Below are 72089 nucleotides of genomic sequence, written 5' to 3'. Positions count from 1 at the left end.
GAAGCCTGGGGAAACTGAGGAGCTGCCTCAGACCCCCGCAAAGGGCAGGTAGTCTCCATAGCTGTAGTCAGATCTGGGGTGAAACTTGGTCCTTCCCAGGGCTGCTCAATCCGCCCGCTTGAGGTAGGAGAGAGTCTAACTCGCAAAACCTTTTAGTGCGATCTCCGATTTTACTTTTCCTTGTCAATCACACCCCGGTCCTCAAGAAGCTTCATGGAGATGTGTGTGTGTTCATATCCTCACATCAGTTACAACCCATGATCCAGTGGCTCCCTGACGTTACCAAAACTTTCCTTCCACAACGATCACATAGATGACTATTTGCCACAGCCAGCATGTATGTAGCAGAATTAACATTTGCTTTATTATCTTTGTGTGGTCAGGTAAGTGATGGTATCTGAAACACAGCACTTATTATATAACACACAGCACAAAGGATTTTTAAAAATCTAATTCTTCATATTTATTTTTAAGTAATATTGTCTCTCTTATTCTTATGATAACTTTAAAAGGTAAGAATTCCATTCCCATGTTACAGATAGAGAAATTTAGTCACCATTTATAAGGCCATACAGGTAGTCAGTATGGTGGCCTCGATACTGACTCTTGGACTCTCGAACCTTAGCTCTCAACAATCCTGATTATATTTATGTTTCTGGACATAATTCAGACTCAAGCTATATACTCTGATGGGGAAAATGCTAGTGAAATTTGCAAACTCTTTTGGTACAAATGGCTCCTTCCTCTTTCTTCCCTTCCTCCTCCTCCTCGTTTTCTAATGCACCTGGTGGAAAACAAGGTGAGAGCTGAAAAGGGGGTTTCTACCGAAATAACTAAGACACAGAAAGAAGCTTCATGGAAATGGATCCTAGAGGCTGATTTCTCTCCTGACCCTGTCCTAGCTTGTCCATCAGGATGTAATGGGTCAAGTCCAGAAGAGAATGTTCTAGGAGGGTCTGTCACACTCTCAGAATGACTCTGACTAGCCACAGCATCCACTGGTGCTTGAACGTGGGCATAGTTTAAAATAATCACCCCCACTGGTCCAGCCCTAGGAAATAACAGTTGCCTCACTGCACATGAAGGACATAGATGCTTTGTGCCATTGTTTGGCAGGATTCAGCCCTAAATTGTGTTTCAGTTAGAGCTCACTCATATTTTTCTCTAGGTCACATCGGTCTTGTCATAAAGGCCAATAAGTTATTCTTCCTCGATTTGACACTAAAACATGGAAAACTCCATCTCCATCTAAATGCATATTTGTGCTCACAGAGGAAAGGGGAAACTATAATGTTTTACAAACTGACACCTTGATATTCCCTTGTTCCTTCTTGGCACAAGTCCCTCCAAATGGCTTCAAACACTACAAATGTAATCTAAGCGAAAAGTATCACTTTCCCTTCTCACAGAATTCAAGTGTCTCCATCTTAATAGATTAATTCTGCTACCCAAATGATATCGCATAAACATATGAACTAGTGCATTACTTTTTATTTTGGATGAGCTGCCTGCTTTTGCTTCTCTAGATGCTGGGCACAGTAATTACCCCTTGTATTCCTAGTGGAAGACAGGCTGTGTCCTCCAAGATCCTTCTGGAAGCTCAGTCCTCCACACTTGATGGAGAATCCATTCTCCTCTCATACGGTGCTTCTCCATTCCCTTGAACATTTTCTTTCCTTCATCTTCTTCTAGAATGTTCTCTCTCTCTCTCTCTCTCCCCCCCTATTTCCTTTCGATTACTTCATTTTAAGAAAACTATCGTTTTCTCATTGAATTGTCTTGGCATTTTTGGCAAACATCATTTGATAATATAGGTGTGGGTTTATTCCTGGGTTCCATTTTGGTTCATTGGTATATATTTATATACATGCTAATGCCAATAACAGACTGTTTTGCTTACTATAACATTACTGTTAATCTCAAAATTTGGCAGTGGAAGTTCTATAAATTTGTTTCTATCTTTTTAATTGTTTTGGCTACTCCAGACCAGTTACATTTCTCCACGAATTTTAGATTAACTTGTCAATTTCCTCAACAAAAGCCTGCTGGGATTTTGATAGGGATTGCATGGAATCTATAGATTAATTTGAGCAGAATTGTCATCTTAACCATATTTTGTCTTGTAATCCACATACACAGTAATCTCTTTAATTAATTTAGCAATGCTTTGTAGTAAGCTTTTCTCCTAAGTATTGTATTTTTGGATAATATCCTGAAGGTTTTTAAATTTTCATTTGGATTGCTTGTTAGTAACATATAGAACATAATTGATTTTTGTATGTCGATGTTTTGTTTTGCCACCTTGCAAAATTTACTTACTGGTTCTAATATCTACTTCTGTACATTTTGCAGGATTGATTTTTTTATGTGAATTATAATATTGTCTGAATATAATACAATTTTACTTCTTCTTTACTGATCTGTATTTCTAAATATATTTTCCTTGGCTCATTGCACTGGCTAGTACTTTTATTACTGTGTTGAGTAGAAGTTATTAAAGTGGTTATTTTTGCATTCCTAATATTCTTAGAAAATGTTCAGTCTATTACCATTTAGGATTATGGCATTTCAAGGTTTTTCAGAAAATGCCCTTTTTCAGAGAAATTTGCCTTTTGATACCATTCTGAGTTAGCATGTATATGTGTGGGATTTTGGCAAATACTTTTTCTTCACACGATTAAATGTATTATCTTTTACTTTGTTTACATAATAATTTATATTGATTTTCAGCTTTTAAATTATCTTTTCATTTCTGGTATAAATGATTTTTGGTTATGGTATAGTATTCATTTTATATATTGCTATTCTGTAACATATAAAATTGTTTTAAGTGATTTTTTGGATTTATATTACTGAATGATATTGTCTGTAGCTTTTACAATGAAACCTTGTTAATAAGTTGGGACATGTTCACTATTCCTTAGTCTACTGTATGAAATTGTTTATGCAGGATTGGTATTTATTCTTCCTTTCATGTTCGATATAATTCGATCAAACATTATATAATTCGATCAAACATGATATAATTCGACCAATCAAGCCTGGAATTTTCTCATTGGAAATATAGTTACTAAAATGACTAACTCATTTTCTTTATTTGATACACATCTATTCAGATTTTCTATTTTTTGAACACGTGTTATTTATTTGACAATATATTTAACCAATTCACCTCAGTTGTCTTCTTCCGCACACCACCTACATATTTTGCTTCCTGAGTCACCTTCTGTTTTCACATGTACTTTTTCTTTTGTTCTTCAGCAATGGATACACCTCTGCTGTATCCGAAGCACGGATCTCTAATTGCTTGCTAAATTTTGCCACCTTTATTTTTCACTGGCTTCTTCAAATCAAAATGTGCAAAACTCAACTCACCATTTTCCTTCCTTTTCCAAGTAGACTTGTCTCAATTAATGAAACCATCTTCCAGTCGCCTCCAAAGCCAGACATCAAACAGATAATTTAAACTTCTGTTCTTTCTCCTTAACCAGACAGACACCAAGTCTACTGAGTTCTCTCTTTTCAATATACCTGCAATCCCAACTTCCTCTCCATACTGATGACTAATTTCTCTCAGGTTCACCTTTCAGTTGTACTATCTGAAAAAAATTCTGATTGTTTTAACTTTATTTCTTTTCGGCATCAGGTTGCTTTCCACAGAGCTCTCAAGCACTTTCCTAAAAATGTATACTCTGAATGTCACTGCTTTGCTAAAAACCCGTCAGTGGTTTCCCACGGCCTGTACACAAACGTGTAATCTCATTCACACGTCGCGCAAGGAAGTGACATTTGGCTGGACCTATCTACTTAGTCATATCTCTCTTCACTTCCCGCCTGCTTTATACTTTTAACGACGGAAGTATATTTCCTCCCTGATGTTACATTTTCCAGGCCTCTTGGTTTTTGCTAAAACTCTTGCAGCTTTCTAGAACGCCCTCCCTCCTTCGTCTGCTTCATAAATTCTCATTCCTCAAATCTCACCTTAAATGTCTCAGCTACTGCAATATCTTTTGCTGCAACCCAAGGAAGATTATCACATCTTTTGTGCGCTGATAGCACTTTGCATAGGTACTTGCCGTACAGAGATTATTTATGTGACTTTCTTTCCCAGTACATCAAAAAGTCCTTGAGAACAGATTCTGTATCTTACTTTATCTGCTTCCTGAATATGGCATGTAGTTCTGACGCATAACTGATGTTCAGTATGTGTGTTCTAAATGCCTAAAACTCTAATAAAATCTGAAATCCCTTTTTTCCATGTTTATTTTAAGTTGTCTGTGTTGAGGAAAAGAAATGGGATGAGCTGTGATATTCCATCTTGCAGAACTTATAGTTTTGTTACAGAGACACATATAATTCACATTAGTTCTAAATATCTTAGAGAAAAGCATAAGTAGGTCTGGATAATATCTCACGCACCATATTTTAGCTGTGCCAACCAAGCTCTAGCTTGTTGAGGAAGAAAAATATTTTTTTTCTTTTTCTGGCACATAGAATCTATGTTAATTCCATTATTCAAGCTGTCTTCAGATATCTGGTCACCTGTTATGTGTAAGAGGGACTTGGGTTTGTTGTAAAAAATCAAGCAATGTCCAGGCTGGTGTTGTGAATTGGAAGAACACATACTTATCAAGAATCTTTTAATCTGCTCAGATGGACGCGTTTGGACTGGACTCCCTCAGAAAGCAGTGACGTATTCACCAGGGTGTAAGTGAGCAACCACTTGTCAGGAAGCATCAGATGGGTCACTGAACGAGACTGCCAATCATAGGACAATCGAAGATTAAAAGGCACCTTCAATCAGCAAATGAATTTTTCAAAGGAAAAATACCTCTTTACGATGGCTAAGTGACAAAGAAGTTGTGGATGTAACTACAGTTCATGATGGACCCCATCGAAGCGTGAAAGCATTTCTTTTTTCTTCAGGCACAGGTATTCAGGGCCACTCATAAACTTGAAAATCCGTTCAGGCCAGTGCTATTCAATCATCTTAAGTGACGCTCTATCTGGCATGAGATTTAATGTAATAGCCAAGTAGAATAGAATATAATTTTATTACAGAAAACATATATTTTATTGTTAGAAAAATACATCATTGGAATTCAATTACACACAATCACAGGTATGTTTATGCTAGATTAGCTCAATTTATTTTGGTCATTTTGGCACCTTGGATTTGCAACATTAACTATTGTCTTAAATATAAAAAATCTAGTGTCATGATGGCTAAGGATGAGCTGAGACATCCATTAGAAATTCTTATTTTCCATCGTTTATTATGTCTGTTCACCTATTTGATGATGCTTCATATAATGTTGAGTGTGAGAAAATTGATTGATGTTAGACTAGACTAGCTCAGGCCTTTTATACAACACGAGTGTACTAAGATCCAAGATTCAGGGTAGTATTTTTTCTTTCCTGGTGAAAGTCTAACTATTAGTCCAATTCAAGATTCACCTTTTTGGTGAAGGTTTCTTGGATTGTTCACCTACTTTGGGAAAGAATTGTTCCCTTTCTCTGAGACGCCCAATACACTACTACCTTATGTTAAAATTAATAAACTTGTTTTCTTAGAGAAGTCCCTCTAGGGTCAAGTCACAGCATCACCGAACCATGGAAGTACAAGTCTTCCAAGAGAAACAAGGGACTTCCTCTAGAAGGACTGCCCCTAGAAGACTAGCCAACGTGTAGTGACAAGAGCCAAGTGAATATGTATGCAACAGGACTGTGAGAGTGCTAAGTGAAGGAGACCAAAAAGTTGGATGAGGGAGACATTGTTAATACAGGGCCATTCTCCCCAGATTAAACATGTGGGAACACAGTATTTAGCCCCCTGGCTACAACACACTGCTCGGATGGCTCTTGGAAGCTTGGGGAAGTCATGGCCGAAACTAAGTGCTGTTTCTACTCATGGAGAATTGCCTGCCATGGAAATCGCCCTACCTGACAAAATCTACGATAGGACTGTTTACAGATGCTGATCCACAAGCAGCGAAATACTGTGCTCCTGGAGAGGAGAGGGGAAAATTAGGCAACCCTCTGATTGCATCAGCTTATTTCCTGGAGACAATTTCTGGGCTGCAATAGGAAAAACCCAAACAAATTCCAGGAGTCTGTCTGAGTTGAAGAGACTAAGGTCTGAAAGAAGAGACCTAGATTTGCAGGGCAGAATACTTATAAATAAGATTTATGTATAACAATCATATTCTGAATAACAAACTTTTATGTTTATGGTTTTAATATTAAAATTATTCTAAATCACTGTTCTAATAATATAAAATTGAAATGTTTCAAAATCATTTTTATATTTTTCTCCTATCACTAAAGTTAACACTCATGCATTATGGCCCAGGATTTGGGAGCTCAGATTTCCTTGTAAAAATCTTCACTCTACCACTTCCTCCTTTTTTCCTCAATAACTCTGTGCCTAATATTCCTTACAAAACAAACACATAAATAATAGTATCTCATTTGTAGAGTTGATTGAGAATTACATTGTGTAATACTTATAAAGGGCTTAGAATTTGCATGCATATTTTAAAACACTCGATAAATATTTTTTATTATTTTTATTCATGATTTAAAGCTCAGAAAATATAAATTAAAAATTGATCTATTCTAGCCAACTAGAGGTAACTGCTAATATTTTGTTCTTTCAAGTCATTTCTATGATGAAAACTCAAATCTTTTTTGTAATTCAAATATTTATAAATATTGGTATAAGTACTCTTCTAACTGAAAAGCATAGACATCCATTATTATTGCTCTAGAAATTAATAGAAATATAATTTATGAGCATGCCTATTTAAAGATTTTTGGACATGTTTCAAAATATTCACACTCAGTGTTATAACAATTCAAATTTTGGTTGTAGTATATTCACTTCTCTTAACACATTGCCGGCATTTTATTAATATTTAAAAGGGTTAAATTAAATATTTGTAGAAAACTAAAATTAAAAATAATCATTACAATTAGAATACAGATGGCAGATTTGATAACAGTATTGTTTAGATGCTAAATTTGCTGTTATTAAAATATACTGTTATATAACAGTATCCCAGTTCTTAGTTAATAAACACTGAAATATTTAGGGGCAAAAGGCTTTAATGTAAGTAACTTATTCTCAGATAATTCAGAAAAAAATTAAGTGATAAGTAAAAGCTGGAGGGGGCGTGGAGAGACAGGGAGAGGGAGATTCTGATAGCAAATGATAAAGCAAATAACAAAAAATGTTACTAATATGTGATTCTGGATACGAGGTGCACTATGGTCTTAATATTTGTGTTCTTCCAAAACTCATATGTTGATTTTGAATCCCCCAAAATGATCGTATTTGAAGGTGGGAACTTTGGGAGGTGCTTGGGTTATGAAGGTGGGGTCCTCAAAAAAGTGTTAGTGCCCTTATAAAGAAGACCCCACTGAGTTTCCTAGCCCCTCTCACCATGGAAGGACAAGACCAAGGCTCTGGATATGAACCAGAAGGAAAACCCTTAGCCCACCATGACTAAGCTGGGGCCTTGATCTTGGGCATCCCAGCTTCTAGAATGTGAGAAGTAAATTCCTGTTTTTTATAAGCCACCCAGTCTGTGGCATTCCATTAGAGCAGCCAAATGGACTAAGACAGGGTGTATGAATATTCTTTGTAATATTCTTATTCTTGCAAACTCAGTGAATTTCAAATTATTTCCAAATAACCACTAAAAAATAAACACATATACACTATAGGAAAACAATGATTAAAGTCAGTGAAAACTGAATTAGAAAATAATGGTACTGTACATAATTTTAAGGACAATGGAAGTGAAAAGAAAACTAAAAATAAACAACAAAGTAACATATTGTTGGAGAAATGTTTAAAATCAGCAATAACTATACATGGATGGAGATAAATTTATATTTTGGAGGTAACCAGTAGACATTTTTAAAAGGTTTCCCTATAAAGAGTGAAAAAAGTGATAAGGAGGATTTTGTTGGGGAGAATACTTCTGCTCTTCAAGAGCTCATCTGTGTTATTTTATTTCTAGCACACTGTATATGAATTTGAAAAGAAACAGCTCTAATTTTGGCATTTTATATGTGCCGATATGCCTTAGATTGGGTCTCCTTAAAACTGTTGTGCTTGTAGACGATGTATTTATTTTAAGGTACTTTAATGTTGATCAAAAAACAAAAGCATATCTGCTGTATTTCAGAAAACCTATGGAAAATAAATTTAATTAAAACTCAGTTTTGATTAAATTACAATATCAAGGGCTGATACTTCCCTCTCTCGGTCTCTGGGGCCTCCTCTTTTATGTAAAATTCTATTACATTTTCTCTTTCAATCTGGTCTGGCTTTCTTTTTTCAAACAAGTTTATAGTAACCTTGACTTTATATGGCCTCTAGTTTTAAACATTGAAAGGAACTGGTGTTTTAATGTGACTCATAGTTTTTCTTCCTTCAGAGAATTTTACTGTGATTTTTAATTTCTTTGTCAATGTGAATAATATCTTGATTTATTCGATAATTTTCTTGAAAACCAACTTGACATTAGTTTGTTGACTGCCGAAGTTAATCACTGAGGGACGGTTTTCAAAATAATAAGCTCTTTCAACTGTAAAATATTACCTTTATTGGATGGTAATTGTTAGAGCATCTAGGTTATCTTTCCCATGTATTGATTTATTCAGTGAGATCTATATGGTAATTACTCAAAAACCTGACCCCAAAAAGTATGCCCGGCATTCTCAACCTTTGCTAAATGCAGATTTAAACACATTGTGTGTCACACTTGCTTATGAATGATGCATCTTCACAGCGCTACCTTGCAAATGGCCTATGGAAATGTACATGCACTTAGATGCTCCAGCAATTACTACCATCTCAGCCACATCCTTGTGTTGTCATCTCCTGGAACAACATATTTCAAACTCTTCATACATCTCAAGTCTGTGAACTTCAGTATCTGCAGCCCACTTGTTCTAGTAGCAGTGATCTATCAAATTTCTGGCTTAATTGAGATATTATTTCTTTTACCTGCCGTGGGTTTTATTTTCTTTTTTAAATGTAGGCCTTCTTCCTCATATCATCGCGTGTCCCCTCTCCTGACCGGGAATCCACGGCCTTTCAGTGTCAACGTCCTTGCCTTTCTCACCTGCCAAAACCACAACTCGACTTAAGTCCAACTATCTCTCTCATCTATTTGCACCTCGCTTCATATTTATAACAAATTCAACAAAACCAGATAAACCTTCTATACCTCCGAGAACACTCTCTATTCCACTTTCCAAGGTAATCAGTTAATTCTAACTCTTCTTGCCTTAAAACTTCAGCAGGCCTCCCCCAACTCTTGGTGTCAGCTAATGACTTCACCTGATTGTAGACGAAATAGTCACGATCACATTAAAATGGCTTTGTCACTACCGGTCACTGGTCTCCCACATGTACATGTACCCGCCCTTTCTTCTCCCCAACGTCTGGTCTCCGTCTCCTTATTTTTGCAAGTCTTCTGGCCTTGTTGGAGATCCACTCCTTATTCAGCATCCTGAACAGTAATAAGCTGGGGAAATTGTGAGGTTCAGTTCCTTGGTTCCCTTTGCTTAGGAAGTATATTCTCACAATTAGATATGACCTGTTGTGCAATGACTGAACATGGTTGCTTTGCATATTTTACTCAGTTTTTTAGTTTCTACGGCGGGGTGGCAATTCCTATAATAGTCCTTCGTGGGCAGAAGTGGACATCCCCCTACCAGGTCTGTAGATGTTGAAATGCTCTAGCTTTGCACTTAGTGCTCCCTTTTTAATTTTCATTTTGCCATTTTTCTCCTAAATGATCTTATGCAGCCCACTCGCTTCAAGTATTATTTATAGACTAATGACTCCAGTGTATATTTCGAGAGCCCAGATTTTTCTCTTTGCTCCATTATATTCAACTACTTGACATTTCATTTATTAGTCCTTTCAGGATCTTTCTGACCAAAAACAGAACTATGGATTTTTTGGTTTGCAATAAATTGAACCACCATTCATACAGATGTTAAATGTAAGAGTCATCCTTGATTTCTCACTTTCTTTAATTCTCAAAACAATTCATCAATAAATTCTAAAGCCTCTGTCTCCTATATATATATATATATATATATATACATATATATATGTATATGTGTATATATATATATATATATATATAAAATCATTTCTCACTATTTTCACTGCTATGTACTTAGTTCAAGCCAACAAAATTAATCAGGTAATGTCATTCTTGTCTTTAAAACCTTCTTTTAAAATGAAATGAAATCACATCTTTTTAGCATGGTCTAGAAAGGCTTCTGTGATCACCTAACTCTGTTCCTTCATCTTCCCACTCACTGTGATCCAGCCGCACTTGTCAACTTCCTGTCCCTTGAACACATGAGCTTGCTCCCACCCCAGGGACTTCATGCATATCCCATATCTTCTTTAAATCCTCTTCTGGGTTTTGGCATAAAAACATTTAGGAAAAAAATATCTATCTATCTACCTTTTATAGAGGTCAAAAGAAACAATACCTGCCACTTTCTATAACAATACCACTTTTCTATATTTTTACTGCATCTATCAATTCTTCCTTTTATGTTCATTTGCATATTCATTTTCTTTTCCTTTCCAATCAGAAAAAAAAATATTCTCAAGTGTTCAGACTCTATTCGACAAATCAATAAATCAGTGCTTAGAAGAGTGGCTGATGCATAGTAGAAACTAAATTCATATGCATCGAATACATGAATACTTAAATAATATTTTATTATAAAATATAATATATGGATGCATAAAGCACTTCGATATAGAGAGAACTGCCTATGTAAGACTTGTGTTGGAAATTTTCTGTTGATATCAAACTAATTTTTTAAAAAGATGTTATTTTGACTTTTGATTAGAACCTAGCCTGGAAATGAAAAGGCCTTGTTCCAGTCAGACTTGTACAATAGATGGAATATTATTCATGGTATTATCATATTTAAAATGATAATATTTAAAACCTAGACTATTTATTTCTCCTATTATTTTCTGCTCTACAGCATAATGATAAAGACTAAAGAATAAAAACCTGTTGGGAGTGTTTGTAAAAGAATATTTTATTCACATCTGTTATACAGTAATCTCAAATTGTTAACAATTTGAGAAATGAGAGAATTGAGTATTTTTAAAACTTATTTGTATAACCCACATAACTTTTATTAACGTGTACTTTCTATTCCCACATCTTTAAGATTGAGTTTCTCGTTAGTTTTGTTTGTTTTGCACTGTTTCTTATTCTCACATTCACATGTTTCTTTAATCGACTGAGCTGTCCAGGGTTTGCTCAAATCATAGGGAACATGGAGAGGTCTTGAGTGAAATAGGAAGCTTCTATTATCGACTATTATGATTTTGATAAGTTTCTTGACATTTCTAATAGAAATGCTTATTAAATAGCTGCTTCAAACAAATGTGTAAGCACTATACAAGTTAACCAAGTCACACTGATTCTCAGCCTCTCAAATACAATTATTTGTCAGACAGCATGGAGAGATTATGATGTGTCCTCAGAAAGTTAGAGGAATACATTGTTTTCACAAATGTTACTATATATGTTAAAACATAAACTATTATAGTAGAAGAACCGAGACTTTGGAGTTAGGCGTTTGGAGTTGGGATTAAAAAATGGGAATTTTTCTATCTTCAGAATTTAATCAAGTTGTATAATTTCTTTGAGCTCCACTTTATGTATCTGTAAAGTGTGATACAGTATCTAGTTCACTGTGTGGCTATGAAATGAGTTAAGGGAAAGCAATTAGAAGAGCTCCTGACATATAGTTAAATAATCAATAAAGTTGTCTATATTTATTATTATATTATTATTATTCATCAAAAAGTTTTAAATGCCTACCTTGTAATCCTGTGTAATAAACAAGAGCAGAGTTTATTATTGAGTACATGGTAAAATAAATCAATTATTATGATACTAGTAAGGGTCAGAAGTATTACAGTAAAGAGCATCACAGTCTAGAAAATTCTATTTTTCTAGCTTAAATTTTTCCTTTTTTTACTTTGTTTCCTAATTATAAAGTTCCTTGCACTCCTGCTGCTAAAGGCAGTCATCTTGAGGCATTCTAGAAATATTCATTCAACTAACATTTATTGAATATTTATTATGCATACATATTTATTTATATATGTATTCATTTTATTCTTATTTGTTTATATAAACCTCCATCTTATTCATTCATTGATTTTTCAACATAGATTTACTGACTTAGTAACCTATGCTGAGAACTGGGAGGGGTTAGAAATAACAAGAGGCAAAAAGTAAGTGACCTGCCTGTGTGAATTTTATATTCATGATAAGATGGTATCTTAATTTATATTTGGTATTGAAAAGGGATAGGATGTCAAAGACTAGGCATGCTTCTTTGGATAAGATGATCAGGAAAGGCCTTTTGGGATAGTAATATATGAGCGATAACTTGAAGTGAAAAAGATGATGAGACACATCTCCAGCCTACAGTCTGGTGGAAAGGACCAGCATGAATAACGATGAATTATTCTCTCTGGGGTAATTAAGGTGATAGAATCTTAAATGTTAAGTTTTGACTGAAGTGCTGAGAGATGATAAATAACAGATATCAAATGAGTCAAACGATGAAGAAAAATGCAATTTTCAAGGGAAATATATATTAACAAGTTTAAAAACTCCTTAAATCTTTCACTCATTTCAAGGATGGGGAAATTCCCTAGAATATTACTGATAATCTAGCTAAGAACTCTGGGGAGACTATCACAACCTGGGCTTGGAAGGATGAGTAGTCTTTTTGTCTCGTTTTGATTGTTTTGTAGGAAAACAAGGGGCAAGGAGAGGAAGGGCATTTCAAGCAGATTTAACAATCTATGCAAAGCCAGTCATATATGTGAATTGATTATTTGGCAAAAAAGTAGTCAGGTGTGAGGTCCAGAGCATCAGAGACTGACTCCTGGATGGGAGATTGGGGTCAGATCCTAAAGAGAAAAAAAATAATGAAGAAATTCTACCTACAGTTTGTGGGAAGCCGTTGACAATTAGTCACGGGAAAAAGAGGAAATCTCGGGATATGTAGCACAGCCTTTGGGATTGGTGCCAGGAACTTAAGTACCTACGGAGCTTAAAAATTCTCTGTAAATGGAACATATGTAACCTTCTGACCTGATTTTTTGTTTGTTTGTTTCTGTCATGTTGAACTCAGGCTGGCTTTAGGGATTTGGAGCAGAAGCTGGAGGCTTTCTTATGGAATTTGTAGACTTCAATAAAGACACTAAAACAGGCTTCATGGTGGTCATTAATTCATTGCACCTTGCCTCTACTTAAGGCACAGGAATTTTCTTTACAGTTCTCACTTAAAATATAGTATTATCAAACGATCTAGGACCACGGAGGGTCAGTCCTGGACAGACTACCCTTGTATGTGAAGCTCCGTAGTTGTTCAAATACTGGAAGGAATTCTTAGCTAGAGTTTTGAAGCTTCTCAATTTCCTCTTCTGCTCAACTCTGCCCCCGCAGGTCCCAGCCATCTCAGCAGCCCCAAACTTTGATCTGTACAGCTCTCATCCAGGAGACGCCTGCTTAGGGTTTTGGCTCCACTTCCCTGTGCCATGGTTTGGAAATGCATCCAGGTGGGAAGCGAGGATGCAGGTTAACTTTCTCCTGTATGATCTTGTCTTTGAAGAATCGAGCCGTGTGCTGTCTACTGTGCCCTGTCTGGATTCACAGCTGTTACAGTGAGAGGGTTAATCTGACACCCTTTACTCCATCAGTTGGTTTTTTAAAATTCTTTTGAACATAGTAATTATAGTTATTTTATAATTACTATTTTATAATTATAGTTACAGAATCTGGTTCTGATAACCTAAACATCTGGAGTTGTCTATACTTTTTATTGTTTTTTATCCATGTGCTCTTATTCTAAATAAACCTGGATATTTAAAAAGTATGTGTTAGGCGTTGAATCTGCAAAGCTTTTCTGGAAGTAGTTTGAGGGCTAGGAGCATGGTCTCATGAGGAGTTGTACATGCTTTTGCCAAGTGCTTGACATTAATATTCAAGGATCTTCTTAATTCAATTTCACAGACAGGTGATTTAAAGTTCTGTAGCAGTCTCTGCATGTTTCCATTTCTGGTTCGTTCTCCCTTTTGGGAGTAGACCTTGGCTGTTTCAATCTTATGTAAAGAGAGCTTTCTAGGTCTATTCCCTAACATTTAGGGGGAGCCGAATCACAGTCTCTAAGTCTTTAACCTGAGGAGGATTTAACAACATGTCTCAGCCTCTAGACTCTCCGGTTTCCATGACAGAACTGGTCTTTAGGATAAAAGTGGATCCCCGAATTTGGTTCCACCTGCTATAGTTGAACGTTTGTATCCCTCTCAAATTCATTTATTGCAATATAAACCCCAATATGATTCTATTGGGAGGTGGGGCCTCTGGCAGGTGGTTAGGTCACGAGGGTGAATTTCTCATGAATGGGATCGGTGCCCTCCGTCTTGTGAGGACACAGCTAGAAGCCAGCCCTCTATGAACCAGGACATGGCTCCTCACCAGACCCTGGCTCCCAGCACCCTGGTCCCATGTTTCCAGACTTCAGAACTATGGGAAATCAATTTCTGTTGTCATAAGCCACTCAGTCTATAGTACTTCATTACAGCAGCCCGAACAGCCCAAGACACACCCTGGGACTACCCTTGCAGAATTCTATTCAGTAATTCTTGACACTCTTATTAGCTCTTTAGCCCACATGCAAATGGTTTTTCAATGTTGTCCAGTCTTCCTAGTCGCCAGCTTATTAGTATTGGTCCATGTTATGTGCCCTGCCCATTCCATAATCTGAGTTACCTTGGGATATCTCAGGTTAAATGCAAACATGAGCATGAGGCTTCCCTGTTTAAATGTCTTCAGTTATTGTCTATTGCTTTCATAATAAAATCTAGAATATTTAGTCGATCTACATATCTTTTCATGTTCTATACTTGCGAATCTCACTAGCTGTATTTTATGCCACTCTGTGTGGTTCAGCAACACAGGTCATCCTTTGAGTTCTTAGAATAACATATGGTGTAGGCTCTGCACACTGTGTCCCTTATGCCTGAAATGCTGATCTATTTTCTTTCTGATGTAATTAATGAATAGTCATCCTTCAGATATCAGATCAGACTACAGTAAGTCTTCACTTAACACTGTCATCGGTTCTTGGAACTGCAATGAAACGATGTATAACAGAACCGATTTTGCTATAGGCTAATTGATGTGAACAGGAGTTAAGTTCCTGGGGCATCTCGTCAATGTTATGTCAAAATGACTTTGAGCAAAACAATGTTATCCGAGCACCTGCTGCACTTTCTCAAAAGAGTCTGACCTCACTCCCCAGGTTTCCTTATCAATCCTCTTAAACACTCTTGTGTTCTGTTTCAATTGTGGAATTTTGTGTATAATATCTGTCTCTCGTGCTAGAGGTATGTTCTGAACCCATACTATCTTTACTATCATGTCCAAAGATTAATATAAGACCTGCTTTTAAGAGATGATCAATTCACATTTGCTCAATGAATAAAGGAATGAACAAAGTATGATACACAGTGAATAAATACTCTAGGTCAATAGAATTGTGACAAAATCTAATACATACTAATAAGTGAGACAACACTAAGTGTTATTTTGGTGCTGTTTTCCACATTTTATAACACCTTTATAACATTTTATTTTTGTATACATTGTCCATTTATCTAGCAAGCAGTTTAGCAAATCATGTAAGAAGACAGGTTTTAGACCTCAACTACTAGGTTCAGAATCCCAGCTCAAACCTAAAGAGCTCTGTGATGTTGGACAGGTTAACAAACCCTTGTTTCATCTCAAATTCCTCATCTATGTATTGAGTATAATAGTAGCAAAGTTCTCACGTGATTGTCAGCAAGTTCACCATAAGTTAAAACATGTAAAGTGCTTAAAACAGTGTCTGGAATAGAGTCATAATTGCCATTTAACATTAGTTATGGTTTCTTACTAATATTAAGTTGGTGGTATAATATTTCCTAAATCTTCCAGGGTAAAATTATTCTTAACAACAGATTTTTTTTTTCTTTTGGGTTACTATGGTGAATACCTTTTTAAGTCCAAATTATCAAAATGATTAATACCTTTTAGGTATTAACAATTTATTCTAAAATGTGTCCTTAAATGTAAATTTAGAGCAAAACAGTGGTTTTCCATAGAGTGGCTCATTTCAGTATTATTTCTAACTCTTTTTTATTAGTTGTCTACTGCGGCATAGCAATATTATTAAAGAGTAGCATGCATTTATTCTCTCACAGCTGCTGCGGGTCAGGAGTCCAGGCACCATTTAGTTGGGCCTCTCGCAAGGTTTTGGCCAGATCGGGTCTCTTCCAAGGCTCAGCTGGGGAGGATCTGCCTCTAAGTAACATGGCTGCCAGCATGCAGTTCCTTGCAGGCTGCCAGACTGTGGGTTTTGATTTCTTGCTGGTTGTCCTTCTTGCCATGTGGCCTTTTCAATGGAGCAACTCATAGCATGGCAGCTTGCCTCTTCGAAGGCAGCAACGGAGAATTTTCTAGCAAGATACACATTACATTCTGTGTAACATGATCGCATGTTATTTTCCATGTTCTATTCTATTGGTTAGAAGCAAGTCTCAGGTCCTGCCCATGGTGAAGGGGAAGAGAGCACTCAGATGTGAACACCAAGCGATGGTGTCTATGGGGTCCACCTTAGAGTCTGTGTACCACACAATAATAATTAAAACAATCCAGATACTGAAGAAATTAGTTTAATAAATTATGTCACAAGTGCCCAATCAAAAATTAAATAAACTAAAATAAACTTTTCGATAGAGAGTAAACAGTCATAAGTTTATGTAATGTTAAAAATAAAAAAGCATATAAGGTGATTCTTACATGCTAAAAACACTTTGGTACTGAAAGTGTCAAAACATTATCAAGTTCTGTTTCATAGTGCTATTTTTTTACTTGTTTGTTTTGTCGCATTTTTTATTTCCCAATTAATATAGCATGTGTTCATTATCTGTATAATTTTAAAACATATAAATTTTACAAAGGAATTTTAAAAAGCTCAAACTGGCTTTTTCTAGAACTCTTCTTTACTTCTTCCTCTAAGGGATGGCAAAGGGTTGATAGAGATCCTGAAGTCTAGGAATATCAGCAGACTTTTCATTTGTGCTTGTCCAATGTCAAGGAAAACTGAGCACTTACGAGAAACTCAGTGACCCTCGACAGCTCTCTGCCTTTGCAACAAAATCTTGGCAGGGTTGAGGGACACTCTCTGGGAGAGACATTTGATTTCTACAGCAATTAAAATCGTTGAATACAGAGCCCTAACATCTTTATGCGAAAAATTCCACCCAGACCCACAAAACTATTGACTTTCCATGAGGTTCCACAGTGTGGGTGCGTTTAAAACATCCTTCCTTAAATGTTTTCCTATTTGACATGTATCTAAAAGACATCCACAAGCTCATTAGATATGAGCTCAGTGACTAGTTTTAACAGAAATAAAAACACACAATAGTTACATCTCTAAAATGAAGAAGCTTGTGGAGATTGTAAGAGTTAAATATTCATCTTATCTAAATTATTCTCAAAGTTAGTGAGGATGCTAAGCACCTGAAAATTTTGGAGCTTGTTTCAGGATCTTATAAAATACTAATATATTTTATTCCCTAACAGAGATCAGTTAGAATGTGTTAAGTTGCTTAGAAATAGTAAAGGAATCAAATTTACATGCAATAATATGTATATTGCAAAATGCAAATTCAAAACTTTAAATTTACTGATTGTACATTTCCAGTTTGTTCTCTGCAAAGTTCATATGCGTGCATACACACTGCTGGTAGCTTTCTTTTTTTCTTTTTTCTTTATTTTTCCATTTTCTCTAGGCTGAAGAAATCTCTATCAGTTTCTACTTAGTATTAATAAATGCTGATTTTGCTGAATGAATGTAATGTGCATCTCATCCATCATTTCTGGTGATTGGGATAGAATCACCAAACAGGCATGTTCAAGCTTAATAAGATGCATTGTCCATACGTGTGTCTGGGAATCCTGATAACAGGCTGCCCCCTAACTTGCCACGGTTCAGTCCACTGAATTTAGGGCTGAAAACTGGTATATGCTGCTGATTTGGGATGGGGGAAAGATTTTGCTCATGAAAATATGTTTTGATTATAGTTGAATGTAAAGAACTGATAATGTTCTCCTTAGAGGCTGTCATTACACAGCACCATGAGAAAATGTCAGGAAACAGCAGATAAGAATAATTTAAACCTGATTTCCCATGCAATACATTAAATTATCGGCAATGAATAAATTAATCTGTTTGATAAGAAACATGAAACATTTCCTTGTGTCTGATCTGAAATACATGACCTTAACTACTATTAGCGGGGAAAAGCTGAGTTTATTATTTCCTACTTTTATTTTATCTTACCAATTTTGTTTAGTTACCTCTTGATACATTTACTGGTAGCAATTCTAGGATTTTACCTAAAGTTCTAATGAAACTGAGTAAATTCATAACTTCAAAATTGTTCCTTTGATTATAATCAGTTCCTTTTTTATGTTTTTGTATTTAATGGTAAAGGGTAATGTCACAGATGGACATTTTTCTGAACTAAGTGGTTTTTCTGAACAAGAGGTGAATTACTGGATCCATGGAAAAGCAGCACAAATATCTTGAGCCCCATAGACAGGATAGGAAATTACTGTTCTATTTCACGTCTGGCTTTAAAGGATACTTAAAGGAGTGGAAACCTACGAAATTTCATAACTGACCAGTATTTGATGAAGGCCTGTGTTTCCTCCTACACGTTTGTAGGCCATTCCATGTTACATTGAATCGCCAGAGACCCCGAAGGTGCTGTGTTTCATTCCCTCGGTGGACAGTGAATGAACACAAACTCGGAAGCCACAGAGTGCAGGCGTTAGCAACGGGATTCCAATCTACCCGCGTCTGACTTCCAGGCACCACGCTGGAATTTTCAGATTTTATATCTCCAAGAATCTCTTCATTTCTCAGATAAAAATGTGGTTGATTGAAGTGTAATATGCACTAAAGAAGTATCTTTTTATCAATCTTTTACAATGGGGTATTCATTTAACCTCTGCCTCCCACCCATCTATAGTCATACGCTGCTTGATGATGGGGGTACGTTCTGAGAAATGCGTTGTTAGGAAATTTCATTGTTATGGAAATATCATAAAGTGGTACTAGCTTATTATACACCTAGGTTATGTGGTCTAGCTTATTGCTGCTAAGCTATAAGCCGGTAGAGCATGATACCATACAAAACAACATGAGATTAAATCAAGCCCAAGAGAAAATAATGCCATCAAGAGATTTGGTAAACAGGGATGTGTGAGGCTGTGTGTGCGTGCGTCAGGGAATTGTGGAATTATTTATATACATCGCTGGGCTCCTTATCACAGAGGCATCTAAAATCTATTCTATAAAAAGTATGCTTTCCTTTGGAAAATAACTTTGTCTTAATAAAGAGACTAGACTTCAGTGAAAAAGTAGAAGGAAATAACTATTTTCAGAAATCTCTGAAATCAGTTCAGAAATAGGTTGGTCGAACCTCAGGATGTCTGCTAATGAGCCAAGAATAAGACATTCTTGTTTACAAGGTTTTAAATTATATTTTATGCTAATCTAGCAACAAAGTGTACTTTGTAAAATACCCTAAAATCTGATATTGAACTTTATTTTTAAAGGATCAGAAAAACTTTATGTTCCAGTGCACATGGCTGGTTGTGTTTCTGTGTGTATATGTGTAAAAGAAAAAGATATGTATGTAAGCATTGGAGTGAAGATAAAAAATTATTTTCTTTTCATAAATGAAAAGTGAACCAAAAAAAATCAGACCATGAAGTATCAACCAGACCATGAAGTCAGTAGCCATTTGGGGGGATGATTGGTCTCTAACAAACGAGCTTTGGGCTTTACATCCACTTGGGAAAAGGAGACATAACCAGGAACCTACATAAGGAATAGAGCTAGAAATAAGATCTTTACTGATCGGTGATACATTTTAAACTGGATGAAAACACTAACTGGAGAGAAAAGCTAAGCTATTTATTCAGTGGTACAGAGAAAAATATTTTTGTTTTTGGTTTGGCCTGGATTCCGCGTGAGGAAAAAAAAAGCAAAGATACTAAAAATTTCTAACGATGGGTCTGTACTCATATGGGCTAGAAAACCCAAACTGATAAATTAATATTAAAATGAGGGAGCTTATGTTAGTTATTATTATTACTGTTATTGCTACCTGTGGATGTATGACTAGCAGTCATTATTTACTGTGGCTGTTTCATAGTGACATAGTAAAAACACCTGTTTACGACTTTGCGTATGCAGAGACTCAGACTCAGAGATATATAGTGTAAGGAAGCAGACAGGATAATATGGTAGACAAGTCTATCTATCATCTGTGAAATCAGAAGCTTGGATTACGTCTTGTCTACACCATAAATCAGTGTAAATTTGGACAGGTATTTTAACCTTCGTAAGTTTACATAACCAATATTGTAAAATGCGAATAATAATAATATCAGCTCATATGATTGTACGGCTAGTTACTTGGTTGCCTATTTTACATGGCTAGTATTTTAGTTAGGATTTAAAGATAGAACTGTCTGATTAAAAATCCCACATATTTTTCACCACCATGCTTCATCCTACATACAGCTTTATTATTGTCTCCAGAAGCCTCTGGTTTCAGTAACTTAATTAGCAAACTGCTTTGAGGTAAAATCTAAACCAGCCCGCCTTTGCAGAGACTCCCAATATTTACCATATAAAAAAACTGAATATTAACAATAATTTATATAGCCAGAAAATTCCATGGGGAATAAAATCAGAGAATTTGGTGTAAAATTCAAATCATCAAAGCAAACATTCTATGCTTTAAATATATTATATTTAGCCACAGATATCAAACTGCAATAATGTTTTAAAAAGTGTTTATAATGGACCTAGAAAAGGTCCATTGGAAATTAAAACTATATGAGTCATTTTACAAATCTATGTTAAGTAGCTATAATTAAATAGTATTCTTTCATTAAGGAGATGTTTAGACATGATAATGAGGGAAAACTACCGTACTAAAATATTTATTGTGTATTTGTCATATATACTGTCTAGAAAAAGTAAAGTCGATCTATACAATTAAAAAATTATAAAAAGGAAACCTATAAGCTCCTCATAAGATATTTCTGTGCTTTGCTTTTATAAGTAAAATGTATAAGTTTTGATTACAGATATTATTTTTCATTTTGTAATTTTCCCTAAACATTATAATAGGGGCTTTTCATATGTTAGAGCACTTTAAGTAAACATTATTTTTTAATTATTTAATGTTTAGATGGGTATATTATAATTTATATTTGTACATTACTCCTCTAAATTGCCCTTTTTATTTTTTAAATGTGTTTAATAGTTTTCTAGCTTATACTTATATATTATAATAAAATATTTGCATGTAAATATTGTTAGATAATTCACATCGCTTTCTCAGAATAGGTTTTAAGAGGTGGGTTGAAGTATATGAATATTCTTAATACATATTATCAAATTGAAAGTTTCTACTTGAACCAATAGTTTGCCATTAGATATCAAACATTTAGAGAACTGGCTTATTTGACTACTATTTATTTTTAAATACATTAAGATCAAATTTGTACGGTGGTTCACAAGGTCTACATTTAAGTCTTACTTAATTTGCTTTTAAATTTTTATTTATAAGAATTTTAAAATGCATATCTAACTATAAACCTAAGATTATGTTTAGAATGGGATAATTAATATTATGGAGCAGAGTTAATATATATACAGTTCAGCTCAAACAAAAAACAGGTTTAGGTATATCTGCCTTACATTCTGAAGTGTTTATATGTAACTTTATTTAGGATTTTGGTTTATGAAGCATCACTATTAAACCCAATTAATACCTTGGCAGATGCTTATGATCTTTGAAACTTTTGTTGGTACTTATTAGACTACATAACTCTAAACTTTCTTCTAGCAACAAGATTCTATAGCACAGGGAAAAGTGCAAAATATAATAACCACAGGAAAGAAATATTCTACACAGCTGAAAAACGTCAGAGTAAATGCTAAGTCTAAAAGAAATTCAGAAGGTCTTACTCTTTCTATTTTGACCAAACTGAAAAACTGCCTTTTATATTTTTAAAGACTAATGAAAATTATATATGCTGTAAAGAAATAAGACTTCATTGCAAATTATCAGGAAATCATTTAAAAACTGGAACAAAGTAATCTTTGATAAATCGTTAAGGACTCTTCCATCTTGAAGGAGTGAGCTTATGAATTTGATTTTCGTGCTAGTGCTTCTAAATATTAATTTCATTATGAAAGGTTATAATTTACCCTCCCCCCTAGGAAAGAAAACTCTGTCTTGGATTATATTTGTATTTTTTTAATAGCCTCATTCCATTTTAGACATGTAAAAATATTTTTAGTGCTGGGAGGTCTGGTATTGTTTACACTTGGCAGTGTAAGAAGCAACTGGCTTAGGAACGGGTAGGAAATTGCATCTTATTAATGGTCACATCCAGGAATGCAGGAACCCACTCAGCATCCCTGGGTCGATGACGGTCATCAGGCGGTGACACTGGAATTGCACAAACATGTAGATATTGGCTTTTCTCCTAAAAGTATTAATTCTAAGAAGTTGAGACTTTTAATTGGGAGAGGGTAATTTTCTTTAACTTTTATGGAATTCTAAAACTGGAACCGTTTAAAATTGTCATTTTGGTCATCCAGTTTGAGCTTCTTTTATGAGGTTTGCCCCGTCTTCGCATTTACGGCCACGCCGGCCCTAGTTCAGACCTATTTCTTGTCGGGTCTACTGTGGTTGTTAATTCCTCATCTCCCATTTTCCAATCTGCCCTTCCTCAAACCCTTTTCCACATCTGTATTGTTCACCTATTGTCACAGTAAGACTTTGTAAAAAAAAAAAATCACCCAGTGCCTGAAACTACAATCATTTCCTTTCATTGATCTGCAAACATTAGAACCTGACTCATCTCTAGGTTAGTGGGGGAAAAAGTCATGTTGCCAGTTACCCTTCCCGGGGCCTTTCCTGTCTTTGACATCCCTGTAGCTGCACATTTACATATTTCAGAATCATTCAGTCCTGTTGAAAAGCTCTGCAGAGAAATCACTGAGATATGTCTATTCACTACAATAACTTGTGAGGGGCTTTCACATTATATTTATCTGTGCAATGTTTTAAATACTTTTCCTTATAGATAACCTAAACTTTGTTTAGGTTATTAATGTCATCACACTCATGTCAATAGGAGAGGATCATAGAGAAAGGTTCGTTGTGTTTTCAAAAATAACTAAAAAAATAAATGAGTTGGACAACTTTCTCTTTTCCATGTATTACAGGTAAGTTCTACAGTCAGTCAATCACTTTATGTTTTACTATCAAGGGAAAAAGTCCTGGTCCAGTATCCTCAGGAATCAGCCCCCTTCCAACTCTGTCAGTACAGTTCTTCTACATCCTACAGGTCCTTGAAATATAATTCCTTTCTTCCTTTAGTGGGCTTAGCAGAAGCCTTATCAGTTTATGTTGTAACTTGATCACAGTTACTTATCATGTCACCAGAAAAGAAAATCATGATGGGGCCACATGCTTCCTCACATTGCAGTGGCCTTTACATCATCTTCATATAAACAGGTGAGTGTTAGCCTCCTAACAGAAAGGGGAGGGGCCACTTTTCCAGTCAAGGGGATCCACAGGGATCTCAGGTTTCAAGGTTTTCAACCTCATCAATCCAGATGTGCCAATTTAAAGACTCAAATTCATGCCTAAACTTGACATTGCAGACTTGCTATGACTGAGAATTCACCTGCTGTGGAACTCTGCTACCTAAGGTCTGGACCGCATCTTCAGCTTTCCCCGCTCTCTGACGTGAGAGATGTAGCCTGCTGATATTCTACTGGAGAGGTCCTCTGACTTCACGAACTGCCTTCGACTGTCGAATAAGCATCTCAACTTTGCCTTTTATCCTGCAGAACATTCATAGAACTCAGTAATGGCCATCAGACACCATTTTCCCTATAATTAATACTTCTCCTGAATCCTTCAAAAGTTTGAGGCATACCACTGGCCGGTGCATTCCTTTCCACCTGTATCCTAGCCCAGTTTATGACTCGTGAAAACTTTAACAAATGCAATGCCCTCGAATGTCAGGGACCATCAGCACTCCTCCTACTAGCAGCTTAACTCGTTGCAAGCCGGACGGTGGGTGATCCAGCTCTAAAATATCCTTTTACAGTCAGCTTTCTCATGTAAGTTCTGGAATCAGCTACTATAGGTTGGATTCCTTGCAGAACAAACTCAGGTTTGAGATTTGTGTATCAGAAGTTTGTTCACTGAGAAGGAGTAAAAGAAGTAGTAATAGAGAGAAAAGCTGAACTGAAATACATTTGCAAAAAAAAAAAAAAAGCCACAGCTGATCCCAAGGAAGCACTGGAGGTGTGACCGACCTGCAGAGTTGCTCCACTCTGAGCGAGAACATATTCCTTTATACTCCCATCCTTCTCCATCATGGACCACTCAGTGAATTTAGTTACGTCCCCAGGAAAGGAGCTTGATCTTGGGTGAGGTGGTACATCAGGGGCAACAGCTCCCAGCGTGCGTTTCGGCTGAGAACTGCTAGCTGGTCAACGTTTCAGTTGAGCTGAGTTAAGACTTCGATCTGGCTCCCTTCCTTGATTGCTGTAGCCTTGAATACAGTCTTTGTCCCTTTAACTTTGGCCAGTGTGATTATTGCTTTGAAATTCTACAAAATTTTCTAGTTCTTCTAATAATTTCTTATGTCTTATCTATATTTATTTATTCTTTATTTGTTTCACCCTTGTTAAATTCAAAATTACCAAACTTTGTTGAGGTTATTAATTTCATCTAATTTAGTCATATTCATTTCTCTTTTAGATAGTAAATTAAGAAGTGTTTATGTAATAGATTCAAACACATTCATAAATATTAATATAACTTTAACAAAAACCCACTTAATCCTCTTTTAATTTAATTCACTAATTATTCTATCTATCAAACCACAACTGTGGACTCTTTATACTTACACGAAAATATCAACAAATTGTTTAATGTTCCTTTATTTAGACATCTCTATTCAAATCATGATATGAAAAAAGCTAGGAGCAAATAGAACTACAAATTAACTAATGGAAAGAGCAGCACGAATGTGAAAAGTGCCAGATATCAAGGGTTGACTAAACCGGAGATAAAAATGATTTAAATAATAAAATTTCAATTTTCAAAGGACTTGATAAATTTAATTAAAACCCATCTTCTTCAGTTTGCAGATAGGAAAAAACAAAATTAAGATAATCTAAACATGAGGTTCTAATATCGACAAATTAATGATATTGGTGAGAACGAAAACCTGATTCTGAAATCTGTGATCTTTGTACCACGCTGTTTCCATGGATTTTCTTTCTTCCTTAAATGTATCTAACGATGTAGCATTAAAAAAAAAAGTAATAAAAACGTACATGTTTTCTAAAACTTTCAAACTAGGACTACATCAGGACCAACAGAAACATCAAAACACAATGCAGTTGCTCTCATCTGTTCATTCTCTGTAACGATCACTATTATTCTCAGCCTAACTTTAATAAACGTAATGAAGGATTCATCCATACATTATCTCCATTGCTTCTCTTAGACTGAGACACCTGGAAGATCCCACCTGTGTCTTATCCCTATAATTCTCCCTCTTTCATCAATTACTGACATTATATTGAAATAACTTTTTGTTTCTCCTTTTTCTTGCATGTGTACTCAATACTATTTGGCACCTATTATATGCAAAGCACTGCTTAGTGCTGCATTTAAAAGAGTGAATTCGACAGGTGTAACTCTGTCCCCACTGACCCGACCATTCACAGAGCAAATAGTATGTACATAGATTATTACATAAGTTATTACTTAGCCATAATTACAGTAAGATCTAGAACATAAGAGTGCAAAATAACACCAGATTTTGTCCCTGAAGTGTGGACAGTAATTTAGAGTAAGTAGTGAAGGAACTACTTGAAGTGAGTGACATTTTGGAGAACTTGAAAGTTAACAGTAGAGAGAAGAAGAAGCATAATGAAGAAGTACACCAAGGACCTTGGGTTCAGGGTCCTTGAGAAGGGAAGATGGCCCTTGAAGCTCTAGAGGAATGGAAGAAGGATAAAGAAACCAGAGTTAAGCAGAGAGGGAGGCAGGAGAATGCACTGAGTTAAAATAGTCATAAGACAGGAACAGATTAAGGAGCTTCCTGACTGTATAAAGATTTTGGATTTGGCATAAGAGCAGTTGAAAGTTTGATCCGAAGTAGTATGTGACGTGTTGGGCTAGAAGCAGCATGATCAGACTTTTTTCTTCCTTTTAAAAGTATTGTTCTGTTTTCATGTGGGTTATGATTTAGAACTGAGCTAAAACGAATGTGGAATGGATATAAGGGAGAAATTGCAGTATTCCAGGTAAGGCAGAACTGTAGCTTTCAAATTAGGACAGTGTTACATTATAGAAAACACAAAACAGAAAAAAAAAAAAAAAACACACTTTCCCTCTAAAATCTTTTATATTGTTTCGGTGCTTTTCATCCTAAGTTTTTTTTTCTCACCTATTTTTATAATTTTCATATTCTCATAATATTTTTGTACTTATTATACTTGTTTAATCTGCCTGAATCGACAAAATTCTAAGTGTTTTTATCATGTGACTAAATAAACACTACAAGTGTTATTTTGATTTGTCTATAGTCTTGGAAGCGTATCATTCTAAACACAAATCTTCACTGTTTACTGAAGATTTCTCCTTGCCCATCTAAAAGACCTTCAAAGGAACTAGACTCAAAACCACTCTTGACTCTTTCCCTCAATGCGAAGATGCTTTTCTCAATTTTTTTCCCCATCTCAGGAAATGTCAGTTTCATCCTACCCTTTGCTCAAGTTAAAACTCTTGTGGCCATAATAATGTTGTTTATTTTTTCCCTCTTTGAACTAACATCGTAACCATCAAAAAGTCCTGTCAGCTCTAATTTTTAATGTATTTAGAATCTTATTTCTCACCATCATGACTACTGCTTCCTATCTCTCTTGCCTGACGAGTTTATTATAATATTCTTCTCACTTGTCTTCCCTTGAATGAAGATGAATAAATGGGGCAAATACTGACAAATGGTAACTACATAACATTCTTCTCTTTCCTCTGCTCGCCCACACACGCTACCTACGGTCAGAGGTTAACCAAATTGCTCATAATACATTTAAAGTTAGTAACAGGGATAAGACAAAAAGAGTGTCCTATTTTTTGTCCCTACTTTCGTGGTCTTTGAATTTTATCATTTTCTCATTAAAAAAATCTGTACATCTTAAGAGTAAAATCTAGACTGAGAAATATTAAACTGGGCCATAGCCTTATGCTTATTTCTCAATTGAATGAAATTCAAGATGTGAAGAGTTATTATCTCCCTTTTCTTTCTCATCTGGCTGCACCGTTCAGCTGGGTTAGGTGAACTATTAGCTCTTTTTCATTTATTATAGCTTTACGTGATTTATGATATTTTCCAACTACATGTGATCCATTTGTTTTAGAATTATTGATTAATAAAGTCCAAAGTAATGTGGCATGCAAATTAATGGAGTGGCACTCAAATTTTATGAAACGTTCCTACACTTCAAAAGAAATATTTTTGCCATGCAACAATGAGATTTATTTAGGATCTAAGAGAATGTGATTGTGGTAAAATGATTTTTTCTCATAATTCTGACAGCAAAGAGCTACAATTTATGATATCTTTTATCTTAATTCTACCTGATTTCAGATGCCCACAGTCTCTTAAATCTTAAATTAAATGGTGACATCTAAAAAATTAAAGGTAATTCAAAAACTTTTTTCAATTACAGTTGACATTCAATACTCTTTTATACTAGCTTCAGGTATACATAATTTACAAAGTAATGCCCCCCGATAAATCTAGTACCAACCTGGCACCGTATATAGTGATTACAATATTATTGAGTATATTCCCTGTGCTGTCCTTTACAACCCTATGCCTATTTTGTAACTCCTCATTTGTACTTCTTAATCCCTTCAACCTTTTTTTCACCCAGCTCTCCAACCCTCCTCCCATGTGCAACCATCAGTTTGTTCTCTGCATCTATGAGTCTCTTTCTGTTGTTTGTTTATTTTGTTCTTTTCATTTCACATATGAGTGAAACCATGGAATGTTTGTCTTTGTCTGACTTATTTCACTTAGTGTAATACCCTTTAGGTCCATCCATGTTGTCGCAAATGGTAAGATTTCATTCTTTTTTATGGCTGAGCAATATTCTATTGTCTATATGTAACATGTCTCCTTTATTCAATCATCTATTGATGGACACTTACAGTTACTTTCATATCTTGCCTATTGTAAAAAAATGATGCAACAAACATAGAAGTACACATATCTTTTTAAATTAGTGTTTTAGATTTCTTCAGATAAATACTCAGAAATGGAATTGCTGGCTCATAAAGTAGTTCTATTTTTAACTTTTTAACTCCATACCATTTTCCATAGAATAAACTCAAAATGGATTGAGGAATTAACTATAAAACCCAAAACCAGAAAACTCTTAGAAGAAAACATAAGCAATAAACTCTCTCACATTGTTCTTAGATATATATATATATATTTTTTTTTCCTCCAAAATATCTCCTCGGGCAAGAGAAACAAAAGAAAAAAAATCAATGGTACTACATCAAACTCAAAAGTTTTTGCCCAGCGAAAGAAACAATCAACAAAATGAAAAGAGAACCTACTGAGTGGGAGAAGATATTTGCCAATGATACATCCAATAAAAGGTAATATTCAAAATTTATAAAGAACTCGTACAACTTAACACTCCCTCAAAAACCCCACAAACAATCTAATTAAAAAATGGTCAGAGGGCCTAAATAGACATTTCTCCAAAAAGGACACACGGAAGGCCAACAGACAAATGAAAATGTGCTCAACATCACTAATCATCAGAGAAATGCAAATTAAAACCACACCGAGATGTCACCTCACACCTGTCAGAAGGGCTATCATCAATAAATCAACAAGCAATAAGTATTGGTGAGGATCTGGTGAAAAGGAAACACTTTTGGGCTGTTGGTTGGATTACGAATTAGTGCAGCCACTATGGAAAACAGTATAGCAGTTTCTTAAAGGCAAATGTTTATGGGGATGAGTTGAACGAATCTAATATTTCTAGGGTAATGATTACAGATTAAGAAGACAGGTTTTAAGTCTTACAGTTTTTGCTCTTTTATTTACAAAACATGGTTGTTAGCAAAATTTCTCAATTTCCAAGTTCAGATTCATTTTCTGTATGACCTAAAGTGTTTTGTGAATTCAATAGACACACTATGTAAAGTATATTGCAGAGTGTCATATACAAAGCCATAACTCAATCCACAGTAATTAATATTATTGGTATTTAGAGGTAAATAAAACTAAAACTTTCTTGAAGAAACTATCGAAAAGGTGTTTCGCTCTACCTCAAAAATTATGATTCCAATAGTGAAATTATTTTTTTCTCTATATTTTTTCTTTTCTGTCTATATTCTGTAAATTAACCCTTGATGCTACCTACCTTATACAGATGCTTCCTTATTCAAAAGTGTACTCAGCACTTAGCAAAGTGCCCATTACATGATAGGTAACCGAGAAACATTATTAAATAGAAAATCTTAAGCTACATGCCTCGGACCTTTTTCTTACATTGTCATTCCACTGGATTTAAGTCCTGCTAATCCTACTTTTGTATTGTCCTTTAGCTCTATCTTTATTGCTTGTTTTCTATTTAATCACACAATATTTTTTTTAATGAACAATGATGTATGCATGGTAGATAACTGCCTGAAATTAAAGTGTCTCGAATGAAAGTCCTTCCAATTTCAAGTCCGCCAAGTTATTAGCCATTTTGTGCTGAAGTCCCCTCATCAATGCATGAGGATAATCGTTATGTTTACATTATGAATGTGTTTTGAAAAGCAAATGCATATAAATTGATTTTTTTATATACTACTTTATATAAAGTAAGCACTCAATAAACTATAGCTAATATTTCTATGTAATTGGATCACTGTAATATTTTATCTCCCCAAATCTTGATCCTTCTGAAAGATCCAGTCCCATTAGTAACTCGTTCACTGTTGTCTTAAAGGACAATTTTATTATTACTACTTAAATGCTGTGATGAGCATTGTATTTACAAAATTGAATGTTTCATGATTCCTGCTACTCGAATACTTCATAGTATTGAGCAGAAGCAAAATTGTTGGAGAGAAACAGACAAATCAATATTCATAACCACTTCCTTAAAAATGAATAAACAAGCAGCACCAGAACATGTTAATGATAAATCTAAGAAATAATTGCAAAACTTATAAACCAATTTCTATAAAAACAGGTTTTATGAGGAGTAAATTTAGATTTACCATGATTTTTATATAATTTTATATTATAATTTTTAAAATACTAAGCATACGTTTCATTTGTCATCACAAATAAATTAGCAAAACTTTTTTATAGGATTCTGCTAAACCACTTACCATAGTTTTTCACCCTCTCTTCCTTTTCATCTGACACAAGACACCTACTCCTGACTTTTCAAATATTTTCTCTCCACTTAAGTGCTTCCCATGCCCCTTTTTACTCTCTTTTCAAAACCCACTGGTACTTTTTTTCCTTTGTTGTAATCAATCTCCCAACAATTTCAATTTTTCCTCTTCACCCAACTAGGAATCGTATAGACTGAGAAATTAGATAGCACATTCTAATAATCTTTTTTTTTTCCTGCTTTTAGCACAAGTAGGTTGTGGATTTCTACCGGTCAAGAATATTGTATGCTTTATGTTTATATTGCACACTGCCGTCACATCGTAAAGCTCAACAAAATGAGCACTCAGGAAATATTTGTGTGTGTTGGGGGTGGGGGCAAGAAAATAACTAACAAAAAAGCGAATAAAGAAAATAAGGTAGTCACTAGGATTTAAATTTTGTTCTGAAAACTGCTGGTCCCACCCACATCAAGCTTCAAGGCAGAATGGGCAGGAAGCGGATGGAGAGGGGGTATAGGAAGAATTGGCAGATACTTAATGAAAAAATCTTGCATTGTGTTTTTGTCCTTGATCTTCATAGTAGATATTCATAAACTAAAGCTTCTGAGAATTATTCTGTTAAGGAGTCTAGCACTTTCTTGATTCGTTTATCGACACTGCTTTTTTATTTAATATATTAATAGAACTACATTTGAGAAATACAAAGATTTTTGTTAAAAATATTCTTTATTGTGGTTTCTTTTTACATTGGGTCCATAGTGATAGAATAAAAAATCAGAAAATATTCTTACTCAACAAATTTGAAAGATTATATATATAATTATATATATTAACTATGTATGCATATATGGGTACATATATGTACCTGTGTTATATATGCATACATGTTTTATATATATAATCTTTAATTGTGAGAAACATAAAATTGCATGGCCTGGATTGGTATGATAAAGTAACCGCATATTCTGAAACATGACTACACTAAAACTCATAGAAGCTGTTGTTCTGGATTTGACATTCTGACATTCTGACATGCTGCCATTAAAGAATATCAATAGTCTTAAATTTCTATTTCATAATCAGAAAGCCTTAGGGTTTTTTTGAAATTCATTTTTTATGACTTATTTAATTACTGATCATCACAGCATTTTAAATTACATGAGTCTAAATTTTATTCTAGTTTTCAACTACATTGTCTGAATCTAAGGAAAATATAAGCAAAAAACGAAATGGTGCAATACACAGAGCATGGCTCTGGAAGAGAGAAGACTTCAGTTACAGTCTCGGTTCGGTCACTGCCCGGCCATGTGGGCTTTGTGAAGACACCTCGTCCAGGAAGAAGAAACACAGCACAGCAGTAGGATTGTCAAGACTGCCAGTCACGGTTCCGGTCACTATTTCTTTCCTTCAAGACCATATACATACCACAACTCTGTTGATGCCTACCTGTCAAGGACGGCCAAAAACACAGCTGTGGCCCAACAAAATGGCGTGTACTGATTTACTGCAATGAAGGGGAGGGTGTACTGTTGGAATCATGGGGCTTTTCAGTAAAATATTGTTAAAAGATTTTTTTTAAAGGGCTTGGGAAAGAGATTTGGGGGACAGTTTAAGAAAGAAGAGTTTTGTTCTTACTTGAGTATGTTCTAGAAGCAGGGGTTATTTTATAGTCATGTATTTTTAGTAATATTATTTATTTAAAAGAAGGAGAAAAACAAGTCAAAAGCTATAATCGTTGAAAAAAAAAAGCAATAATTGTTCATATTAGCCATGAAAAAGGGTGTCTGGTCCTTTTGGAGTTTTGGGTAATATTCTTATCTTTGTCTTTATTCAGAAGTTATTATAGAATGGTCTTTTTGTTGTCTTATTCCATCATGTCACAGGGTGGCCTTGTTTGACTTTGCTTTCTATGAAATTACTCACATACAAAAGAAAACCATGTCTGAGCTGGGAGTGCCAGGCCTGATCCTAGCAACACCAAGGTCAACTTGTCAGGGTCGAATAAGTGACCTGCAGTCAGGGGCTGTTTTTCTGTTCTCTTCTCTGTTTGTCCATTTCAACACACGTATCTTGCATTCAAATTGTGTGTTTTTGTCTCTTACTAGATTTTGAGATCCTGCTCTTAAGTTTTATTCTCTTTTATATCACCCATAATGTACAGTACTAGACCTTCCAGATAGTAGGTATTAAGAAATTGTTAGTTTGAATAAGAGTAAACTCAAAGATGGCTCTTCCTATTGTGACCCTGCAGGAGTTTAGGCCAAGTAGGAGAATTAGCCAACGACAGAGTTTAGATGGACCAGTGCCCATACAAAATCACCCTTACTTTTCACACAAACTGCAAGTTTGAGGGGTTCCCGAAACTACTCTTGAATTTGATAATACACTAGAAAGACTCGCAGAACTCACTGACAGCTGTTCACTCACAGTTATGGTTTATTACAGGGAAAGAATACAGATTAAGATCAGGCAAAGGAAGAGAGGCCTGGGGCGGAGTCTAGGTGAAGTACCAACATTGAACTTCCGTTGTCTTATCCCTGGAACTCTCCTGGCATCTGTGTGCGACAATACTCACATAGAACTGCCGACCAGGGAAGCTCACGTGAACCTCAATTTTAGAATTTTTACCGGGGCTTCACTATATAGGCACGATTAATTGACTGACTGATGTCCATGCGCTTGCTCTCGAGGTCTCTAGACCAGTTGATACTTCATCACTCAAAGACCCCACTCTAAACCGTGTTGTTGGCATTTCTGGCATATCCAGTAGCTCCTGCGAGCTACTTTACAGTTCTACTGAATTGAGAGCAGGTTTGTGGGTGGTCTGCACTCCCGTAGGCCAGTCCAGAGGGTCTCTTTTTCGCACCCGACATTACTTAATATTGCATACTAATGGCAGTTCCTCTCAATCTTTTCTCCATTTCTCACTGAAATACTGCTACACTTTGGTGATTTTAGGACTCCAAAATGTACTTCATGTCAAATTATATCAGTGCAATAAAGTTAGACACATTCATCAAAAGTTTTAAGAATATCAACACAATAACGGTAAGTCATGAATTTAAATTTGCAATTAAATATTATCAGAGCAGCCAAATGGTATTTCCAGTCAATAATCCTCTGGAAGAATTTCCAATAGACAAGCTGTCTCCACTATGAGGCTATGTGACAAATTAAAAGAGCAGAATTCAAAACTTGGGTCTGTTCAGGTTTAAAGTCCAATACTTATCAAGTATATGAATTGAGCAAATAAATCACTATACTGTCAACATTACCTCCAAGAGAAAATAATCTATTTTCATAATACTCATAGTGTTATTTTAAAGTTCATCATAAAAATGAATATAATATGTTTGTGAAGTACTTGAAAGATGCTAAATATTTTATTTCTGTGTTAATTACGTCAGTGTGATTTTCTTTGTTTTCACAACGATGAATCCTATGAGTAAATGTAGATTTAAATTGGATGGGGCAGTTTAACTGGTTTATTTAGAATAAAACTTTTGTTTCTTAAAAACCAACAATGGTTTTAAATGTTCATTGAACAAAATAATGAATAATGATAAATATACTTTTAGCAGTATAAGAAGTGATTGATTTTTCAATAACTTTGACCACCACAAGGAAGTATATAAGAAATAATTGCATGAAGCATTAATTTTGGCCATAATTAGATGTTGGTGATGAAAAAATTCTTTGTAAATCATCATATCCTAAATTTTAATGCAAGTTTCTGTGCATAGTTTTACATGAAAACAGAAGACTTGAGATTAAAAAAGTTAAAAAAAAAATCGATGGGATTCAATTTATTCCTTAAGTGGATAAGATCTTTGGTACTAATGATGACATGAAGAGGAGGCAGAAAGTTGAACGTATTTTCATTACTGCCAACATCTAATTAGGCAACAGATTCTATTAGTATTTGTTTGTTAAAACACACACCCCTGCTAGTATTCTAGGTACCTATCTCCTCCAATTTACCATTATCTCCTTCAGGTTGCCTTTGACTCATACCTAGTTTATTACAAAAAACCTCAACATCTATCACCCCGTTTCTATGTCAGCATCTATCACCCTGCCTGCTACTACTAACTAATGCCACTTAACTCCCAATCTCTATTTTTCAACAATATCAGCTATTCATTCAAAAGCAAAATAGTATTTCTCATACATCTTGGATTTTGCTTATTTTTTCTCTCTGCTCAGAATTTCATCTTCAAATATGTACGACTGGGAAAAAAATGTCTTTCACTTTCAAGTATCAGATCAAAACTCTATGCATTTTGAAACCATCTTATATTCTTCCAGGCGAATTATTTTATTGCTTTCCCCTATGCTATCATGGCTTTTCATACATTTCTTAAGAAAAAAACAATTCGCTGTTTTGTCTGCTAAATAGCCTGTAACATAATTCTTTTATTTATATTCTTATTTATATATTTTTATTTATATTCTCACTTCATACTCACTTCACCTATTGTCCAAAATGTATTGGAGGGGACTAACTTTCACATCCTTGAGGTCGAGAAATATGCAATCATTTTATATCTCCAGTTTCTAGCACAGTGCTTGACAGATATAAGGTACAACTAAAATTTTTTTGCAATGAGATAGAAATGAATAGAAAACAATAAAAAAGACTTAGCTTAAAAGAGTAAGGTCAGTAACACTTAAAATAGATTATAACCCAACAGATAACAATTGCCAAGTGCTTGTTGCATAATTTTTCTCAATAGCAACTGAGATCATAGAGCTAGTTAGAGATTAGAGTGAGAATTGAGTATGACCAGACTGATCTGAGAAACATATGAGTAGCAGAAATTAACGTACATATGCATACACACATATATATATACACACATACATACACACACACATACACCAGGTGTATCTAAAATCTAAAGTGGCCTTTACTTGGTCTGGTTTGTTTTATTCTGTTTTGTTTTGTTTTGTTTGCCATTGGTCTCATTTCCTTGGAAAGAACAATATGTATAAATTACTAATTCAACCTCAGTGCTCATCCTTGATAAAAAAAAAAAAAAAAAAAAAAAAGTGAAGAGAACCACCATGTACTGTGAACTACAATTTTCTAGGCACTCTCCCATAAGCCTTGCATTTGTAATTTCAATTCATCTTCCAACTAAATCTGTGAGGGGATCGCAATTCCCATTTCAGAGATAGGAAGCATGGCCGACACTGGAAGGAGGACACCTTGCCAGCACTGACAAATGTTTACTGGACCAGAAAATACATATCGGCCTAAGGGCTCAGGGCATAAGAAGAAGTGGTCACTCTTGAGTAAATTAAGCAGCCTAAAGTGACAGAGGGGAAACCGTTTTAGGAAATGTTCATGGGGACATAGAACCTTCAGCATGTGTTCATTTTCTTCCCCAGTGAGAAGAATCAGACAGAGTTCGGCGCATTAAGCGTTTTGATCGGTTACACATTCCCGGATGATTTAGAAGTATCTTTGAAGAAATAATACGGTATGTTTCTGAATTCAATAATAGACACATGTTTCATCTTGATTACCTAATTGACTCTACCAAGAAGGAACAGCAACGACTATGATAAGCTAACTACCCATCGCGGCAATAAATCCTCGGCGTAGCCACAATGCAGAACCGACAAACGAAGCACCATTTTTTATATCCTAAAAATATTAAATGGGAAAGAACTTTTTTCTCTCTCGAATGTTGCCTAGCAATGAATGCGTGTGACAAGATCTACTACCTTTGTACTTTAGAAACTGGTCATCTAGTCGATGAATATTTACTGAGTCCTTCTTCGTGCCAAACTCTGTGCAAAAATCTGAGGACACAGAAGCAATTAAGCAGTGTCCTTTGCCTTCGAGAGGCTCGCAGTTCAGTGAAGGAGAAAAGCAGTCAGGCAGAGAAATAAAACGCAGTGTTAAATATTATAACGAAGGTAAGTGACAGTATTGTGAAAACAAAGATTAGGAAGTTCATGGACGCAGCCTCCTTACTTATCACTCGTGGGGTACCATGATGCTTTATGAGGTGTCTTACACTTACTTGCTTTAAGTCCCACAGCAAAAATTATGCAAGGTAACTATAATTACCCCAGTTTACAAATAAGGTCACTGGGACTTAAATTAAGTAGTTAGCACAAAGTCACAGAGAACAAAATGGAGAAGCCAGAATTTTAAACCATTTCTACACAGCTTCAAAACTTGATTTTTAGGGGCACACTGCCTCCCAAGAGCTGATTCATAAATCTTTCGTGCTTTACAACGTACTTTCTTACATACTGAAATAGCACCCTTTTATTTTAGTGTTGTAGTCATTTTAATAACAACCCCTTTATTCCACAGCTTTGTGATTTTGGCCATCTTACTAAACATCTCTAGTCTTTAGTTTCTTCATTTATAAAATGTGGGTAACAACCGTAGCTACCCCACAGTGTGTGCCGTAAGGAAAAAACGAGTTCTGCACTATAGAGCAGAGGTTGGTGAACATTTTCTGTGACGACCCAGAGAGTAAATACTTTAGGTTTTGCAGGCGATGCCATGTCTGTAACGACTACTCACCTCTGCCGCTGAAGCTCCAGAACAGTAATGGACAATATACAAACTAATAATCTTTTCTGCAAATAAAGAAAACTTTATTTGCAAAAACAGATGGAGGGCAAGAGTTAGCCTATGAGCCTTATTTTGCTAACGTCTGCTATAAAGTATATGCTGAAAAAATATGAGTTAATATTAGTAGTAGTAGTAGTAGTATTTTTTTAAGCCAGAAAAATGTGGATGTTCGGTGCCTTACCTAGGATCAAACATATAGCATATTTACTAGGGTTGAAGTCTGCATCCAAGGTTCTAAATTTAAATCTAGTAGTTTTTCCTCAAGGGTACTTATATGTCTCCAGTGACCTTTCTGAAATTTTCTACAAAGAGCATTCCGTCATTACACAGGTTTCATGAGAGATAAGTGCACCTTTTCCTCTTCAGGCCCCAATGGCTTACGCACTGAGGCAGATCAACAAGGTTTTCAGATGGCAAAACTCTAATATGTTGATAACAAAGGTTAAGATTACTAATTTTTGCTGACTCTGAGGATTGCTATCCAGAGGAAAGTATAAAAGGAAACTTATCGTCAAAGCTTTCACTGCCATTTTTTTAAGTTAAATCTCAAACAGTATGTCGTCAAAGACGTCCTCACTTGAACATTCTGATCTATCCCACACTTCTCTGCCTCTGTATCCTGTGGGAAACGTTCGAACTCTCCTCTGGTGTTTAAGCATCCTGTCCTGCTCTCAATCTGTGGGTCGACTCCACTGCTGCTGGCTTGGCTGGCCACTCCACCGATGGCACCTGTCAGTAACTGCACAGATAACAATTATCTGTGCCCTTGGCAATTGTTATCGTTATTAACACTGCACGTTTCTTACTGAGTTTTACTGCATATAAAGCCCTTAAGGCCTTGCAAGTACTTTATTTCTTTGACATGAGCCACACTGTCCAGGGTAGTTATTTTATACACATATCAACAACTGTTCGGCCAGAAAGAGGGGTCCATGGAAGCATGGGCCCCGTGTGATGGGATGGAACAGGTAATGGATTGTACTCTAGAGAGACCTGGGTTTGAATCCAGCTTCTGCTTGAAATTAACTCTGTGACCATGGGCAAATTATAAGACTTCTCTGATCTTGCTTTTTTATCTATAGAGTTGAAATAATATCTATGTTTTACTATTCTTTTAAGAATATATAAGATAACAAATGCTAAGAACCTTGTTCCATGCCTGTGACCTAATTTTTTCTCAGAATATATTTCCTTTCCTCTACTTTGTTTGCTCATGGTGACTTGCATAGAGGAGGCCCTTGAAATTTGTTAATTGTTTAATGAATAGTGTATTAGAGATCTGACGATTAATTGTATATTTGATGTTCGTAAAAAGATGGCTTCTTAATTTTTTTCCATATTCTTCATCTATCTTAACCAAAATATAATGAAAATAATATGGTAGCTATAATAGAGAAATACTCAGAGTGGTATATATTATATTATATATCATTTAAGATACATTTTAAAATTTATTCTATTTTTCCTCAAGCCACACAATCTTGATACACATCATTTTATTTACAGCAAAACTGCATTATTTGGGTCTTTATGACTAAATAAATACATTCTCTAGGTTTATCTACTTTATTTATTTATTACTGCACATTTTCCAAAGCAATTTTACTTCTGCCTCACAAAAACTCACTGAAATCACCAGGACAGGGATTTATCAATCTAATTTCACACAAGGAAACATGCTGATGGAATTACAGGGACTATAGACAGACGCACGATACAAGGAGGACTTGGATCTTCTGACTCTCAGTTCCTAAAATATGACCACACTCTCTGTCGCCGTGGCAAACACAAGCCAAGGAAAGCATAAAGAAAGTAGAGTGAAAGAGACGTGTGTAGAGACAAGCACTGGGCTAGGCACATTGTGGGTGCAGTCCACCTTCGAGCAGCCCACAGTGAGCTGCTTCAGTGTTCTGAGGTCAGTTTTGTGGAGGTAAAAAAAAAAAACATGGAAATATTTGGAGCAGACCAAACTAAGAAACACAAATTGCCTGACAGTTTTCTTTTATTTTTACTACAAATTATATAATTGTTTCACAGACATCGATTCTTACCAATACCTGAGAGCTATTCCTGATACTAGCAAATATTTAGATAACATGAACAGTATGCCAACACTGTCTTACTCAAGAATTAGGTATTATTGTTGTTATTATCATTACATTTTCCTTTTATAGATAATAAAATGGAGGCACAGGTAGGTTAAGTGATGATCCCAAGGTCATATCTGCTAGCCAATAAATCCGGAATTTGAAGCTAAGAATTCTCTCTCTAGTGCCCACAATCTTAACTACTATAACATACTTATTCTCCATTAAGGTCCTTTGGTATTCAGAATCCCCAAACTGATTCCCAGTTGCTATATTTCTCTGCAGACAGTGAGTCTCTAAGCTGTGGTCTCTTCTTCCAAACAGCTGAGAGCCTCTCGGTTTGACCAGTTTCCGGCGAGAAGCTGTGTCCTCTCCCCAAGGAACAGTATGGGATGTGATCAAACTAGAACTTATCAGAATAAGGGAAAATGCTCATATCGTCCCAAAGTCCTTCCTTCTGCAAGTCTGAATCCTAATATTCATTGTTTCTAATTGTATATGTAGCACCAGTGGAATTTTATTCTGGTAAGTAGCAGGAGTCATTCGCAATCCACTTGGCTCGGGGTTTAGAGGATTTCAAGAAAGCAATCATCAGAAAAGAAGCATTGCAGTGCTCTTAAGTCTTTCCTTCTATTTCCACTTCTAATGTGCTCCTCAGTGTGCTAATCGCCTCTTATTTCCAGTAGCACAACCTCTGCTTTGCTAGGCTGCCTTTCTGGCAATGCGCTCTCTTCTGCCACTTGAAAATTGCCATGTGAAAACTGACTTTTATTCAGGCCAGCAATTTGTGTGTGTGTGTGTGTGTGTGTGTGTGTGTGTGTGTGTGTGTAAGGGGAGAGAGAGAGAGAGATTGAGATTCACTCTGGCTTTTTGTGTAAACTAATGCTATTTCTCTGTGATTACTTGTTCTTTCCTCTTTGTCTATCTGCTTCAACGGAATAAACAGAGGTCATCACCAATGGACGCTTTAGACCCAGCGAGTCCTGGCTGACACAGTTACATAGGTGGTGGCTTCCATTGAAGGCTGGGTGACCACACTGAGGGGGCCAAAATGCAACTTGTGTTTCTTTTGTCAAGTGTTTCTCTGGGATTTTTTGGCAGGAATGTGTCTGGATCTGAAAATGTCAAGCTAGAATAGGTACCTTTTCGTTCTTACTTATGCAAAGGCACGCATCAGTTAGCAGTGCCCCACAGTAAGCACCTAAGATGAGATTTTAGATGAAGCAAGTGAAAAAGTTACATTATTTCCAAGTCCTTTGATTTTATTTGCATAATGATTCAAATAGTTTCCCCTTGTATCCTATTGATAGATATTTCTGCGATGAGAATAAGTTCATATTTATTAGTTAATAATCTCATGCAATTCATATTTTCATTTGGTTTTCATAGTTTATGTATATTTCAACATAAACTTAAAATGTAGTAAACAGATTCAATTAACTAGAATAAAAAAAACAGCTTTCTATGTGTGATAGGCATGTAATTAGGGCAATGCTCAGTTTTTATTTATGAAGATACGTTTTTATGTCAACAAACGTAAAGATTGCTTTAGTTATACTTTCATTTATATTTGCAAAGAACATTATTGATTTTATTTGTCTTCTCTAAATATCTGACTGTTCATTTGAATGGATTCTATAAAAAATGTCCTCAAAATAATATCCTAAAAAGACTAAATATATTTAGGTTCTTATGTTATATAGTTTAAAAATATAAAGTTACACATATGAAGCGTCGATATACATGTTAAGAGGCATTTTTTTGTATTTTCACAAGTTTGAACCACTTAGTTGTTTTAGCTTACTATACATCATATTCTCAAACTTGCCTCAGAAAAATGGTAGAATAGGAGGTTTTTCGCTTACATCCCACTCCCCTACCCCCGCCCCCAACAACAATACTTTGGCAGCCATCCATGGACAAAAGTGAATTTCTGGGAGACAGAAAAGGATGGTTTTGAGAAGGCAGGTCCAGGTGGCTGACTCGCTGACAGTGGTCCTGGCTATAGGACTGGAAAAGGCTCTGTACTTCTGAATACTCAGCCAAGGCTCTGTCTGGCCTTGGTCCAGACAGCACACAAACCTTAATCCTAGCTTTGGACTCTGAAGTAGACTGTGACCCAGCTCTAGCCCCTCTTAGCTATGGTCTGGGAGCTCCTGGGGACAAGCCTGCTAAACTCAAAAAATATAACAAAATTAAATATACATGCATCCAACATTGGAGTACCTAAATATACATAGCAGATAGAACTGAAGAAAGAAATAGATAGAAATACAATACAATAGTAAGGGACTTCAATACTACAATGAATGGACCACCCAGACAGAAAACTAATAAGGACACGTTGGACTTGAATTACATCTAAGACCAAATGGACCTGGCATAAACAGAACACTCCATCCAACAGCATCAGAGTACGCATTCTCCTCAGGTGCACATGGAACATTCTCCAAGATAGAACATATGTTGGGCCACAAAGCAAGTCTTAACAAATTTAAGAAGACTGAAATCACATCAAGTATCTTTTCCGACCACAATGGTATGAAAGTAGAAATCAATACAGGAAGAAAAGTGGAAAATTTACAACATGTGAAAATTAAACAATGCACTTATGAACAACCAATGAGTCAAAGAAGGAATCAAAAAGTATCTTGATGGGGAGCACGGCATAGGGAATGCAGTCAGCATTAATGAAATAGCTAGGTGGAGGGCCAGAGGAGAGAAAGAGCAATCAGGGGGATCGTTTCATAAACTATATAACTGTCTAATCAATGTACTGTATTCTTGACACTAATGATATTTAAAAAAATTTTTTTAAAAAAGTGTCTTGAGTCTAACAAAGATGAAAACTCAACATACCCAAACGGATGGAATGAAGGGGATCAAATATGTGATGACAGAAAGAAATCTAACTATGGGCAAAGAACACACAATGCAATACATACATGGCTTATTGTTGAATTGTACACTTGAAGCTTTTGGATTTTGTTGATCGAAGTCACCATAATATGTAGAGAGCCGGATCTGAGCCGGACCTGTGGCCGAAGCCTTGGCAAAGCCATGCTTGACTGTGCTGCAATCTGCCAAGGGCAGAGAACCAAACAAAGAACAGATGGCTGCCTGTGGTTTAGCACAGATAACCGGGTACAGACAGGCCTTCAAGAGATTATTGTTGCCATCAAGTTTCAAGTTCTGAGAACAAGACTCCCACCTCTCTCCTTGATTCTTAGCTGTATATAATAAACACGCGTAGCTTGTCTTGGAGTCACTGTGTCTCCATCAGAGTACAGTGTCCCACCTGGCCCCAGCTTTTGTATATATTGTCTCTGTGCTTTTCTTCATCCTTCCGTCATCCCCTCTCAGGGGTATTAACCCTCTGGCCATGCAGATCGTGGCAAGAATAAAAACAAACAAACACATAAATAAATCATAAACGAAATTTACAAACTTTTCCATAGACTAATAAAGAAAAAGAGGACTCAATCAATAAAATCATTAAAAAGGATACATTATATCTGATACCACAGAAATGTAAAGAACCATAAGAGAGTACTATAAAAATTATCTGCCATTAAATTGGATAACCTAAATCAAATAGATATAAATTCCTGGAAACATACAACCTACCATGACTGAATCATAAAGAAACAGAAAATCAGAACAGACCAATAATGGGCGAGGTGATGGAAACAGTCATCAAACCCCCAATAAAGAAAAACCCAGGACCAGATGGCTTCACTATCGAATTCCATCAAACATCTAAAGAATTAATGAATCCTTCTCAAACACATCCAACAAATTGAAGAGGAAACACACCCAAACTCATCTTACAAGGTGAGTATTACCCTCATACCAAAGCCAGACAAAGACACTACGAAGAAAGAAAATTACATGTTGATATCCCTTATGAACATAGATGCAAAAATCCTTCAGAAAATCCCATCGAACTAAATTCACCAGCACATTAATAGGCTCATACCCCATCGTCAAGTGGGGTTTATCCCTGGGAGGCAAAAATAAGCCAACATCTGCGCAGCAATTAACATAATACAACACATTAACAAAATGAAGGATAAGAATTTTATGATCAATTTAATAGTTGTGAAAAAGCCATTTGACAAAATTGAGCATGATAAAAACTCAACAAATTAGGTAGAAAAAATGTAACAGCATAATAACGGCGATGTACAATAAGCTAAGAGCTAACACCACACTCAGTGGAGAAAGGTTAAACCCTTTTTCTCTAAGATTAGGAACAAGACTATCCTGCCTTAGCTCATCATTTAACATACTACTAGTGTCCTAGGTAGAGCAACCAATGGAAAAGGCAGCTTATGCAATAGGAGAACATACTTGCAAACCACGGTTTCGCAAGGGCTAATATTCAATATACATAGTGGGCTGGCATAACTTAATAGTAAAAAACTAAATGAATTAATTAACAATGATAATCTACACTTTTTTTTTTCCAAAGAAGACACACAAACGGTCAACGTGTACATAAAAAAGTGCTCAAAATTAGAGGTTGCCCAGTTAAATTTAACAATCACATAAACAGCAAATAACTTTTAGTACAAGCAAGTCCTAATTAGGTATGGAACATACCTACACTAACCATTATTCATTTGATTTGCATTTCAAATTTAACTGGGCTTATGTTTCCTCTGGTAACTATTTATATCTTCTGTTCCCTTCCTTCTGTTTTGGAGTCTTCTAGATCCAAAATTAATGAATTCAGCAATATTAATTCTTTCTTCTAGCTATGCTTACACCTACCCAGAATATTTTATGGTGATTTTTTCAGACTGTATTGCCTCCTGGTTTACTTTGTGAATCACCGAATGATAAATATTATGCCTTATTTATCATTATGCCTTCTCAGAATGAGATTTTATTCCTTTCTCAAACATTTAACACCATACCTGCTTCAACCAGTGACTCTAAAGTAATTGATCAACATTCGCTCCTCTTTCCTATAAAAAAAAAAAATTCTAGAAAGACGCTCATTTTTAGATACTGATGCACTCTGCTAGTCAGAAACTTTGTAAATCTGATTTACAAAACACATTATGAGTTGTAATTTGCACTTCAAAAGGATTCTTTCCATTACAAAAAATATTCTTTCCTTTAAAATGCTACTCCCTGGTTGATTTTAAATTGTTTGATTTATTAAAATTCAGTATACTCTCACTTTCCAACTTCAGAATAAAGCAAAGTATGGTTAGAATACTTTCCTTTGCCCAAAGATGATTTATTTAGAGCACCCACTAAAAAACATCCAGACGCTTTTCAGTCTAAAAAATAAAAAGTGTCTCTGAAGATTTTCAAAGAAAACAAAGAAAAAGTATTAGAATGCTTCTCTAGCTACGGGATGTCATGCATTCTTTTAAATTCCTTGGAGTGCCTTTTAAACTTTTTTTTAAACAAAGTTTAAGATAGTGCATTCCTGTCTGTATAACCCCTCAGCGGTCTGATGTGGTTCCCTTCCTTCACCCCAGTACAGACTACAGTTATCTTTCCAAGCTGAAAAGTTATTAAGCAATACCTTGCCTACAACTTTTCAACTGTTCCCTTTTGCCAATTTTAAACTCCTCATCGCCAAACAGAGCAGGGTGACCATACAAAATTTATTTTAAAAACTGAGGCATTTTGAGAGTGAAAAGAATAATAAAAACAATTAAAATGATGTACCCATTAAATCATTATGTTATATATCTAAAGCTAACTTGAAATAAATAAAAATGTATCCCCTATGAAGCAAGTTTAAAAAAATAAACTTTATATTATTTAGAACATCACAATAATATAAAAGTCATAATCTTAGAACAGACCCACATATTGTAATCGGTTTCCTGGTATTTTATTGAGCAAGGTACATTTTTTCCCACATAGTTTTAGTATTTTAAGCATTTTTCATAAACAATATTGCAATCTCCTTCAAAGTTACACTTAATAATTAAAAAATATTTTTGCTTCCTTCAGCTTATTCTTCTCTATAGATATTTCTAATTGAGAAAATACTATCTACATAAATCCTGAGATAATTGGTAATTTCAAAGGAAACTATATTAAAAGATCAACTCAATTTTATTATTTTTTGTGAGTTACATATAAATGTTTAGTTCCTAATATGTTCACAAGAACTATTTTTTTTGCTCCTATTCAGTGTCTCTTCCTTTGAAATACATGTTTACAAAACAAAACTTGTCAAATTAGTTGTACTGATGATTTTTTAAATGTTTACCCAATTAGAACTTAAAAAATCACGGGCTTTTTCAATTTTATTTTACACCTTTACAGAGTATAAACATAACTATTAAATATAAGAGTTCTATCAGATTTTTTCCGAAAGTCAATACATTTTAAAATAAAATTATAAAATTCCAAAATAAAATTTTCCATATCATTTGGCTTACAAATTTATTAATGTTTCTCAGTTTTTCAGTGTTCATAAATCATTTTGTTGTGGTTGTTAGGGCTCTTTAACTTAATTTCTTAAACTTTTCTTAAAGACTTATAGAATAAGTATAAGAAAAACAGAAAACATGTTTCTAATTTTTATGATTGATGCAGTAAAAATAATGGCATTAACTGTTGCCTAACTGACTCTTATAAACAAACACAAATATGTTAAAGTTATTTTTTCTCCCGAAATCTCCTAATTTTCTGTGTAAGTGAATGAATACAATTAGGTAACGGAATTAAATTATATGTACCAATTTTTTTAATCTAAGGAATTCCAAGGATTGGGTAATATTATCCAATATTTTTGCATGCACATGGATCATAATGAGACTTGAATAACATTCATAATTTCATACTATGGTTAAAAGCTGACATCAATCATAGAGATCGGCCAAACCCGCATTTTATAGCTGAAGATACTGAGGGTGAGACTTTCAATAGCTCGAGAGAGTTGATTCCTTTCTCATACAACAAGGTTGGAAGGCCTGGACTCTGAGCTCAAGAACAGGCCACATTCTGCTCAACTCCACTGCCTCTGCTGGTTCCGACGGGCTCAGACGGAGTCTTGGCATCATGTAAACGGCTCAAACTCTGAAGCTGTGAAGACTGTGATCTCTTCACCTTTACTTTGTCTCAACTACAAACACCACATCTGTTTCAATATGATTAAATCCTTTTGCCCTCTACTTTTTCCTCCATACATTTTTTTTCTTGCTTCATATCCATTCTTGATGTGCTTATATCGTAGGGGTTATGAAAAGTGTTTTATGCTCTGACTACACATATCCAACAATTTGCATTTTATAGTTTTTAATTGCAGATTTGCTTGAGACTCCTTACTCATAGAATAAGAGTCCTTCTTCCCCAAAGTAGACCATAGCTTATGTATAGCTTGTCCGTTTTTTAAATAGCTCTGTGATTTAATCTGAGGTAAATTCAGTATCCTAACTAATACCTCTCCATGATGTACGCCTCCCTTTTTTTCCCTTTACCTTTTTTGTATCCTTTTCTGCCAAAACACTTTAAAAAATATCCACCCCTGAGACCCCAGAGCGCTAGGCATCGCAAGAAAAACTAAATCCTATAACCACGCTGATTATTGTCATTAAAAAATCAATGGTCTTTGTCAAACACTGACTTAGAGTTCTTATTATTAAATTCTCTTCTTTCTAGTAAGTTTTCTAGTCTGTTCTTTCAACCTGCTTCTTCAATTATTTAATCTCGACAAGTGTCCTACCCCGCATTTTCCCTTTCTTTCGTCAGGTGGACTTTGCTCTGAATCCTCACACTAGCAGGGTTTGCATGTGCCCCCTTCCTTTTATTTTAGCAGAGGGTGCGAGACCTAGTCTTTCAACTAAGACTTGTGCTCTGTCTGGGTCCTTTGTTCTTTCCGTTTATGGAGCACTTACTTTATCCATGATCTGCTCTGGGAGCCTCTATCTTCTGCCTCTCAATGTCCGCAGGTCCTTCCCAGAGGCATTTTAAAGTTCACTGTGATTTTTTTTTCTTCTTAATACATGACGCTATTCAAGCAACATACATAGTAACTACTTTTATCCCGTGTCTCACTCTAGCTTTCATCCTCTCTCCTCTTCACAATTTCTTAAATTTCAAGTGAAAGTCTTTTACTCGACTGCTCTTATAAACTCTTTGAATTCAAATCCTTATCCTATTTTTCCCTCAGTGGCATCTCACCTGCTGATCACCCACCTTTTTTGACTAATCTCACTGTGGTTCCCTGAAGCCTCGCCCTCTGAGCCTGTTCATTTCAAATCCTTTTGTATACACTCCCCATTGTTTACTATACCTCTCGTTTGAATCAAAGTTTCTCAGAATACAATCCATGTGTTTTCTTCTCATCTTTCTTTGCGTTTCTGTCACCTCACATCCCCTGCCTGACTGAGTCTCCCTCAAATAAGAAGTAATTCCTCTAAAAGCAGCGATGCAAGCCTCACTTTCATGGCCTTAAACAGTGACTAGCAGAACATCCAATGCATTGTAAGTGTTCAAAAACTGTCTGTTTTGTAAATAAGCGGATAGATGAGTGTTTGCTCTGGATACAGTGAAGCAAGCTAACCTATTATTTCTTTGTAATTTTCCTAAGCTCTGCCCGTTTGCTCACATATTAAATTATTTGGACTGTTTAAATCCTTTTAAGTTTGTCATAAAATTTCGATGAAATAATTTGTCACGCACTGTGCCTTCAAAGATTCAATGCCTAACTGATCCTATCCCGTTTGCACAATTTCTGTACCCACAAGCGAGAGTAACACTGAGCAACAAGAGGGACGGCAAGCGGGCAGGGAACCGAATAGTCTTGTAAGTGTGAGAAGGGGTGGAGACTATTAGAGACGGTCGGCATTGCATAGAAAAGATATTTGCAGAAGAACCGAACCCACTCCCAAATAAAGGATATATACCATCATTTTGTTTGGACGTATAATGAACAGCTTTTCTTATAAAACCTAGCCTGTTTTATGGAACAACCTGGAAAGAACATTAACTACTGACGAGGTATTTAGAGAGCCAGGAAGCTGAATGAGATACTGCTGATATGAGGTAGCTGCTAAGTACAATGGTTTTCTCCTTCGAGTCAATAAAAAAAACTCAATCACAGAACAAACCAGAAATCCAGATTGATTGGAACAAGACTCACTTTTAAGAAGAACAATCTTACCTGGCTGAGCAGCTGCTCATCGAGTATCTTCTTATGGAGATAAGAATAGAGATAAGAGAAGAAATAACATTGCCCTGGAAGTGAGAAAATCATCTCTACGGTTGTCTGTGTCTGTCTCCCTTTATGTGAAATATTGAGATTATGCCACATAATTCCAAAGACCCCTTACAGCTCTGAAATCACATAATTGTATTACTGCAATTAACCCCTTCTCACAGTGTAACTCTTAATAAATTGCCACGGTACTCTCCTTCACCGTATGTCATTGCCAAAGAAATCAATTACATAGATGTATGTTTTGCTTAACATTAGAGATTAATAAGACTCTTCATTATAAAAACCTAGATATATAGCCCCTAAATTACACTCATACCAATTAACTAGATATATGAATCATTTCTCCCTATATTTCTAATCTGTACATTAATATTAATGTATCTCATGCTTGAAAATAGGTCTCGAGGTCTCGCACACACAAAATCACGATAACTCTGTGAGGTCAAGTATATGCTTGAGTGTGGTAAACATTTCGCAGGGTACGCCTTAAATATATATAATTATTATCTGTCAACCACACTTCAGTAAAGCTGGGAAAACAGAGAGTCCGTATCACATTCTAGAAGATACTGCCCCTTCCTCGCTTATCCATCTGCACTTCACCTGAGCCTTTAGCAGTCTTTCCGACGGCTGTTCCGGCCGGCAGCTTCTGTGCAGAATGGTGTGTGATACAACCAGCAGAGTCCAAGTCACGGCCCCACTCACACACCTGTGTGGCCCAGAACGCATCCCTGGCACCGGTGTGGTATTGCGTGGCCCCGCATACCACTGGGACCCCAACTCCGTAAGTGCTGAGACCGCGGAGCTAGCTGAGGCCCCAGGACAGGCGTGGGAGTTCATCCTCCTGAACCCGTTCATCGCCTCCATGGCTGCCCAGTACATGAGTGCACGGTACCACCACCAGGATGGTGACACAGACTGATGGAAGTCTGGCAGCTGTGCCCTTTCACCTACCTGGCTGTTGGGATCACCTGACTTTATGCCTCGGTGGATCTCACATCACCCAGTCTATCAACGATGGGCGTTTATAGCTCTGCGCCGCTTGCGAGCTCGTGGTCAGGCTCCCTTACCCCAGCAGAGCCCGCCAGCATGCCAAGGGCTGCTTTTCAAATGCGTATAACCCCAGGTGCAGCTGTCACGGGCTTGTTCCGTAACCTTAGCAGCACGCATTATGATTCTCCCATTGGTCCTTAAAACAAACTCTTCAAACATCTTTCCCCACCGATGACATCTGCAATGTCATGGCACCGGCTGGATTGCGTGGGCCTAGCATCGGGGTGACCTGTACGCAGCCTGTGTCTACCGTAAATCTTTCTCCTCCTCTGAGCTCCTTTCGAAGCTGGTAACCTTTTGTGTCACCCAGTGTACAGGTCAAAACCACACTTCCGGGGTGAAATACAATATTCTACCTCAGAAACTGAACACGACCTACCAGGAATTTGTGTCCCGTTTCCTGGTGCAAGGTACAATAAGTTGCCTTTTACTTTGGGAGGAAGTGCTACCATGCCCCAGCCCTCTGCTCCCCCTAAAATGGGTACTGATGTGGTAGGGCCCTGAGTCTCAGTAGCACGTATCCCACCTCCTGGAGGACAAATGTCTTATCAAGACCTCCAACGTGCAAACCACTTCTTACGCACTTGGTCTGAATATATGATTTACTGCTGTCACTTCCATGTGAATATGAACAGTTTTTTATCCTCTTTTCTAAGTGAAGCTGCCATTTCCCTCACCAGCACATTAGACTTGCTTTGGGAAATGCTGTATTTTCGGCGACCCCCATACACCACTTACGCAGACTCAGAGGGTCCCGAGTAAAGCTGGGATTATATTAATTTCAAGAGAATCGACTCTGACGTTTCCATCCCATATATGCCAAAACCCCATTCCATCCCAACCAGCCTTGACCTTGGCATAGAAAATCTGCCTGTGTTAACAGTTTAAACTTCTTCTGGGCTTACCTACTCCTAAGATTAAATTCTGGGCCTGGTCCTAAGCTTTCTCTGTCCTATAACTGCAGGAGATGAAGGATTCTCTCGCATGCTATTAAGGAAGTCTTATGAGTTAAACAGTTAGATTGAAATTGTCAATTAATCAATCTCAACTTTTTAGTACTTTTTTTCCCTCAGCCATGGTCGTCTGATTCCATTACAATTATAGATACTATTTCACTTGTATTTTTCACATCCTTGACTAAATCACGTGGGCCAATGCATTTCTTTCACTGATATACCACCCTACTTCACCAGTGGCGAAATTCAACAGCTGCACTGTCCCTTCTTGCCAGGGGAGATGTGCGCTGTACTTACCGCTTGCAGTGTGGTCCTCCTTGCCAGGTAGATGGCACATGATCCAGCTCCAAATTCCATCCTAATGGCTGCTTTCTTCTAGTTTCAACCATCAAAATTTGAATTCCCTGGGAAAGAGAACCAGAACGCCTGCAAATTAGAATGAAAAAAAGTCTTAGTCTGCTTAGGCTGCCACACACACACACAAACACGCGCGCGCGTGCGCGCGCAGACACACACACACACACTATCAAGCCTGGCTGGCTTGAACAATAGAAGTTTATTTTTTTTTTTTTGAGGTATAGGCTGAAAAGTCAAAGATCAAGTTTCTAGCAGGGTTCAGTTTCCAGTGAGGACTCTCCTCCTGGCTTGTGGAAGGCCATTTTGTCACTTTTGACCCCATATGGCACAAAAGAGTCTTCTCTGGTGTCTCTTCCCCTTTTATAAGGACACCACTTCTACCAGATATGAGCTTTTCTCTTTGCAATCTCATTTAACCAGGCTGTATCTCCAATGCAGACATATGGGGGAAGGATAAAGCTTCAACATATACATTCAGGGGGGAAGTACAATTCAGCCTGTAACAAAGGGCCGAGGCTTTTACACCCCCACGTCAGTCAGAAATTGGATGCAGGCCAGCTGGGAATGTATTATGACCTTGGACAAGCTGGTTCTCTTCAGTAGACACAAGCTCCAAGGAAAGCTGACAATGGAGGGCTACCTGACTTTGGCACTCTGAGCAGCATCCACAGATGCCACCCTGGTGATTGCCCTCAGCTCACAAAAGACCATGAGTCTTTCTCAGAGGCAGCCTACATTTGATGATTGGTTGAAAGCGATACAACGGGCCAATTGGCTCTATGTTAGCACAGTTCTGCACGGTTCTTCTGGCACCAGAATTCCTCTGGGGTTTCCTGAATCCTTGTTGTTACTGCTTCCTTGTTGTTAATCCTTGTTCTTACTTGCTCTTTCCACCCAGAAAAAGTACTCTCTTCCTCCCTACTTCACCTCTTCCCTTCCTATAGCAGATGTCGACCCATAAGAGTGGTCCCCAACACACTTTCTGCACACTGATCTTTGCCTGCTCCCCAGGGAACCCAACCAGTGACGCTGGAAATCAATAAATGTATGTTTTAAACTGAAGGATTTTTTTTTTTTTTTTATGCCTACAGCACCTGGTCTTCCTAGGTGGTCTCCCATCCAATTACTAATCAGGCCCAACCCTGCTTAGCTTCTGAGATCAGATGTCAGGTTTGTTCAGAGTGGCATGGCCGTAGACCATGGACCGTGGCTCCACTGGGGCGCGAACCCAGGGCCTTCTTCATGTAAAGCAGACGTGGAACCACATCCAAAACTGAAGGATTCTGAAGCAAGAAAGTTTACTTTGTTTCACAGATAACTGCATAAAACACTACAATAGTAGCCATAAGAAATATATTCACAAAATGTGTATTAAGCAGGCAACTAAATGCCATAAATATATAATTAGAGCCACCATAAAATATGTATTGTGCAAAGGTATCACTTATGAAGCAGCACGTTGCACTTGGAAATGCAAAGCCAGTAAATTGCAATTCAGTGAATCACAAGCTTAAAAACTAGAATTCAAATTAAGTAATTTCTTTATTTACAGCTATATATCATGTTGAAAATAACTCGTATTTTTATTAGAAAAGAACAATTCAAGAAAGTCTTAGAGAATTGTTTAACCTAATATTTGCAAATGTATATTTCTTAATATTAAATTGATATTCAGCTGTTTCCCTTGGCTATATCTCTCATACTACAGATAGTCACAGCAAAACTATTTTACATCAACATATATGCCTTCCTAAATCTGATAATGAATATGAGGTTGATGTTGAAAATTAGATGGACGAGATAATCTATCAATTCTTTTGCAGTTTCCAAATTTCAAAGGTCATGTGCATGCTCTGAAAATATTTTGAGTTTGAAAACCTTCTCATTATGCAGGAAGAAATAATAAAAACATCACTCAGGCCACCCAAACTCAGTGCTACCTATTTGAGACTTATCTTCTGGTTCAATTCGGTCAGAGTTTTCAGCAGGTAGTATAGTTCAGTATCTATGAACTCAGGTGCTAATGTCCGAAATGAAGGGTTGAACTTTGGCCACTTGTAACTGAGAGCAAATTCATCTCTTAATGCCTTTCTTTATCTCCAAATCAGGGCTTATAATAATAATGCATCTATCAAAGAGTTGTTTTTAGGATAAAATTAGATAATGGAGGTAAAATGATTAGCAAGGCATGTAGTATCATGTAGTAAGCAGTCAAGAAAGGTGAGCTGCTGTTATGCCTTTTATTTACCTTTTATAAAATAAGTATTGTATATGTAAACAGCTTAGGAAACTATAAAGCATTATGTCTAATTAAGGGTTTGTTAAACTCTCACCCATGTTAAAGCTCCATGATGAATGAGAGATGGTCTCTGTCACTGCACCATGTAATATAATTATATATTAATAATCTTTATAAAAGCCTTAAAATTAGGCTTCATTTTTCTCCCTTCTACGTATGAGAAATTTATAAATCAGAGGGTAAATGATTTGTCCAAAGTTAAACATCTTTCACATAATGGAACCGAGTGTCAAAATTATATTGTTCTTAATTTAAAGGTTGCAGTTTCTTCCTTATACTGTACTAGCTTTTCAAAAAAAAAAATAGTGAGAATAATGGCAATTAATTGCATTAACTTTTCTCTAAAAGCTCTTTCAATGTCAACATTTAAAGATACTTTAATTGGTGAATTTCTTACATTTCACATTATCGCTTAATCTCAAAAAACTTCCACAAAAGGAAGTTATAGCTCACTGACTTTGTGAGTTTTTCTGCAATCCAATTTATAATGTCCATGCTTTTAATATCAAAATTACTGGCAATTTTACAGCTCATAATCAGACACTAAATTATTCACTGGCAATATACCAAAAAGGATGAAACCTGTGTATTCATAGGTCTCTATCTCCAAGACACTTGACATGTTTTTCTGGTAAAATAGCAAAAAAGAATTTTAAATGTAGTTTTAAAGAAAAGAGTAGTTTTCTGGTGTTATTTTTCTCCTTTGTTTTTAAGATAAAGCCACTGACTGGGAAACAAGAAGAAATAATAAATCGAATGCAACTAACTGTTTTCTTAAAGTAAGGCAGAGACAGGAAACTAAAAAGAACAAACTTTGTGAGCGTTACCTAGAAGTCAGGCTCACGAATGACTCAGGCACAGGTGGCGCGGCAGTTTGCTCTGGGCTGTGAGGGTGTGTGGAGCGTAGGTAACTGTTACAGGGTTTTACTGCTCCCGTCAAACTCAGATCCTGAAAGTCGTATATTCACATTTTATAGACACAGTTTGTATCTAACTATTATTATCACTGGGCGGTAAGAGTATTTTTTTTTTTTTCAATAAGGACATAAGGCCAAAAGAAGTTAATAATATTTTTCCGAATCGCAAAAATAAGTAAGTGGCTCTCTCCCTCTCTCTCTCTTTTTCTCTCAGCCAAATTCTGGATGAATCTTTATTCTAAAATAAGAACTGTTTCTCTGAATATGATGCCAGGGAGAAGGGCCAGTCTGGATTTTGGTGTATTTGTGTATCGATGTATGATCTACTTATTTGAATCAGTCCTTGAAAACTTGGAAACGAACTTTACTTCGATTCTTTAAACCCCCTTAAAACATATGCTTCACCTGCTCTTTAACTCTGGGTATGTAGTATAGTAAAACATAACACTGGAGGAAAAATGTAACGATGACTAACGAGGATGCTATGTATTTGGCATGATGTGAACTGTCAATTCTTCTTCAGGCAGTACTGGGTCACTTGCCTAGGACTGCTCGTCAGCCATGCTTCTCTCTCCCTACTTTCATGTGAAAACTGTCTTGTGTTGTCCTAGTTCTGGCTTTATACTACATATGCTGTGTTTTTATAAAACGCTTGGACCAAAGCTGGTCTTTTACTTCTTGCTGAAAACACTAACTTCTTAAATTTAGTTTTGTAATCTCTGAAACAATTAGTTTGTGTCTACAAATGAAATTTCGGGCTTGCACTTTAGTCTAGTTATTGGACTTGTAGGGCCAGATTCTGCTGTTTCTAGCTGTCTCTACCCAAATCGGCCTCTTTTGGGTTCAGCCCTATTCAGCTCTTGGATCGTCCCTGAGTAAGACAAGCAGTATATGAGGAGCAGAGTGTCTCACAATGACTGGATCCCAAATCAACGCTGTTTCCACGGGAGTGAAAATGTGCCCACTTCGCCTTGGTCTTCTACTGTGCATTGTTCTTTTGGCGAGATTGAACTTCTCTCTTGGTTACACATATAATCATTGCTTTCATGGGAAGTATTTTCTTATTACGCCCAGTTTCTGGCTTAGGTTCGTCCCTATAACCTAGAAAGGCAAATAATCATTTCTTACAATTCCAGTTCTCATTCGTACATTTGTTGTGAAGCAGCTCTTCACCCACAGCCACCTTGCAATGAGTCCACGTGAACTTGACTATCTGTTACTACCTATATTTTTGCAACCATGCCCTTGTTTATCCATCACGTGACATAGAGCATTCATATTTCAATGTCTGGTAAGATCGTGGTTACTCCAACCTTTTGGACAAAGTAGTTTTAGGTTTCTCATTCTCACTTTGTCACTAATCTCAAATGCATATTGAAGTCCACATTCAAATTCTCTTTCTGTTTATTTTGTTCCTGTTTGATTATGATTTGTATTACTATGGTTCGAGTATATTTTGGAGGCTAACCAAACTGAAGACATAGCATTTATTCTTTTTTTTTTTTTTTGCTCTATGTGTGTTTCTAATTTTATTATATACATTTTGAAATATAAAGCATTTTTTAGTGCTTCCATTCAAAATTAAAAATGTGTTGTACCATGTAATAACAACTGTAATTGTTACATTTTAATTCCAGTGAGAAATAGGTATTTGTTTCCTTAAAGGAAGTAAAACTCATTTCAAAGGACATGGGCCAGCCATCCAGGAGAGAGACAGACCACCAGCTAGCAGGGGTTCATCAGTAACCACGCCCCTTGAGTTCCTTATAATTTGGGGTGGTTACCAATCCATTAATGAAAGGGGACAGGGAGAGGGAAAGAAAAAGAAAAAGAGAGGGAAACAAAATTTTTTTCTTAGCTTTCATAAGAAAGCCAGTTTACAAGACATAAATAAATAACATGGATTTTCTCTGCCCTTTGTAACTCTCCTCCAAAAAGTCACCCCTATATACAATAAATCAAACAGATGTTCTCCATCATTTCATTTTGCCTTTGAAGCATAGCAAAGATCCTTCTCTCTGGGGATGGAATGATTGTCAGAACTTGGAAATTCTCCTGGAGAAATTCAAATCAAAGTATTAAGAATACAGAAAGAAAATAAAGCCCTGTCCTGTTTTAAGGAAACTTAAAATCCATTGGAGTAGACAGACAGGAGACAGTGAAAGTATGAATTTCTACTAATGCCAGGTATATTTCGAATTTTTGTGACCTTTATTCATCCATCCTTAAATTGATATATATTATCTTATCCTTATCACACATGGGTCCAGAACGAACCTGAGAAGTGCCCTGCTAAAGGCACCTCACCTCAGAGTAGCGTCCCAGGAAATGGAACTCTGTAGAGTGAGGTCTTTACCTAAAATAGCCAGAAGAACAAAATTGAAAAAGAGAGTACAAGCTGAGTCCCTAGAGCTAAATGAGAGTCACACAGTGGAAAATAAGAACACTTCCTAAATTCTGAGTTCTAAGTACCTGAATAATGAGAGGCAATGGAAACATTCCGAAGAAAACACTAGAACAGACTGAGAAATGCACGTGAATGGCAATATCAGAAGAAAGAGTTGCAAGAAAATTACTTTCAGAGAAGCCAGAGTGCCTCAGTCACTTTAATTGGCCATTAATTTCTAACCAGTTTAAAGTTCAAAGTATGGGTCAAAATTGCATTTCTATTTTCTTCATGTATCTTCGTGTTACTTTTACCAAGACAACTAATATCTGTCTCACTCATGCCCACAATACTAGAGGGAATTTCTGGGTGGTTTAGAATCAATGTGTTTCTCTTGTGTTGAAAGTCTCTGACCCTCAGGATTTAATTTTAAAGGAAATCTCATCTGACTCCCATAGTATAAATAAATTTCTAACTTGCAATTTGTGGATGAATATGGAAAGGAAAAAGAGAAAAAGCAACAATTCTCCTATCTTAAAAATCTCAGAATATTAGAGTTAGAAACTAAAATCACTTATAAATTCAGCTCCTTAAAAAGTGCAGAATTTTGGACATGTGGTTCTGATGGACCTTTGGTTATCCACCTTCCCTTTGACCATCTCGAGGAGCAGAGATGGCTCATCACTATATTACATCAACACTTACTTCCTGTAATATCTGTCCATGACAGATTTATGGGATGACACAGCTCATGGTATTTTAGCCACATGACAGATATTTGGAGAGTTGGAAGACTATCTGATGCCTCCCTGAGGCAACAATATACCCAGATATCCCAGCTTTTTGTTGTCGTTGTTGTTGATGCTTTATTTTACATCTAGACGTGTGTTCTCAGTCATGCCACCATCCTAGGCAGCCCTGGCAGTTTTTCAGTGTCCCTGGTTTTGTAGCATTTCACTACCCGTTTATGGCTAAGATCTAATCTCCAAGACTGATATCCGAGATCACGCATGTTCTTTTTTGTGTGTGTATTTGTTTTGATAGTGTAAGGAAACATAAAAACATCTGTTCTTGAGAGACAATGTCAGAGGTATATCTAGATGACCTATGAGTTCATCATTAGAAAGTCTAATATAGCTCATTTATTACAGTGACGTATAGGGAGGCATAAAAATAAAATCCTAACAGTTGTTGAAAAAGTGATGCTATATCCAAGTAGAGATAATTTGCTTTAGCTCTAGCGTCCAATATCAAAGGAAACCACTATGGATGTGAGTGAATGGAATCACAAACTGCACTTAGTATTATGCTTAATACCTACCAGTACCCTACACATAATTCGTTGAGATGTAATAACAGAGTCTATGACCTTGAAGTGCAGTTGAAATGAGAACAGCATGAGCTGCAAAGTCAGTTAACATTGAGTTTGAGTCTCTACAACAGCACTTTTGGCTGTGACATCAACCAATTTAATTAATTTTTCTGAGTTTCACGTATGTAAAATAGAAAAATAGCACTTGACCAAAAAAATTGAAATGTATAAATAGGGTCAATATTTAAACATGTCACACAAAGAATATGGCAGAAATTAGGGTTTTACTGTATCTGATACAGTAATTGCACTGCTGAAATTTTTTACGTTTGATGTTTTTGAGTGTTCATATGTATGAGTATAAATAAACAGACACAGACAGTTATATATGAGGGAAGCACACAGCATCCACCTGTAGATGTAGCAGAAGACTAAAAATCAAGATTTTGTGTATGATTTCCAAAAAGTAGTTAATAAGCCTTTGCTTTAGAAATGAATCTGGACTACATTAATTCACTACTCTTTATAAATCAAAGAATTAACTTGAAAGCAGTAACTACCATAACCATATTAGTGAGTTGAGTTATCCAAGTGATAAAATTATTGTTATTAGGTTATTTTCTGTCATTTAATGAAAGGGTACAATATACTGAGTACGGTAAATTAAGGAGTCAGAAAAAATATGGCATAAGGTAATAAATATATTATAAGGTTTAGAAGTAAATTTCCTTGATCAAAGGAGTGTTTCCTGCTTTCAAGAGCTGATCACACTTTTAAATAGTTTTACACTAAGGGAGAAACTAGCTCATCAACCAGATTAGGGGAATTGTGCCTAGAAATTAATGGAGTGTCAAATGTTTCGGTCAGAGATCTTTTATATAAATTCAGTCACTTAATTCAGAATAATCTCAGATAAGTAACTTAACTGTGATGATCCTTAATTTTCTCAGCTATTTCATAGAAAAGATAAATTTACTGGCACAACACTTCACTTAAATTTACTTAATATAATAAAATAATATACATGAATATCTATTGTGGATTTAAATTGCCTATAAAATATCAGGTGCCAGTGTAATAATGAGAATGGAATACTTAATAAAGGTGCTCTGATGATTGCTTATTCACATGGAAAAAAATCTTATTAGATTCCTGCCTCATATCATTAACAAAAATAAATTGCAGTAAGGTTAAACATTAAGGTGGGAGAAAAAAAGCCTTTAAAATTTTAGTATACTAAAATAAGTTTAGACTTCTCCTTCCAGGCAAGATGAAGTAATAGGTATCTAGGTACCTGACTTAGCCATTTGGAAATACACACACACACACACACACACACACACACACACACACACACACACACTATAGGACACAATAGTTTTCAATATGCTGGAAACTGGGCAGTACAGAACATGAATCCCTGTAAGATGAAAACAAATAAAATAAGTCCTATCAATGTCCGAGCTCATTGCCTTAGGAGAGTTATCAAACCATGGTACAGGGAAGAGGAACCCAGGCAGAGTCCAGGCAACTCCCAGAATGAAGAAATAAAGCTGAGTCTAAGGGGTCACAGCAGCTGGAGTCGGCAGCACAGACTACCAAAGAGGACAAAACTACTCAAACTGAGAATTCTCGACATCAGCACAGAGTGGTATCCAGCAGAAGATGGATCCGCATATGCACGTGAGTCCCATTCCTGCCCCCATCACCATCCATTACCCTGGCCTGCCTTCAGCAAGAATCCCATCAGGCAGGTTTAGCAAGAAACCCTCTGCCCTTGATGTCTGCTCTAAGTCATTTTCTGTCTACTGACCCGCTCATTCCGCTAGTTGAATATAAATCCCCACTTGCTCTTTATTTTATTCATAGTTGAATCCCATCTCTCCCCCTTATCATAATAGTCTTAGCCCCCACTGTGATAGTTCCGAATTAAGTCTTTCTTACTATTTTAACGAGTGTCAGAATATTCTTTTTAACAGTTGTGACATAAATCCCACAGGCATGTATCTCTCCTCACACTTCTTTTGCTCTAAACAGGCCCACAGCTCAACTCCTCAAGTGTGCCCACCGACTAGACACCTGCTAGAGCACCGAGTGCTGCAAAGTGTCCTCGAAGAAGTCACCATACATATATACGTGGTTGGTTACATCACTCGACACAAAGAATTTCTGGATTACGAGGGGATCTAAGGAGGTAGGTGGAGAGGCAAAGACATGATGTTAGTTTTTTTTTTTCCCCTCACTTTTTTTATTCATATCCAGATAAACAGGTCAATTTTCTTTGCCAAACACCTGATATAAAGAGAATGATTAGACCAAAATATAGGTGAGACCAGACACAGACTGCTTTTGTAAATCCAGCAATGCAGCTTAATCCGTATGGCCACGGAGAATAGAAACAAATTTCGCTTGTCTCAGTTCACTTTCCCAAGTTTCCTCATGGAGGGGTCCCTAATGGAAATGTGCCACTGGTATTAAAGCAGCCTGTGAAAGGATGATTTTGCGGATTCCAATATGCTCAGTTTTGCTGGGCCACAGTCCTGCTATGCTTCAGCTGGTATCATCCTTCAGGAAGGAATTATAGAAGCTAACTAAGCGCTTTTTTTTCTGTTTAAGGAAATATCTTACAAATGGCCAAATCTGATATCAGCAAAATCATATGCTTAGCCTAGGAAGTAATCACTGATCTGATATGCCCAAATCTAACTGATTATTGACTGTTCCCTGTGATACTGGCTTTCTGCTACCCTCTTCCTATTACACAGACTAGTGAGCCTGGGAACATATGATAAAAGTTAATCAAAAAGGAAATTCTTAAACAAACTCTATGCTGATTTCAGTAGATGCTGTTAAAATAAGTTATTCATACAATCGATTAAATAAAAACAGTGGAACAATGATATATCAGCAATATCAAATAATAAGAAGGTTTGAGTGAAAAAATTTTTATCATAAAAAGATAATTAAAAATAAAAATATGAAATAGCATGAACTGGGCCATTTTATATTCTGTTGAAAATGTACCTTATACACAATTAATATTGAGCAATATTCACGAGCTCTTTGCAATAATATAGTAAAAGGTAAAGAGAAATGTCCAAACACACAGCCTACTTTAAAAATACTAACGGGTCCCTTTTAGTTGTTGACATTTTAAGCAAAAAACAATAATGAATCGTTTTGTTGTTGTTGTTGTTGTTGTTTTTAATTGAGAAACGCACAGACGAAAAGCACAAAAAAAAGTATCCTGACATCAAGGGAAAAAATACTGCAAGCATTAGGAAAAGAGATTATTTATAAAGGATGAAAAGTTGGTCAGGAAGTTAGATGCTAGATTTTAGCGACATATATAGAGATTTTAGAAAAACAATGTCGCGCTTCAAGAATTTTACACCCTGCCAAGTTGTCATTGACTTGTGTGAAGACAACTAAAAGATATTCTCAGCTTAAACAATTTTCTTAATGTCTGCTTTTTGGGTGATAGACTAAACACATGCTGGATTTGCCCATTTCTCACCCAAAACAAGAAAAGTGACAGAAAAGTTATTTTAAATGTAAGTTAATGAATACTTAGCAGCTATCAAATACATGAAAGAAAAATATTGTGTTCAAGATGCATGGTGTATACCCAGAAGAACTATTAAAGTAGATATCATGGACTACTAGCCTTAGAAATCTTACAAAATGACAGCGTGAATAATTTATTCGATTTTGCTTGGGAAGCCAAAGTTCACTGGCCATCAAAAAAGAGCAACAAAAAAGATAGACAAAATATTTATAATTTTAAAATTAAATAAAAATTTCTAAACAATGTATGTGCTGAAAAGCAAAATAAAAGAAAAATTGAAAAATATTTAAAATTGAACACTGTTGATAATCTCATCTCAAAGTATGGAATAAGGCCAAAGTGGTACACTAAGGTGATCAATGGAAATCTACCCTGTGGTACACTAAGGTGATCAATGGAAATCAGTGAACTTACTAGAAAATAATACTACAAAGTGGTACACTAAGGTGATCAATGGAAATCAGTGAACTTACTAGAAAATAATACACTGGGGCCAGAATTTATACATATTAGTTCACGTGTATAAAGATACAACTGTCTTGATTTTCCTTAACTGGCTTTATCTTTCTGTTTGGCTTCTATCCTCTCTGTGATAGCTAAGAATTTGAACTTGGGAGCCATCTGCTCAAGTTTGTACCAGGCATATCCTGTTTTTTATTTTATTTTCCTTTTCTAAGGATAAGTTTACTAAGACCTTGCAAAGTAGAAGCCAAAATTTTTTTAAGATCAGGGCATTTATATTTAACTTAACATTACAAAGAATTAGTATTATAACACCGATTACTTAAATATATATACATTTTGTTGTTGAAGAATGAATTTTTGAGGATAAAAAGACTGTATGTGTTTTCTTGAGTTATACTTCTGTTACAGTGACTTGCACATTAAATAATCTTTAAATTATTAACAAAGAAATACCATCTCATGGTTCATTGCTCTAGAAATTCAACACAATACGCTGTCATAATTTCTCACTCGTTCTTTTTTGCTGGTGGTTTTAATTAGTTGATGACAGTGGCAAAAAAAATAAAGAAAAGGTAAGTATATCTTCATATATTTGTAATGAGTAATATGAAAAATTTTTAGTGCGATCAGCGTCTAGTATCACAATGTGTAGTGTCAAACAGTGATGCCATGTAGCCATCTGAGATTGAAAGGTATTTGTGTAAAATATCAAGCAAATATAATTAAAAATAAAAGTGAAGATTTTTTTATAGTTAGATTTCTATATCATAGTAGATTACGATCAGAACATAATCAAAATACTGAAAAGGTTGAGAGAGTTTCTATGATAAAGAATCCCAAATAATAACCTTACATCAGTTAAGAAACTGGTAACATTTGCATTCTGTGTGATAGCAAAATTATCTCTAAAGAAAAAAGAGAAGACTTTTGATAACAATCATTTTCTCAATTCCAAAGTAAGTTACGGAAGTTATAATTTAAAGAAATATATTGAATTACATGTTTGAAACCTTTAAAATCTTTTTTTTTGTGAGAAATGTAGATTTGAGAGAAATTTGTGATATTTGCACTGAAGATATGATAGAAGAAATATTATTTTACCAAAATTTAGTGGCTACTACCAAAGCTGACCTCAACTTTTAAACTGTGTCCTAATTTCTTTAAGTAAATCACCTGAATTAGAGGGAAAAAAATGGTTGGGCTGTAGAAGAATGATTCCTTTTTAATTCTGAAATCATAATCGTATTTCCAGTTGGGAAAAATTGTAGGATGTATGGTATCATTTTATAAAAAACAGAATTGCTACACAATACTTTATAAAATACCTGTTTAATTTTGAAAAATTAAAAAAAAGCACAACAGAGCCTTATCTTCCATATTTCCTGGGATAAGAAAATATGCTAACTATGTAAGCTTAACTCTCCTATTGACAGCATGTAAAGAATTTTATATATATATATATATATAAATAATTTTATATATATAATTTTATAAATATATATAATTTTATATATATATGTAAGCTTAACTCTCCTATTGACAGCATGTAAAGAATTTTTTATATATATATAAAATCACAAGGTATTTCTTTCCAAAATTCCATTACATTGATTTCTTCTGGTTAATGTTTACTTTTATTTTTTAATTTAAAATCTGGTATGGTTAGGTAGGCCCTAAATGTCCATGGTTTTATGTGTCATCATGATCTTGTGGAACTAACAGTGAACTATGAACCCAGTACTCAGTGGGCCACTCTGAGATGTTCGTTAATTTGTCTGTCACTTGATTTCATTGCGGAGCTTCCAGAGCTGCTATTTCTCCTCAGTAGCAGCAGAAAAGTGTACAATGCAGATCGATTTCCAGAATGTTTCAGCTCCTTAGTCTATGATTCTGCTTTGAAATTAACCATTTCCCATCTAATAATTTATATTAAATTATACAGAGAAAAAAATACTGGTATGGATTTTTATAGGTTTGTTTAATGTACTATATTTATGCTAATTAATATTGTGGGGGAGGAGTTTGCAAATAACAGTAATACAAAGGCAATTATACGTTAATTTTAAATTTATGAAACTGATTGTAAATTTTCTAAGCTAACACATTTTTGTAGACTTTTATATTATATAATGACTAAACATCTTCATTATGTTTTATTTTTGTGATCCAGAAATGCCACATTAGGTAAGACTTGTCTACTAGTCAAATATCTTTAAGAGGAACTAAGGGGCAACTTTTGGGATAGCTGGAAAGATACATTTTTAATTCATTCACTTCAACTTTGTTATTAAGTATATAAGGAATGTAAGGTATGTTAAGTCAAGGGTTTTGAAAGGCACTATAAATTAAACAGTGACACGTGCACAGAATTTATGCACAAAAAAGCTTTTAATGGGTACTAGTATGTACAAGAAACTGTTCCCAATTCCAGGAACATGAAAATAATCAAATGTAGGTCCTACCTGACAGAAACACAACGTGTTGGCCCTTGGGCAGAGGCTGACATTGTGTTACAGTTACTGCTTACAGTATCGGCAGTGGCAACACATGCGGAACGCAGTCTAACACCAAACAAACTTTCAGAGACACAGAGACATCGCTATGAGCATTTAGAAGAGGAAGAGATTCTCACTTGGATGATGTTATGCATGTAAGTGTGATAGTGGGGGGTGACTACTGAGGGTTAAGTAGTACCTATGCATATGACAGAAGTAGCTTTCAGAAAGATGCTAAGACATGCCACAAATACTTTATTGGTAAGTACCGGCAGAGTACAGATAACAAAGACGACTTCAAACACTAATAGCACAAATAATTCTTCTTTGAGATTAAGGAGCAAATGTAAATTTATTTAAACAATAAGGTATATAAAATATATATACACAGAATTATAGAATTTGTGCATGTACCAAAATATTGACAGTAACTTACACATGGTAAGCACCAAATAATTATTGAATAAAAAAATGAATAATAGATTCCATTAGATTGAGGTACTCTGTTATCGATAGCCTTAAATACCAAGTACTTTTTAGGCAGGAACTAGCATTTATTTATTTGTTTGTTTGTTTGTTTATTATTAAATTTATTGGGGTAACTGGTTAATACAATTATATAATTTTCAGGTGTACATTATCATTTGACATCTGTATATTCTATTGTATGTTTACCACCTAAAGTTCAGTTTCCTTCAGCTCCCAGATATTTGATCCCCTTTACCCACTTCACCTGCCCCCTACCTCCCTATATGTGATCCCCTTTACCCTGCCTACCTCCCCGCTCCTCCGCTACTCCCTACCCTCTGGTAACCGCTAGTCTATAGTCCATGTCCTTGAGTTTCTGTTTGTCTTGTTCATTTGTTGCTTTTAGATTTAAATCTCCATATAAGTAATATCGTGTGATTTTCAACCTTTTCTGTCTGCCTTATTTCACTTAGTATGATTATTTCAATCTATGTTGTTGCAAATGGCAGTATTTCATCTCTTCTTATGGCTGAGTAATATTCCATTGCGTATATATGTACCACAGCTTCTTTATCCAATCATCTATTGTAGGACACTTCGGTTGCTTCCATGCCCTGGCCACTGTGAATAATGCTGCTACAAACATCAGTGTGCAAATATCTTTTTGGATACGGGTTTTCAAGTCTTTGGGGTAAATACCCAGTAGAGGGATTGCTGAATCATATGGTAGATCAATTCTTAGTTTTTTGAGGAACCTCCATACTGTTTTCCACAGTGGCTGCACCAATTTGCAGTTCCACCAGCAGTGTATGAGGGTTCCTTTTTCTCCGCATCCTCTCCAACGTTTGTTATTATTTGTCCTGTTGATTATAGCTATTCTAACAGGTTTGAGATGGTATCTCATTGTAGTTTTGAGTTGCATTTCCCTAATAGCTAGCAATGTTGAGCATCTTTTCATATATTTGTTGGCCATTTGTATGTCCAACAAATGGACTAGCATTTATTGACTTTTTATTCCTAGCAACTAATATTATCTCTTAAATATATGTTTCTTGAAAATTGTTAGATGGATTAAATATTGGTGCTTGAGTTTGTATGGAATCAATTGCGGTTTAGCTAATGCAAAATAAAATATTTACTAAATAGATTTTATGCAAATAAATCTAAAAATTATACACAATTATTGCTGAAGAATACAGGCATTCTTTGTCTCAGATTTCTTTTTCACTTTGAAAAGAATACAGTATTTTTTTTGCAAAAAAAAAAAATTGTTAAATTTCTAATCACGATGAGTTGGAAAGAGGGCATTTCCACAGTGGGCTCCCGGGAAAGTGCGTAGGTGACGTCTACCTGCAGGAGAGTGTAAAAACACGGCTCCCATCCCCCTCTTACTCCTCCGGTCATTCCTCTTGCCTCTGGTTTTATACGCGTGAACTGGGTTTACATTGCTGGGACTATAACTGCTCGTCTCTGCCAAAATTACTTTATTAGTTCAGCTACACCACTAGGGAGATCATTTCCCATTGTGGTTATCCAGCTTCGTTTTACAAACCTATATAACTAGAATTTAAATTATGCCGCCGTGGGTAAAAATAATAACCAGTTCTTTTTCATGGATTCCTTCAGAGATCAGCTAACGTGATAAATCAGAGTGCCCAGGAAATAAGAGAAAAGAGAAAATATGTCCTTCAGAATTTTTTATATGAAATCCTCATATGCTTCAAAGGTTTACCTTTTAATGTTAGGTAATTAAAGACACACTTAGAAACAAAATCCATGATAGCACCTTTTTTTGGATAGCACATTATTTTTAAGTCCTGTTAATGAGTGTCATCGAGTGTTCAAGGCCTCCCAATGGAGGGGATAATAGTATCTAAAGAATAGAAATCAGAAAACGTATGGTACTTTTATTCAATAGCAGCAAATATTTTGGGTTGCAGGTAGGACGTATTACATAATTGAATGCCAAACTTGAGATGTACATTCTTGAGAGAGAATAAAATCAATTTGGCAAGATGGTTTTCATCAGTATAAGAACAAACAAACAAACAAAAACGAACGCACGAAGCTAAGAAAACAAAGATAGGCAACAATCAGAAATAAATAAACAGAGGACACATTCTGAAATAACGGGGGTGAGGAGGGCAGGGAGAGGGACAGGTGGTAGCTGGTGGCAGTGATGAAGAGAGGCTCGTGATCAGTAGGCTAACGAAGAACACACATTCCAAAAGGAAATAACCTGAGAAACAAAGGAAAAATTCGTATGAGTGTTCCCTAATGGTTGTAAAGAAATGAAAGGTATTATTATACCAATTTAAACTAGAAGAGATACAAGGTTTAAAAGAAGAAACCATAAGACAATTGGTAAAGTAGTAAATTTGATAAGATGACAACAAAAATAGATTATAACCATACAAATAAAACTCACAAGGTACAATATATGTGCTTGGAAACAGCAGCGGCTTAATACGACACCAAAAAATCATTATTTCTGTGGGTTGAGCCTAGGTACAGATTAACTGGGTCCTCCGCTCAGGATGTCACCAGGCTGTAGTCAAGGCTTAGGCAGCGCTCTCAGACTAAATCCGGTCGTTGGCAGAATTCAGTTCCCTTGAGCTGTAAGACAGAACTCCCTGTTTTCCTGCTGACTATTGGCCAGAGGTACCCTCACCGTTTGCAGGATGCCCCCTCACAAGGCTGCTATTTAGTTATTCAATGCCAGCAGGAGAATCTCTCCTAACCTATGACCGAAGAGTCTTATGTAAGGTAATGTGATCCCAGAAGTGACTGTCCTGTATTCAGAGGCACTGTCCTCCCTGAGGAGAGGGGATTCCTTACTGCACGGATAACCAGGGGGCAGGAACTTGTGAGTCATTTTAGAATTCTGCCTGTCACATATTACAAAATGGAGAGACATCATACATAGGGAAAGGAAATGTATACTATTCTATATATTTTAATGTTTCTGAGGAAAATCACAAAACAAATGAAATTAGGGTTTCTGACTTTAAGATGGCAAAGAATCTGGAACTTTTTTTTTTCTCCTTGAAGACCTAGAAGACAACAAGGAGAAGACACAGCAAGGAAAAAGCTGAAGACACAATCTCTAATTTCTGAGTGGAAGACCCTGATGAGGAAATCTTAATTGATTTGGCCAATCAGAAGACAATCAATCGCAAATGTCCTCAGACACCAGCAAGAACAAGTGAGCCCTGTAGAACCGAGAAAGCATAGAAATGAGGAGGTGGCGCTATGGTAGTTGGTGGCGGTTGCTGTGACAGTCCCCATGAGGAGCAGAAAGATCCATTTTCCACCCACATCCAAAGAAGTCAAGTATCTGTTTTTTGCCGAACCACACGTAGGATTTGATATTGTCCTCCGGAGGAATTTCATAAGGGAAGCGCCAGGCCTGGGAACACAATTCACAGAACACAGGGGAAAGATGCTGGACGGTACAACGGAGGGATGGAAACTGTGCACTGACATTAATTGTGAGCCATCACGATCCATTCTCATGACTTCCTTATGCTGCTGGTCAGTATTATACCTCCGAGCTAAAGCTGGAATGCCAAGTACTAAGGTTTATGGTTGTCAGACTTTAAAACTATCTGGTAACTTCTCATGCCATAGAGAAATCTGTCAGCACACACATAATCTCCCCCATATCCCACCCTCTCTCTTAAATTTGAATAGATGATAAGATTTGACGATAACCTTAATAATTATAAATGTATAATAAAAGATGTAAGGTAAGGAACAGAAGAAAACTTCAAAAAATGATATGTGATTATCTTGAGAGAAAGAATCTGTGGCATCTATATGACTCAAAAGTGGAAGAAGCTATAGAAAAAAAAAACAAGTAAAAGTTTTGAAGATTAAGAAATACAGTTGCTAAAGTAAAATCTTCAGTAAAAAGAGTTGGAAGTCTCGTATATTCTTAGAAGAAACAGCCAAAATTGATGCCTCTGGGGTGGAGAGCTCTCCACAGTGATGCTCAATGACAAAAGGCAATGAGGCGAAGACCACAAAATTCTGACAGAAAGAAGTGTGACCCTAGAATTCTGAAACCAGTCGAGTGTTCTCACGAATGTAATCGAATAAAATACCCATGAGCTTTACTTTAAAATCTTACTGAATGATGGGAGCTAGTCAAGCCAGACAGAAATTAAAGGAAGGGGCCAAAGAATGTGAAGATTCAGTAAAATAAATGATGCTGAAAACTAACTCTATAAACATAGAAATAAAACTAAAATTGAACAAAATTTATGTAAATTATAGTTTAAGGGAGAATGACTTTAAAGCATTGGCAATGTAAGCTTAATAACATAACCAAAACCATCAATCCATACAAAGAATAGAGGTAAAAATATCGTGTCTTTCATTAAATAAGAGTTTGAGAAGACAAATTCGTTTTGTGATTTTCAACTAAAGTTGAAGCATAGAAAACATTTCCAAATTCTTACCTTATTTTATCTTCATAGCATGTTTTTGTTGTTGTTTATATTTTTAGAAATCTGTTTTCAGACTAAAATCCCTTGTGATGGAATATTTTTAAAATGTTTACTTATCTATAATTTTACTTCTGGTTCATTTTATTCTATTAAATTAAACATCCTAAAGATAAAAATAGTGTGGTGTTATATAGAATCCCGCTTGTATGAAGTCATTTTTATCAGTTATCACTCTATTTATTTATATATCAATCCATAAGTCTGTCTAAATACAGAAAAACCTGGGATGACATTTAATAAGGAATAAAACTATTTCCATTTTGGTTGTGTTTCTGGGTAGCGGGATTTTAGTAATGTTGGAGAAGGTCACAGAGGACGTGAGCACTGGACGACCCATGAACTAGTCCTGGGCAGTCAGGGGCTTGTACCTCCTCCCCATCCTCAGAATGGAGTTTCCCCACCATCCCTTCAGCCAGAGTCATTTCAAGGACATAGCTTGGGAGTATAAGGTGCTGTCAATATCATATGGATTAAATACATGACTAAATCCTTTTAGTCATAAACTTTCAAGATTCTGGCGGGTGAGTGGGGGCTGACCTACAGTTACCCAGGAGGAGCCCTGAATATACGTTCCTTGGTTATTAAATCTGCCACCTACCATTCTGAAGGGCTCTGTCTCTCTCTTTGGACGCTCCCTGCCCACTACGTGTGGGGCCAGTTCCAGGGTGAGTCTAGAGGTCGCTCGCCAGCAACTGGCAAGCCAGCCAGGAGATGGGAAAGAGGTCTTGGGAAAGGGGCATCCGCAGGGGAAGTCCTGGGTTGGCCACTGGCGTCTGTGCAGGGCAGGAAGGCCCATGTGTTTGATGCTTGTGGATCACCTCGTGAGTACAGGGACGCCCCCAAAATGCCTCTGCTTTAATGTGCTTGCTTGTTGAATGGCACGTAGCACTCTATGACAAAGGAGACGAGTGGCTGCCGCAGTGGGCTGACTTCTGCTGGGGGCAGGTCGGCTGGCCGCGATGCCCAGCTAGCAGCTGAGGCTCGAGTTACAAGAGCTGAGGACATGCAGTTGTCCACCACATGCCAGCTCCGGTGCTGGTCCACAGTGTAGGACAGCAGGACAAGTTGGAGACACTGTGCCATTTTGTAAAGCTAGGCAGGCAAGAGCTGCCACAGATTAAGGTCCAAGAGCTTGTGACAAAGTCTGATCGGGGCTGTAAGAGGCAGAATCTTTGGGCAAGTGGAGAGACTGAAGGGGAGGATGTTGTGGTGATTAACAGTGAAACAGACAAAGCGCCCCACCCTGCCTGACCCCGAATACGAAGGAAATTTTTAAATAGTAAGTGGCCGAGATTTCCAATAATAAAAATAGATATCCTAAAACTCCTAAGGTAAATCTTGCATTCTTATGCTTTTGATATATAAATACCTAAGAAACAACTGAAACCCTGCCCAGGATTGCAAGAAGGTGAAATGAGGCTTTTAAAAATACCGACGGCTGTAGAAGCTCCTTTGCTCCAAATCTAGTTCACGGCGTCCAAAAGACTATTTGTCAAGGACAAATACAAATCCTAATAGTCTTCACAAATATTAGTAAAAATCTTTAGCCATTGAAGGAGGTAAACTTAACTTGTTGTATCTGCCAGAGGCACAATTGGGATTCAAGTGTTTTTGATAAACTAACGAGTTTTATATTATCATACCCGATTCATGGCTAAAATTTTGGAATAAATTTTATTCCAGGATACATCTCTGTGTCTGTCTGTATTTTTATGTACTTGTCTGGATGTATATTGCGTATATGTGATATTTTTCTACCATCGGATGGTATTGTCATAATTACTTTGTAAAAGAGCTTTATTTAATTTGCTTATCTGTTTTTTGGAATGAAGTCTACTCACTCCATGCAAGGGATCACTTCTTACTCACCGCCTTCCCTTGCCCAGTCTCCTGGCTCCTCATCTCATCCCTCGTTAGATAATGCCTTCTCTCACTGGGTCCTGAGCTTAGGTTGACCACTACCTGATTCAAAATGTACACCAGTCGTATTTTTCATGTCTCTGTCCTCAATTACATTGAGGTCCCAGAGAAAACGGATCTCATTTATTAACTTTTAGGACCTTCGGTGAGGCAGTGGTGTTGGTGATGTCATCGATAAGAGCTAGATAAATTAATTAATGACAAAACTTGTCCTCCACTCTTCCTTTCTTAAGTCTTAATCGGGGCTGGTGACTGCTTCTTTGTAAGGACAAATAGTAAGTACTTACAATATTTGCACATGGTCTGTGCTGCATGTTCTTCTGTGTTTTAATTTTAACTTTTAAACAACACTTTAGAAATGTAAAAACATTCTTAGCTCCAGTGTCAGCAGAAAAAAAAAACAAAAAAACAAGCTTTGGGACACATTTGGCCCATGTGCTATAGCTTGTCAACCTTTGGTCTTAAAAACGACAGACACCAATGAGCCATTTATAATCCTTGCCTCAGGCACCTTCACCCTTTCAGCAGGGATTATTCCAGACTATCAAAAATATTATTTGGGTTTGCAGACATTTAGGCTTGATGTCTATGTGCTAACAACCTTTCCTTCCCCTGACTCAGAGTAGAATCCTTTCAGTTTTCACTTGGTCGATTGATCTAGTCTTTGCAGTTAGCCATCTCAGATTGCACAGCACATTCAATTCGATTAACTCAGGGACAGATAGTGGGTTCTACTCTGCCGGAAGTGCGTGTGGTGAACTGCAAAGATGAGGATCCTGTTGTCTCTAATTCCCTCTTTAAATTTTA

General features: G+C 36.1%; 1 pseudogene; it reads right to left on the bottom strand.

Moving 5' to 3' along the window:
• Positions 1-52023: 52023 nt before the first annotated feature.
• Positions 52024-52139, bottom strand: LOC120622393 (uncharacterized; annotated as a pseudogene).
• Positions 52140-72089: the final 19950 nt, after the last annotated feature.

Source organism: Pteropus medius, unplaced genomic scaffold (assembly GCF_902729225.1).
Source record: "Pteropus medius unplaced genomic scaffold, Ma_sr-lr_union100, whole genome shotgun sequence".
In the NCBI taxonomy this organism is placed as follows: domain Eukaryota; kingdom Metazoa; phylum Chordata; class Mammalia; order Chiroptera; family Pteropodidae; genus Pteropus; species Pteropus medius.
Note: the sequence above shows the minus strand (reverse complement) of the source record. Positions and strands in the feature narration are given on the sequence as shown.